This window comes from Thalassophryne amazonica, chromosome 4, assembly GCF_902500255.1.
Source record: "Thalassophryne amazonica chromosome 4, fThaAma1.1, whole genome shotgun sequence".
NCBI classification, from domain to species: Eukaryota; Metazoa; Chordata; class Actinopteri; order Batrachoidiformes; family Batrachoididae; genus Thalassophryne; species Thalassophryne amazonica.
The window spans coordinates 19236004-19308092 of record NC_047106.1 but is presented as its reverse complement, the minus strand read 5'-3'; the positions used below and the strand labels follow the sequence as shown (position 1 = coordinate 19308092).

General features: G+C 41.8%; 1 protein-coding gene and 1 pseudogene across 1 annotated transcript; both read left to right on the top strand.

Annotated features, from left to right (window-relative positions):
* Positions 1-13332: 13332 nt before the first annotated feature.
* Positions 13333-33394, top strand: LOC117509467 (annotated as a pseudogene).
* A 14876-nt stretch (positions 33395-48270) lies between these two features.
* LOC117509469 (multidrug and toxin extrusion protein 1-like) lies at positions 48271-69742 on the top strand. The gene is made up of 17 exons (XM_034169169.1): positions 48271-48478; positions 52375-52476; positions 52602-52670; positions 52760-52908; positions 61038-61080; positions 61262-61306; positions 63125-63222; positions 63390-63487; positions 63586-63699; positions 64073-64140; positions 64255-64363; positions 64887-64962; positions 65060-65129; positions 65201-65333; positions 69012-69106; positions 69188-69280; positions 69452-69742. Exons 1-17 carry the CDS (start codon positions 48350-48352, stop codon positions 69716-69718), a joined length of 1758 nt encoding a protein of 585 aa, XP_034025060.1. The 5' UTR covers positions 48271-48349; the 3' UTR covers positions 69719-69742.
* The last annotated feature ends 2347 nt before the right edge of the window (positions 69743-72089 follow it).

Below are 72089 nucleotides of genomic sequence, written 5' to 3'. Positions count from 1 at the left end.
CATCCAACAAGGGGAATTACAGGGAGTTTAATGAAACATTAGCTAAATATGACTCTGTCCTGGCCACACAATTCCAGTCATCACCTGTGTTTTCTGGTATGTCCCATCCAATCCAAAATGACTTGATCTCTGCTCTTTCAGCCACTGTTTCTGATGAGATCAAGGATGAAATCCAGGCTGCTCCCTTTTTTGCATTGCAGGTGGATGAAACAACTGATATAGCTTGCCATGCTCAACTCTCTGTCGTTGTTCGCTATGTGGATAGGGCAGGTAAAATTCAGGAGCGCTTTATTGGATTTTTTGATGTTTCTGGGGAAAGAGATGCTCAGTCTGTTTTTGAAGTCTTGAATGAGAACATGCAGGACTACAATTTCAAGGAGAAACTTGTGGCGCAAACCTATGATGGGGCTGCTGTCATGGCTTCAGCTCTGTGGTTTGCAGGCCAAAGTTAAAGCAATAGCCCCCAGTACAATGTTTGTGCATTGCTATGCACACAGACTGAATCTGGTTCTGTCTCAGGGGGCTAAATGCTTATCTGAGTGCAGAATATTTTTTGCATCACTCTCTGGGTTTGCCACATTTTTCTCAAAATTGAAAAAGAGGATGTCTTTTCTTGAGTCTGCAGGCTGCTCAAGGTTGCCCAGAAATGCTCTTACTCGATGGAATTTCACATCACGGATAGTGAGCACTGTGACAAACAATTATGATGCCCTCCTGCAAACCTTTGAGATGATCACTGCAGATAAGTCCATGGATGATGACACATTAGACTGTGCCAAAGGCCTTCTGATGAAACTGGAGGATTTTGAGTTTGTGTTCATGTTGTACACATATGAACAAATCTTCTCTGAGACTGATGTGGTGTTTGACATTGTCCAGCAGAGAGCTATGGATGTTCTGTACTGCAAGAAAAGAATTGAGTCTCTTCTTGCTTTTATCAAAGAGAAGAGGTCAGAGGGGGCTTTCCAAGCTGTTTATGCCAAAGCAGCAGATCTCACATCAGACCCACAAACTGAGCCCATGAGAAAACGCCGTCTGTCACAACTACAGGATCCCAAGGAGCGCTACAGAAATCTGTACATGGCCATCCTAGACAATCTCACAGAGCAGCTACCTTGGCGTTTTGCAAATTTGTAAAGTCTGCGCTTCTTGGAATTGGTCAATCCAGGGGAATTTGATGAGATGAGACAAGTGTTTCCAGAGGAGGCATTTCAGAGTGTCCTGAAACGTTTTGGCCAGTTCTTTGATTCAGGGAGACTGAGGTCTGAACTTCAAGTCCTATATTCAAACCAGGACTTGCAGGGCAACAGGGGAAAGCTATGTGTTTTCTTGCTGTTTCTGAAAGACATGGAGTTGGACAGTGCAATGCCTCAGGTGTACAAACCATTGTCATTAGTGGCAATGATTGGACCTACATCTGCAGGTGTAGAGAGCAGCTACTCCTGTTTAAAGTGGCTCAAGTCTTACACCCACAACACCATGGGCCAAGGCCGTTTAAGCAGGCTAGCTCTGCTGGCCATTGAGAGGACACTAGTCAAGTCCCTGGAAAAGACGCCTTGTTGGTACAGCAGGGTCACAGATAATTTTCTTGAAAAGGAACGGAGGGTAGAATTTACGTATAAATAAATCGACACATTTTATGATGTAGGCCGAAGCTTCCCCTCCTTGAAAGACCAGCATCCGCCACTGGGTTGTGTGTACTGTAATAAAACTGATTTTGGTGCGATTTGGAGGTTATAAGGATTTTGTGTATATTTTATGGATTTTCTTACTTTGTTATACAGGTGGACCCTCAAAGGGGTTGACATGTATGCATTTGCAACCATCTGTAAAATCACTCATTTAGTGTGTTAAACTATTCATTCTCTCATTGCATTTCATAGGGTTCTTGCCTCGGCTTTCTAGGCTTTTTGGGAATTAACTTCTCGGAACTATTATTATTTACAATTTATGTGCCGGCTGACAGACACGCCTGAGCACGAGTCAAGGATGACCTGATGGCTTCTGCACATGCCAAGGCAAGAGCAGTGTTTGGGAAAATAACAAGTGACAGATACAAATCAGTGACGCTGTTGCTGGTCAGGCTGCCCGTGATGGTCGTGCCAACAGCCTGATTGATTTTGCCAGCAGAAGCCCCAGAGAGCATTCGGTGTCACACAGGAAAGATCAGCTGCCTTTAAACAGAGGATGTGTACAATGAACACAAACATCACCTCTGGCAATGAAGCAGGAACTTTTAGATTTTGATTTATATTTGTTTTACTGCTCACCTCCATCAGTGTTCAATAAAACAGAACAGAAAACCATGTCTAATTTTTTCCATTTATTTGTTTGTTGTTTTTTTTAAGTATGAAAAGTGCACAGTGTGCTTTTTGTGTGCTTGTTGGGGAAGTGTCGTGACACGGACCCACAACAGGGGGCGTTAATGAAGGGACAATGGAATAGCCAAAAAGTAACAATTTAATGTTGTGAAGGTGCACAACGTAATGAATGAATGAATGAATGAATGAATGAATGAAAACTGTTTATTTCGAACATTTGATACAACAACAATTACAAGATAGCTCAGTAAAGACAACAACAAAAAAGTTCCTACTGTGTACCCAACATGTCCGAAAAGGGGTAGGGTGAAGCATCAGCTTATTTATCCCTACCCCTTCTTCCCCACAACCAGTAATACCCTTTGCCACATATACACATAAATTCCTACACACCTAAACCGATATCAATATATATATATATACATATATATACACACACATACATATACACATCAACATACACATATACACATATATACACATATACATATATACACATATATATACACAAACATAAATATACACCTACACATACCTACTTACATACAAAATACTATATATTTACAAGCCGAAGCAAACAACAAAAACACCCTAACCCTCATTACCCTTCCTCCTCCCTATACCCAGAAAAAACCATATTTTTGTACCGCTGTTTGAACTGGTTCATGCTTGGACATTGCTTGAGCCCCACTCCCAATCTGTTCCACATCCTCACCCCACAGACAGAAATACAGAAACCTTTTAATGTTGTTCGTGCCCACTGATGCTTTAAATTAAATTTCCCCCTCAGACTGTAATCCCCTGATCTGTTAAAAAACATATTAATATTTGCTGGAAGTAAATTGTTTATTGCTTTATACACAATTTGTACTGTTTGAAAATGAACCAAGTCTGTGAATTTTAAGAATTTGGATTGTAAAAATAGTGGATTTGTATGATCTCTATAGCCAGTATTATGAATAATTCTTATAGCTCTTTTCTGCATTACTGACAGTGATTGTGTTGTACCTTTATAAGTATTACCCCATACCTCTGCACAGTACTGTAAATATGGTAAAACCAGTGAGCAGTAAAGAATGCGGAGTGAGTTGTGGTCCAGAATATGTTTCGCTTTGTTTAGAACTGAAATGCTTCTTGACAGTTTACTTTGTATATGTTTTATATGAGTCTTCCAGTTTATCTTATCATCTATTATCACCCCCAGAAACTTATTTTCATGTACCCTTTCAATATCTACCCCCTCGACTTGTAACTGAACCTGTATATCTGTATTACAATAGCCAAATAACATGTATTTTGTTTTACTTAAGTTTAATGATAATTTATTTCTGTCAAACCATATTTTCAATTTTCCCATTTCCATACTGATCCTCCTCAGTAACTCCTGCAAATCCCCCCCTGAACAAAAAATGCTTGTGTCATCTGCAAATAATACTAATTTTAATATTTTGGAAACATTGACAATATCATTTATATAAATTAGAAACAGTTTTGGACCCAATACTGACCCCTGTGGGACGCCACAAGCATTGTCCAAGCATGATGATGTATATTCCCCCAACTTCACAAACTGTTTTCTGTTACTTAAGTAGCTTCTCACCCAGTGCAACACCAACCCCCTAATCCCATACTGTTCAAGTTTATTGATTAATATGTCATGATTAATTGTATCAAAAGCCTTTTTAAGATCTATAAATATTCCAACTGAATGTAATTTGTGGTCTATGGCGTTTGTAATCTCCTCAACTGATTCTATTAATGCAAGTGATGTTGAACTATGTGCTCTGAATCCATATTGACTATCAGTAAGTAATTTATGTTTATTTATGAATTTGTCTAATCTATTATTGAATAACTTTTCTAATAATTTGGAAAATTGTGGAAGCAAAGAAACAGGTCTATAATTTGTGAAGTGGTGTCTATCCCCAGTCTTATACAGCGGCACAACCTTAGCTATTTTCATTTGATTGGGAAATTTACCGGTTTGAAATGATAAGTTACAGATGTATGTTAATGGTTCTACAATCCATTCAATGACCTGTTTTACCACCACCATATCAATTTCATTTAAATCGGTAGATGTTTTATATTTACAATTATTCACAATGTCTATAATTTCATTTCCATCCACTGCTGTGAGGAACATTGAACAGGGATTTCTTTCTATGAGATTATTATCCCAATCCTCAGGTTGGGAATCGGGAATTTTTTCTGCCAAGCTTGGTCCAATATTTACAAAAAAATTATTAAAACCGTTGACTACCTCATCCTTATTTTCCTTCTTGACATTATTATCAATGAAATACTGAGGGTAACTCTGTTTTTTATTACCATTTTTGATAATGCTATTTAATATATCCCATATTCCTTTAATATTGTTTTTGTTATTATATAATATGTTACTATAATATTCCTTCCTACATACCCGTATAATATTAGTTAATCTATTTTTGTATTTCTTATATCTATTTTCTGCCTCTTTAGTCTTTAGTTTTATGAATTCTCTATACAGTGTATTTTTCTTATTACATGCATTTCGTAACCCTTTCGTCATCCATGGTCGAGCTTGGATTTTTTGTTTTCTGTAGTCTTGTTTAATTGGACAATTTTTATCATATAATGATGTAAATATTTGTAAAAAAGTTTCATATGCACTGTCAACATCACTTTCACTGTATACCTTTTCCCAGTTTTGCTCCTGTAAATCCTTCTTTAGTGTGTTCATGTTTTCCTCTGTCCGCACTCGCCTGTATTTTATTTTCTCCTCTGGCTGATTCCGCCGATGGTTTCTATTATAAACGATGAAAACTGGTAGATGATCACTAATGTCATTGATTAATAATCCACTCACAGTGTTATTCTCAATATCATTGCTGAATATATTATCAATTAAGGTGGCACTATGGGATGTAATTCTGCTTGGCCTGGTGATTTTTGGATATAAACTCATACTGTACATTATACTGATAAATTCATCTGTTATTTTATGCTTATTTGGATTGAGCAGATCAATATTTAAGTCACCACAAATGAACACAGTTTTTTGATTAGTTTTTGAGAACATTTTTCCCATACAGTCAGTGAATGTTTCAATACTAGATCCTGGTGCTCTATATATACAGCTGACTAATACATTTTTGCTTTTTTCTTCACATATTTCAATAGTTATACATTCTAATAAGTTATCAATCACAGTTGTCATATTGTCTACTATTTTATAATCCATGTTCTTATCCACATACACAGCCACTCCTCCTCCACTCTTATTCTTTCTGTTTACACAATTAAATTCATATCCATCCAGTTCAAAATCCATTCCTTTATCTTCAGACAGACAGATACAAATATGCGTTATATCAATCCGACAAAAAAGGTGACGTGTGGCAGGCTCGAAGATAGGAGACGTCCGGCGAGAGAAAAGCCGGAACCCACACAAGCCTCACCGCAAACGGACCTGAAGAACACCGGAGCCGCCAAGCCCTGCGCCCCAGGTGGCCACTGTCTTCAGCAGTCAGACCCGGTAACGCTGGCAGAAAACAGAAACAGTTCTGGATGAGTGTGAGTTTGCACACTCAGTAATCCCACAGTCTGTGTTCAGTAAGGAGGGAGAACCTCCACCTCCAATCACACACTCGTGCAGCTCCTGTCTAACCACTTATCTGGTTGGAGTGTGAAGCGAAGCCGTCGCTGATCACACCAAACGCCGATCCCACAGATAAGGCAAACACCACAGGATAACGGCTGCAAAAGAAGCTCAGACTATTACACAATGTTTTGTTCAGCAGAGAAAATTACCTGTAAGGTAGACGATTTCTTGGCGAGGAGGTGGAGTTGCAGTCCGGTCTTTATAGTGGTGGTGATGGGTGACAGCTGGTGTTGATAGATGACAGCTGTCACCTCCAGTGGCTCCAACGCCCTCTCCTGCTTGGAGCCCGCACTCCAAGCAGGGCGCCATCTGGTGGTGGTGGGCCAGCAGTACCTCCTCTTCAGCGGCCCACACAACAGTCCTTTTATTGTTACAACTTGCTTTGTTCTTTTCTGATAAAGTAATAGTGCTTTGGATAACAGGAAAGAAATCATGCAAATCTTGATAAAAGTGCCAAATTTGGCAAAATTGATGTTGATGGCATACGTGGCAAATTTTATCGATTTGCCACTCAAATTTCAAGATGCCTTTTTTTTTTTGTTGTAGTTGTTGTTTGTCAAGATGGCCACCACAAGGCAGGCATATTATGTGGTTCCCCTGTAACAGCCCCACCAATGTTGCGAGCAGCACCAAAATAGGCTTGTTTATTCTTGATGGAATATCTTGCAAATCTGATCCATTAGGATCAGATTTTGGAAAATTCCAAAAAGGTGAGCTTTTTCCAAGATGGCCACCATAGTAACCTGTCAAATTATGAGGTCTCTCATTTAAACATATCATTTCTTGTATAAGTCTTTAAAATAAGCAAATTTGTATTATTTGGCTCAGGTTTTGGCTTAAAAGTTGCCATTGTTGTACCCATGTGTAAATAGCACTGTGAGTGAAAGAGTGGATGAAGGAAGGATTGAATGAAGGTGTGAGTGTATTAACATATAGAAATTCCGTTTTTAGATTTTGTACATCATAGATGTGTGTTGGTAAGTGTGGAAATGCAAGAAAATTTTAGATGTGAGAAGGTGGACCAAATCAAATCAAATCAAATCAATTTCATTTATATAGCGCCAAATCACAACAAACAGTTGCCCCAAGGCGCTTCATATTGCAAGGCAAAGCCATACAATAATTACAGAAAAACCCCAACGGTCAAAACGACCCCCTGTGAGCAAGCACTTGGCGACAGTGGGAAGGAAAAACTCCCTTTTAACAGGAAGAAACCTCCAGCAGAACCAGGCTCAGGGAGGGGCAGTCTTCTGCTGGGACTGGTTGGGGCTGAGGGAGAGAACCAGGAAAAAGACATGCTGTGGAGGGGAGCAGAGATCAATCACTAATGATTAAATGCAGAGTGGTACATACAGAGCAAAAAGAGAAAGAAACACTCAGTGCATCATGGGAACCCCCCAGCAGTCTAAGTCTATAGCAGCATAACTAAGGGATGGTTCAGGGTCACCTGATCCAGCCCTAACTATAAGCTTTAGCAAAAAGGAAAGTTTTAAAAGTAGAGAGGGTGTCTGTCTCCCTGATCTGAATTGGGAGCTGGTTCCAGAGGAGAGGAGCCTGAAAGCTGCCTTTGAATTAACTGAAGGCTTTTCAGGGAACTTTTAGGACAACCTGATAATAATGAATTACAATAGTCCAGCCTAGAGGAACTAAATGCTTGAATTAGTTTTTCAGCATCACTCTGAGACAAGACCTTTCTAATTTTAGAGATATTGCGCAAATGCAAAAAAGCAGTCCTACATATTTGTTTAATATGCGCATTGAATGACATATCCTGATCAAAAATGACTCCAAGATTTCTCACAGTATTACTAGATGTCAGGGTAATGCCATCCAGAGTAAGGATCTGGTTAGACACCATGTTTCTAAGATTTGTGGGGCCAAGTACAATAACTTCAGTTTTATCTGAGTTTAAAAGCAGGAAATTAGAGGTCATCCATGTCTTTATGTCTGTAAGACAATCCTGCAGTTTAGCTAATTGGTGTGTGTCCTCTGGCTTCATGGATAGATAAAGCTGAGTATCATCTGCGTAACAATGAAAATGTAAGCAATGCCGTCTAATAATACAGGGAAGCATGTATAAAGTGAATAAAATTGGTCCTAGCACAGAACCTTGTGGAAGTCCATAATTAACCTTAGTCTGTGAAGAAGATTCCCCATTTACATGAACAAATTGTAATCTATTAGATAAATATGATTCAAACCACTGCAGCGCAGTGCCTTTAATACCTATGGCATGCTCTACTCTCTGTAATAAAATTTTATGGTCAACAGTATCAAAAGCAGCACTGAGGTCTAACAGAACAAGCACAGAGATGAGTCCACTGTCTGAGGCCATAAGAAGATCATTTGTAACCTTCACTAATGCTGTTTCTGTACTATGATGAATTCTAAACCCTGACTGAAACTCTTCAAATAGACCATTCCTCTGCAGATGATCAGTTAGCTGTTTTACAACTACCCTTTCAAGAATTTTTGAGAGAAAAGGAAGTTTGGAGATTGGCCTATAATTAGCTATGATAGCTGGGTCAAGTGATGGCTTTTTAAGTAATGGTTTAATTACTGCCACCTTAAAAGCCTGTGGTACATAGCCAACTAACAAAGATAGATTGATCATATTTAAGATCGAAGCTAAGTGGCTAAGTGAAGATCTTCTAAATTAGTGAGACGCCATTTCCTCTCCAACTTACGGGTTATCGGCTTTAAGCTGCAAGTTTGTGAGTTATACCACGGAGTCAGGCACTTCTGATTTAAGGCTCTCTTTTTCAGAGGAGCTACAGCATCCAAAGTTGTCCTCAATGACCAAACCAAACCAAAGATTGAATGAAATGGTGAATGAGATTGTTAATTATGTAAACTGTAGAAAGGCCCATCCAGGGACAAGAGTTGTGAATTAACTGTAGCTACAAACTCTGCATCACATCAGTTGCAAACACTTGCTCTATGTCTGATTGCATTGTCCCTGCCAAACAAACACATAAGGGTGATTCTTTAACTATGGGCACTATTGGCCTTGTAAATGTAATTTCCACCACACCATTGCCTTACAATATAAAGCGCCTTGGGGCAACTGTTTGTTGTGATTTGGTGCTATATACATGTGCTCTGATGTCACTGTTTATCTCCATAGAAACTACCCAAACAATCTTTCATACAAACTGTTTAGGGACATTACAGTGTTGTGGTGGAAATTACGGCAATAGTGCGGGACAACTACATTTTGTTTACAAAAATCACAACAGTTGTATGACATTGAATACCCCAATTATGTTTTGATTATTGTACTGATATTTTATTCAGAGATTTTTAAAACATTAGAAAAAACGTTTCTTTACCATTCATTTTTATCATTGAAGATCAAAAGCCTGGGTGTGGGACAAGCACAAAACGGCAATATTTGCATATAATGATGCTGAAAAAAGGTGAAAAAGTCATCATAGACTGCTAGAACAAATTTCTTAACACACTTTCATTGTAAAGATAACTATAAAAGTGTGAAATTTCCCCTTTTTTCTGTTTTTCATACAATATGATCAAAGGACATAATAAGTGCCCGTAGTCTAAGAATCACCCATAAATACATGAAATTAAGGTGAGTTCATCTCATAGCTGTAAGAATACAATTTCCTTTTGAAACTGCACCAGAAAAAAACACAAATTGAAGTAAAACATAAACATTCACAGTGGATAATAGGAAAGAAACACAGGACAGAATATTCAACTTTTACAAGCGTGTTAGTAATTCATATGTTTGCTATTTTATCTTGGAGGCCCACATCACACAAAACTAGTCCCCAACATGTGGCTTTTGTGGTGATATTGAAAAATGGCCAGTATGGTTCTATATTATAATAGCCAAGTGGCGTCTGTGTGCGTGTGTATGGCTTTGATCACGTGAAAACCAGGGAGAACTGACAATTGCCATTTGGTATGCTTATGTATTTTGGGTCAAGGATGAACGTTGTGGAAAAAGAAAGTTCATAGGACAAAAATTTTTGGAGAAATTAGCAATTTTAACTGACCAATAAACAATGAATGTTGTGTTGCAATGCACCAGGGGAGACTGGGGTTTTGGGATTTTAAATGGTGTTATGTTGGTTTATGTTATTTGAACATTGTCGGTAGTGTTATTGATTTATTGTGTTTTTGTTTTTCAGTTGGTTTAGTCAGTTTGCTTTTAATGTCTTTTGCCACTCTTTGTCAAACTAAAAGCACCTGCTTACAGCAAAATGCAGAACAGCTGTGCGTGCGTGTGTGCACAATTTTGATCACTCACAAACATTGGAGAGCTGACATTTGTGTTTGGTTTGCTTATGCATTTTGGGTCAAGGATGAATGGCGCCAAAACCAAATGTTGATGGGAGTAATATTTTTAGAGAAGCTCCCTATACTGGCTAACATCACTGAACAATGAAAATTGATATTTACATTCTGGACTCACATGCTAATCCAGCAGAGGGCAGTAAATCATCTATATATTAAAAGTATGCGTGTGTGATTTTATTTAGTAAGTTCAATGTAAATACATAATATAATTGTAAATGCATTAAAAATACATGGATAACACAAGAAAGTGAAAACACTTATTTCCATTGTGATCTATTCAAACATCAAATGACAAACTAGAAGTAAAAATAAAACAACAATTATAATGATAATGATACTATTAATCCTCTCGGTTCTTACTGTAATGCTGTCCCTTACAAAGAACAAAATCTATATATTCCTCAGTTTGAATTTATTGAAAGTCACGCTGAAAACTAGGTCTGGGTCCCCAGGGACACAGCCCACACAGGACTCCATCTTCTGAAGGACCCTGATATGCCAGACAAATGGCTTTTATACAAGACAGTGTCGGCGGTACAGTCGGTGGGTTTTAGTCTCACAAACCTAATCTTACTGGCTCCCCATAGACAGAGGGAAGCCCTCCTTATATCTGAAGCTTGCGCATATGTAATGGAAGTGAAACGTAACTCTTCTGTTGAAACTTTGAACCAGTTTGAACCAGGTTCCAGGCACTTCTAAACACATAACAACAGCAAATCCTTGATAACTAACATAAAATATAAAATAAGGAATGAACACAGATATTATCTAACAACTCCCCCTCTTGACGTGACTCTATCATGTCAACAATGAAGGTAATTTTGGCATAATTCAATTCTCATGTATGAGCCAATATTCCAATCAAATCAATATTCTGCCAAACATGTAGGCAGGCTTGGGGAGTAACGGAATACATGTAATGGCATTACGTAATTAGGATACAAAAAAAAGGTAACTGTATTCCGCTACAGTTACAGAAAAAAAGACGTATTCAGATTACAGGTATATTTAGTCAAAATGGGGATTACTTCGCAGGATTACAGTTTTAATGCATTTTATGATATTATCTGTATATAATATTTTTTTTCTCCCTTCATGGACAGTGAAACCGGGAAAAATATTGATGAAGTACCCGGATGTTAATGCATTTTCAATGGAGACCCGCAACTGAACACACTCAGAAAAATGCTCGCAAAATACGTGTTAAAAAAAATGTCATTTTGACCTGGATATTGAGCCAGTAAATTTAAATTACATTAAATTATGTCAGGAAAGTATTAAACTTACTCCGACACACACACATTCCCAAATATTAGTGTTGAAAGTTACACGGATCTGCGCTGTTCAAGCTGCTGAGCTGAGACGTCCTGCTGCAGCTGCTGTTCAGTGCAGCGCGGCTCTTAAAACCATTACATTTATATATATATTATATTTTGACACAATTATCCTTTACTGATCGAGTTTCATTCATGAAGTCAGTGGTGTGGGTGCACATCTCTATGTGTGGGTGTGACTGTGAGTGGCACAGTGTGGGTCATTATAATCTCATTATTTTAAGGTGCAAATTAAAAAAAAAATCCCAGTCTTGCGAACAATTTTAATCACTAACGACAAGTATTTTAACTAGACATTGGTCTAGCAGTGGAAAATATCAACTAGACATAAGTGAAGAGTGACACAGGTACGGCAGGAGACATACAGCTGTTTATCATCCAAATATCACGGACAAAGTGACAAGAAGAACCAAAACCACTTACTTATGGAAGGAAATATTGTCTCCCTTGTTCCTCCGTTTGTGACTTTGCCAACATGCGCAGCTTTCCGGCATATTCCACCTGTTTCTTGAACTTCTATTCACGCAAATCACTAACTTGCCCGGAATTAAAATGGCGATCACGCCTCCTTACTGACAGTATTTACTTAATGGTTTTCATTATGCTGTTGTTCTTATTTTGAAAGTTCAATAAGTGGACTGATATGTTAAACATGGTGCGAATTGAATGAACAAATAGTAGACTTTTTTTGGTTTTGTATATTGTTCTGCAAGCCACTTTTAATTACACATTCATCTGCACACACCTGAGTTTTCATTATCCTTCATTTGTTTGGCATTTTTTGTTGAAAATTTAGCAGGTGAACACTGGGTGTGTTTAAAACAATACTGTGGTGCTCTTAATTCACAATGTGAAGTAAAACAGATGCCGTGTAAAAGAAACAGTTTTATTTTTGCTTAATAAACTGTACTATGTAGTCAAGACTATTTCTATTTAGTTTCTTTTGTCTGTATTAGCATATTTGATATTGAAGTCATCCAGAAGTAATTGAAAGTAATCAAATTACATTACTTTAATATTATGGTACTTGGATTACGTTACTGATTACATTTTTCAACAGGTAACTAGTAATTGTATCTGAATACATTTTTAAAGTAACCCTCCCAACCCTGCATGTAGGCACATAGGCAACCATCAAACAATCCGTCCTGTGGTTTCAGGCGAGTATTATGGAAGGCTAGGCTTAGTTAGCTTAGCCTACATGGTTCCATGCTAAGTTTTAAAAGTGTTTTAAATGTAAAAATTGACAAACAGGCTCGACATTCCTATCCGCTAAATTGTAGTCACTTGATCAGTGTCAATGTTTATGGTCAAATTTATTCACATCTTTTATTTTAAAATCAGTTAGCATTTTAGCAGCGAATGCAAATTGAATGCGGCTAACCAATCACTCCTTAATACACACTGTGTTGCCTGGTTCCTATCAAACCAGGCAACACAGAAATAAGGACAGTTAATGATAATGTATCATGTTTTGAAGTTCTCTCAAAGACCAAGTACATTTTAACTGCAACTAGTTATTGAAAATAAAATGATAGACCTAATTTATCATGACAACTGTTACAACCATTTAAATCACACTGTCAGACCTCAAATGCCTGGCCAGATATAAAACTAACCTGAAGTGAATTTAATGAGTAACTGTTCAAGATGTTGAATTATTCACATATCTGGGGTGAACTTTGTGTCTGTGGTCATTCTATGTTCATGTCAAAGAACATTCGCTGGAAATACTACGTGCACTGGTGTGTGGTCGTGCAGACATGGAGAACCCCAGTGACCGGATCTTCTGCTGCCGCTGGCTGCGCAATAGGGTTCCCCGTGTGCATCGGGAAGAACTGTACCACATTCTCAGGATGACAGGACCTCTGGTAAGGCCTGATGTTGATGACCTACTCTGGTCTGTCACGAGCACGATAAATCCACTTTATCTGAAATTCCCCAAAAGAAAAACACTTAAAATATGTATTTTGGAAAATGTATTAAAATAAATTATAGAAAATCTCACAAATAGCCATAGCTAACTATTTTAGTAGGTATCTTTAGCTATAATATTTATGAAATCTAAGTTGATAAATAAAATACATTTTATTATAATCACAGCCAATAAATTTGTCTCTAATCCCTTGAATAATTATTGTGAAAATACTGAGAGAAATGTTTTGATAACCTTCTAAATTACACTCACCGGCCAGTTTATTTGGTACACCTTGCTAGTATCATGACAGGACCCCCTTTTGTCTTCCGAATGACCTTAATTCTTTGTGACAGAGATTCAACAAGGTGTTGGAAACATTCCTCAGAGATGTTCTACACATGTTCTAGATGGTCTACATTGACACGATAGCACTAGTCTGCCCATTCTTCTCCGACCTCTGACATCAACAAGGCATTTTCGTCCACACAGCTGCTGCTCACTGGATAGCTTCTCATTTTCAGACCATTCTCTGTAAACCCTAGAGATGGTTATGCGTGACAATCCCAGTTGATCAGTTTCTGAAATACTCAGACCAGCCCATCTGGCACCAACAACCGTTCCATGTTCAAAGTCACTTCAATCCCTTTTCTTCCCCATTCTGATGCTCGACTTGAACTTCATCAAGTCTCCTTCACTACATCTAGATGCATAAATGTGTTGAGTTCCTGCCATGTGATTGGCTGATTGTTTTTTTGTGTTAACAAGCAATTGAACATGTGTACCTAATAAAGTGGCCGGTTAGTGTATACATATTTAATCATAATCGATAAATCCTGCCATTGTGTTGCAGCACTGTTTCCTTATTATGGCTTAAAGTTATCTAATATGCAGTGGTGGGCACGGTTCCACTAATCCGCTAACTGCTAATTATCAAAGCTAATGTTTTCATTATTGGATTAGCTTTTCAGATAACTTTGAAAACCGTTATCGGACCAATTATATTCCAATACGTTGTGGTATGATAATTTTTAGACTGCTAATATATTTTTGCAGGTGTGGTGAACAAAGCTTAACAGTTACAAACATTTATTAAGTCTAAACCAGTTACAGTGAGGAAAATAACTATTTGAACACCCTGCGATTTTGCAAGTTCTCCCACTTAGAAATCATGGAGGGGTCTGAAATTTTCATCTTAGGTGCATGTCCACTGTAAGAGACATAATCTAAAAATAAACAAAAATCCGGAAATCACAATGTATGATTTTTAAATAATTTATTTGTATGTTACTGCTGCAAATAAGTATTTGAACACCTGTGAAAATCAATGTTAATATTTGGTACAGTAGCCTTTGTTTGCAATTACAGAGGTCAAACGTTTCCTATAGTTGTTCACCAGGTTTTCACACACTGCAGCAGGGATTTTGGTCCATTCCTCCATACAGATCTTCTCTAGATCTTTCAGGTTTGGAGTTTCAGCTCCTTCCCAAGATTTTCTATTGAGTTCAGGTCTGGAGACTCGCCAGGCCACTCCAGGACCTTGAAATGCTTCTTACGAGCCCCTCCTTAGTTGCCCTGGCTGTGTGTTTGGGGTTATTGTCATGCTGGAAGACTCAGCCATGACCCATCTTCAATGCTCTTACTGAGGGAAGGAGGTTGTTTGCCAGAATCTTGCAATACATGACCCCATCTATCCTCCCTTCAATACGGTGCCATCGTCCTGTCCCCTTTGCAGAAGAGCACCCCCAGAGTATGATGTTTCCACCCCCATGCTTCATGGTTGGGATGGTTTTCTTGGGGTTGTTCTCATCCTCTAAACATGGTAAGTGGAGTTGATTCCAAAAAGCTCTATTCTGGTCTCATCTGACCACATGACCTTCTCCCATGCCTCCTCTAGATCATCCAGATGGTCATTGGTGAACTTCAAACGGGCCTGGACATGAGCTGGCTTGAGCAGGGGGACCCTGCTGCCCTGCAGGATTTTAAACCATGACAGCATCATGTGTTACTAATGTAATCTTTGTGACTGTGGTCCCAGTTCTCTTCAGGTCATTGACCAGGTCCTCCTGTGTAGTTCTGAGCTTTCTCAGAATCATCCTTACCCCACAAAGTGCGATCTTGCATGGAATCCCAGACCGAGGGAGACTGACAGTCATCTTGTGTTTCTTCCACTTTCTAATAAATAATCATAACAGTTGTTGTCTTCTACCAAGCTGCTTGCCTGTTGTCCTGTAGTCCATCCCAGCCTTGTACAGGTCTACAGTTTTGTCCCTGGTGTCCTTAGACAGCTCTTTGGTCTTGGCTATGGTGGACAGGTTGGAGTGTGATTGATTAAGTGTGTGAACAGGTGTCTTTTATAGAGGGCTTCTTAAAGAAAAATTAACAGGTCTGTGTGAGACAGAATTCTTGCTGGTTGGTAGGTGTTCAAATACTTATTTGCAGCAGTAACATCCAAATAAATTATTAAAAAATCTTACATTGTGATTTCCAGATTGTTTTTTTTTAGATTATGTCTCTCACAGTGGACATGCACCTAAGATGAAATTTTCAGACCCCTCCATGATTTCTAAGTGGGAGAACTTGCAAAATCACAGGGTGTACAAATACATATTTTCCTCACTCTAAGTACACTACCTGTTAAAGGTTTTGTAGTAGATGTGCAGTTTTATTCTCTGCAAGCAGAGGAGAGCTGGTTCCAGAAGAAACCGATCTATCCTCTGCAGGCAAAGGAGAACTGATCACAGAAAAGAAAAACTCATTTCTTTTGACCCCATACTGATATGCCGGCAATATCACCCAAGTCATCCAGAGGCATACAGTTTTAACTTATGGTTAAAATTTTAACCAAACTAATTTCGGACAAGTTATTTAAATTAACATCACGTCTGAAGTTTTATAAAGTGAAAATATCAGATATATGTTTTAGTTTTAAAGTAATGCACTAATTCATCAGGTGCGATGTCAAAGTGCTATCATCGCACCAAACATTAGCATGAGCCAAGTACCTCCATTGTGAGTAATGAGATTTATAATGTGTTTAAAACACATACTTATAATTACAATTTTGCTTAGAAAAATCGTACTGTACATCCAGGCAATTTTACACTCACTCACTCCATCTTCAACCGCTTACTCCAATTAAGGGTCACGGGCGGCTGGAGCCTATCCCAGCAGTCATAGGGTGTGAGACACGGTACACCTTGGACAGAACACCAGTCTGTCGCAGGGCCATATATAGACAGACAAACATCCACACCCGCACGGACACCTACGGACAATTTAAAGTTTCCAGTCCACCTAACCTGCATGTTTTTGGATGTGGTAGGAGGGAACCCACGCAAACACAAGGACAACACGCAAACTCAACACAGAAAGGCCACAGGGGGGAATCGAACCCATGACCTTCTTGCTGTGAGGCATCAGTGCTAACCACTAATCCACTGTGGTGCTCTGTGATTTAACAATTTGCCTAAAGAAAATTATAATGTAAAAGTGGTTTCTGAGTTTTTCACCAGACTGACTAACGGCTATCTGAACACACGTGTCTGCACACGTCACTAAACTGTGTGTGTGTTTGTGTACAAGGAAGTGAAGAGGTTAAAGGTTTATTTTTTTGACTATCACTTAGCAGGTCTTTTGTTTTCCTTCTGTGTGGTGTGCTCCGTAATGAAACACAAAACCACCTGTTTTTTGGGGTTTTTTTTTTTGCCTATATGCGACATAGCAGAGAACAAGAAGTACAGAAGGTAAAACATTTCTCTGCACCTCATATATTTAAAACAGGAACAAGTGTTGTGGGTGATAATAGCAAAACTTTGTTGCACTGCTGATTTGCTGCAGAAATCATAGTGTAGGTCGATTTTTCCTGCATGCAATAGGGAGAAATGTATGCTGTCGTGATTGGCATCCCGGACCCAAGGCACTGTGTGGTGTGGTGGTTGGATGCAGCACCGGTGCACGCTCCAAAACCTGACCTGACCCTCGTCTAGTGCCAAATCTCAACGTAGGTCATCTCAAGGTGCTTCACAAGAGCAGGCTCCAAAGAGCGAACCCAACTCAGTTGAGCGACCATCCATTCTTACGAATACAACGATGTAAAACATCAACAATAAATACAGCATTCAAGAGATTCCTAACAACTAACAGCAATCAAAGTAAAATTGATAAATCAAACAGTAATGATGAACACGTGACTGTTAAACCCGGTGTCACCGACCGAACAGTCCCCTAAAAAATGGGCCCCCTGATGATGCGGTTCACGGGTTAACACCTCATTTCTGCTTCAAACTGCACTCCAGTTATCATCTATCTCAGCGACAGATATCTGAAGCTTTAGTACAACAATCATTTCCACATAAATTCAGCATTATTTCATCATAAAAGGTGGCGGAAATGATCAGAGCACTGCAGCTAAATGAGCTGCTGGCTGATGCGTTCACTGCGCATCGGACATTTCAATGCGCCATGACATTTCGCAGAGTTTCTGCTTAAAATGGCCTCAGTTCTGCTTAAAACTGACTTTAGAATGATATAAGAGGTTTTACATCTGATGGTTGGATGGATCATCTGATGGTTAATAATCCCATTAATCCATTTGATTGCTTTGGGTGAATAGAATGTCTCAGAGGTGCTGCTGTGGTCCGAAATGTCACATGCGCTGATGCAAAAGGGACTGATTTTTAGGGGCGGACCGTTCGGTCTGTGACAAAAGAAAGGTAAGGTGTAAAGGTATGGCTGAAGACTGAAAGCAGCTGAAATTACATTATGCCAACAAAAAACCTGAACAGAACATGGAAATGGGCTGAATGATCAGATTTGCACCAGGGGCTCAAGAAAGGTCTCCAGAATAAACAATTATGTCATGATTATTGTGTTTTTTAACAATTTCCACAATTTTAAATCCAAAGTAGTACCTGTATCAACTATATGTTCCATCGTTGTCTTTCCAGATGTTATTTCAGATCCTTCTTTCCATGCTTCCATTTGTTGTTACAATGTTCTGTGGCCGTCTGGGAAACAACGTGTTGGCTGGCTATGGATTAGCTTGTGCTGTAAGTTATCTATTGAATATATTTATAGTGAATGCACTGTGCAATGATGCAAGCATGCAGACTCATTGGAAGAGTTGTGATTTGGCACCATTCTCTTTCCTCCGAGTTATTTGTGTTCTTTCCTTGAGTATTTGAGAAAAAAAATGCACTAAACCAAAAGTGACAGTTGCGATGTGGATTGCTGACAGTCACTGATGTTTCGGTGATCTTAGAAAGGCCATTAGATAGTTACATACAAACACAAACAGGAAACCTTCTATTAGATAATATCTGTGCTAATTCTTTGTTTTATGTTAGCTATCAAGTATTTGTGTTATTGTTTGGAAGTTCTGAGAAATATAAGTTAAGTTTTACTTTATCATGTGTCCAAGTTTCAGACACAGAGAGATCTTCCCCTGTTGGTGAGAGCCAGTAACATAAGAAATGTGAGACTAAACCACACCTATTGTTAACACTCACAAGGTATAAAAAGTGTTGTATGACTCATTTTGGGGGCTTTTCACAAGATGGACACTGTCTGTGAGGGTCCCAGGCCTGGTTTTTAACGTGACCTTTAATAAACTCAATACAATGGTTTGGTTTTTGGTAAGGGGCAGAATCTTGCATTAAAGAACCAGGTAAAAATAACACTTCCAACGATTTTGCGCAACGATTTTACTGTGGTGCAAATAGCGTTTGATTATAACAGTCATTATTGTTATTTTATCACCTGGTCGAGTGAATAAATAACACAAATATTTCACACTAGTGGTTAAACTTTAATAAAATCTCAGATGGTGTAGCATTCTTTTTTCACTGGATGAAAATATCTTAGCAGTATACATTAATTTCTCACAAAGAAACAGGCTAATTTAGGAGACATCCACATGCTAATGTTGCTGTGTAGCTAGCTAGATAATAAAAGAACAACTATATGAGGGTAGCTTGTTCATACTCCAGGTTTTTGTTTTGTTTTTTTGTTTTTTTACAGGTGACTGTGATGTATATCTGATTGTTTTAAATAACAGTTCATACAAAGGTAGAGCAGACTTTTTTATAAAATCAGATGATGTATCTTAGCTGATATGTTAGCCACTGCCATTTTGGATGCATTCTCCCTGTTTAACTTATTTCTGCAGTATGGGTGACCAAATCTGTCATTAGTTCATTAGTTATGAAAGTTGAATTATTGCTTACATTGAAATGCACACTCGTTCATTCTTCTCTATTTTATATTCATTTCAGGCCATTAATATTTCCACAGCAGCCACTGGAGGTGGCCTCGGCATGGCGTGTGATACTTTAGTGTCTCAGGTCTGGAAAACCATTCTAACACGGCTCTTTTTCACTGACTCCTGAAGTCAAGCGTTCCTGTTCCATCCTCAGACGATCCATGTTAACATGTTCTCTTGGCCGTCATCTAGACGTTTGGTGGTAAGAACCTTCTACGTGTCGGTGTGATCCTCCAGCGGGCCGTCATCATCCTGTTGCTGTTCTGTCTACCCTGCTGGGGTCTGCTCATTAATGCTGAGCCCATCCTGTTAAGCCTGGGCCAGGACCCTGAGGTGGCCAGGTAATTATAACGACATCAGTCCAAAGCTATATACAGCTGATGAGGTAGCCCGAAGTCTTCAAATGAGAGGCGACTGAGAGATTTTGAGCCTGATCCAGAAAAAGTAGGCCTTGGTTTTCTATCTTCTGCATTCTGAGAAACCAACATTTCTCAACATTGTACCCAGTGAGTCAAAACATCACACATTATTGAGGAATGTTCTCAGAACACAAAAGATGGAAAACCACGCCCTACTTTTTCTGTATCAGGCTCAAAACCTCTCAGTCTCCCCTCATAGCATGTCTTAAAACAGTTCAGTGCTTTAAAGAAAGAAGGAAAGAAATCAAATTCATACCAAATAAACCAAGTTAGTTTTACAAGGCTTCAAAAAGAATTTAAGAATTTGTAGGTGGCTTTTCTTCCCAAATCTAATACAATCAACAGCAACAATACTGTCACAGTTATCATTCAGCTTTGACACTCTGAAGGTTTGACTTTTACAGCACTAGAACTTACAGTATAACATCAATAATGTCAATCTATACAGAATGCTAACACACTGTTAATATGTACTTTAGGAATACTTGTGTTTTATATCATTGATTCCAATACATTTAATACACAGGAACAGTGCTGACACCACTCTTATCTCCTTATAAGTGCCAGCAGGTCTGCACAGGGTCGCTGCATTCTTGCTAAAAACCCTACTATCTCCATGAGAAGGGAGACTGCATTCTTGCTGAGGTCTAAGACCACTTTATCTACATTTATCTTCTTAAAATTGCCAGCATGTCTGCACATTTATCTGCTCAGTGGACCACGGTGCTCTCGCGTGTCCCAGTATGAACTAGTTAGTGACATGGACAGTTTGAACCAGTTAGTGACATGGCCAAACTCAATAGAAATCATTGCAAGAACAGGTCCGCCCATTGTAACGGGGGAGACGTCTCACTTTCCATAAAACATCACTGTACCATTGTTCAAGGTTCCTCCTGGACAAGTTCCTGCAGTAGCTACATTCAGTAGGGACCCAGATCTGTCTAATGTCACCTGAAATCTAATAAATTGTATCTTTTGTACTCAGAGATTTTTTTTTTTTTTTTTTTACTATTTAGAACTATGAAAGATCCAGGGCTTACAATACGTTTATGTTGAAGATGAAGTTACTTCATTGGTACCCAGAGGTAGATTTTGTTTGCAGTCCTCATGTATACATATGGGAAAAACCCAGAAGCATCAGTCACACTTGACAAGGACAAAGGGAATTAAAAACAGTCAGCCTTATATGTATGCACAGACACAGTAATTAAGCAATCGACATCAAACTTGGTATGGTGAGTGGGGGCACCAAGGGGGAGGTCACCGGGGGCCCTTAGTTTGAAAGCGCACATGCATGAACACACATATACACACACACACACACACACACACACACACACACACACACACACACACACACACACACACACACACACACACACACACACACACACACACACACACACACACACACACACACACACACAGTAAGCCTTATACACTCAACAAAAATATAAACGCAACACTTTTGGTTTTGCTCCCATTTTGTATGAGATGAACTCAAAGATCTAAAACTTTTTCCACATACACAATATCACCATTTCTCTCAAATATTGTTCACAAACCAGTCTAAATCTGTGATAGTGAGCACTTCTCCTTTGCTGAGATAATCCATCCCACCTCACAGGTGTGCCATATCAAGATGCTGATTAGACACCATGATTAGTGCAGAGGTGTGCCTTAGACTGCCCACAATAAAAGGCCACTCTGAAAGGTGCAGTTTTATCACACAGCACAATGCCACAGATGTCGCAAGATTTGAGGGAGCGTGCAATTGGCATGCTGACAGCAGGAATGTCAACCAGAGCTGTTGCTCGTGTATTGAATGTTCATGTTTCTACCATAAGCCGTCTCCAAAGTCGTTTCAACCAGCCTCACAACCGCAGACCACATGTAACCACACCAGCCCAGGACCTCCACATCCAGCATGTTCACCTCCAAGATCGTCTGAGACCAGCCACTCGGACAGCTGCTGAAACAATCGGTTTTCATAACCAAAGAATTTCAGCACAAACTGTCAGAAACCGTCTCAGGGAAGCTCATCTGCATGCTCGTCATCCTCATCAGGGTCTTGACCTGACTCCAGTTCATTGTCGTAACCGACTTGAGTGGGCAAATGCTCACATTCGCTGGTGTTTGGCACGTTGGAGAGGTGTTCTCTTCACGGATAATGCGAAGGAGATGTGTTGCACTGCATGAGGCAAATGGTGGTCACACCAGATACTGACTGGTATCCCCTCCCCCAATAAAACAAAACTGCACCTTTCAGAGTGGCCTTTTATTGTGGGCAGTCTAAGGCACACCTGTGCACTAATCATGGTGTCTAATCAGCATCTTGATATGGCACACCTGTGAGGTGGGATGGATTATCTCAGCAAAGGAGAAGTGCTCACTATCACAGATTTAGACTGGTTTGTGAACAATATTTGAGGGAAATGGTGATATTGTGTATGTGGAAAAAGTTTTAGATCTTTGAGTTCATCTCATACAAAATGGGAGCAAAACCAAAAGTGTTGCGTTTATATTTTTGTTCACATGGTACTCAGGTCAGGTAGCAAGCATCACACTTTACTTACTATGTAGTAGCGGCTGGTGAGGGTGGACTTTAATTATAATCCGAACGGGCCAGTGTACAGCATGCAGACTGTCGATATGCCTCCCAAGAAGCAAGGGGCGTTAGGTTGTAAAACCTGTGCTAAACAGATGAAATGTAATAGAGCTGGGAAACATCTGCAGAGACACTAAGAACATTATATATCCGACAGCACTGCAGTAATATCACACGCTATCACCTTTTTATCATCATTCACTTGAGTCTCGTGAATGTCACAAACATACACACAATACATCTTACTACACCTTAACGAAAGTGACATGAAATATACAATGACATAGCTTAAATTCTTCTCTATTACCCATGTGTAGAACGGGTAACTCAGCTAGTAAGCAATAAAAAGAGCAAATAAAATAGCAGTAAATACTATCTGTGCAAAAAAGAAAAAAATAGAATAAAAGAATAAAAATTTCTTTTCCTTTTCATCCATCCATCCATTTTCTTCCGCTTTATCCGGAATCGGGTCGTGGGGGCAGCAGCTCTAACAAAGCCGCCCACACTTCCTGATCCACACACACACCTCCCACAGCTCCTCCGGGGGGAACCCCGAGGTGTTCCCAAGCCAGCTGAGAGACGCAGTCCCTCCAGCGTGTCCTGGGTCTTCCCCGGGGCCTCCTGATGGGACGTGCCCAGAACACCTCTCCAGCGAGGCGTCCAGGGTGCATCCGGAAAAGATGCCGAGCCACCTCAGCTGGCTCCTTTCGACGTGGAGGAGCAGCGGCTCGACTCCGAATTCCTCCCGAGTGACCGAGCTCCTCCCCCTATCTCTAAAGGAGTGCCCAGCCATCCTACGGCTGAAACTCATCTCGGCCGCTTGTACTCGCGATCTCATTCTTTTGGTCATGAGCCAAATCTCATGACCATAGGTGAGGGTCGGAATGTAGATCGATCGTTAAATCGAGAGCTTTGCCCCCCTACTCAGCTCTCTCTTCACCACAATGGACCGATACAGCGACGGCATCACTGCAGACGCTGCACCGATCCGTCTGTTGATCTCATGCTCCATCCATCCCTCACTCATGAACAAGACCCCAAGATACTTAAACTCCTCCACTTGAGGCAAGGACACTCCACCGACCTGAAGAGGGCAAGGCACCTTTTTCCGGTCGAGAACAATGGCCTCAGATTTGGAGGTGCTAATTTTCATCCCGAATGCTTCACACTCAGCTGCAAACTGCCCCAGTGCACGCTGAAGGTCCTGATTTGACGAAGCCAACAGAACCACATCATCCGCAAAAAGCAGAGATGAGATTCTGTGGTTCCCAAACCAGACCCCCTCTACACCCTGGCTGCGCCTAGAAATTCTGTCCATACTGATAATGAACAGAACCGGTGACAAAGGGCAGCCCTGGCGGAGGCCAATGTGCACTGAAAACAGGTTTGACTTACTACCGGCAATGTGAACCAAGCTCCTGCTCTGGTCGTGCAGGGACCGGATAGCCCTTAGCAAAGGACCCCGGACCCTGTACTCCCGGAGCACGAGGGACATGGTCAAATGCATTCTCCTGATCCACAAAGCACATGTGGACTGGTTGGGCGAACTCCCATGAACCCTCGAGCACCCGATGGAGTGTGTAGAGCTGGTCCACTGCCGTGACCAGGACGAAAACCACACTGCTCCTTCGGAATCTGAGGTTCGACTATCGGTCGAATTCTCCTCTCCAGTACTCTGTAATACACCTTACTGGGGAGACTGAGGAGTGTGATCCCCCTGTAGTTGGAACACACCCTCCGCTCCCCCTTCTTAAACAGAGGGACCACCATCCCGGTCTGCCAATCCAGAGGCACTGTCCACGACCGCCACGCGATGTTGCAGAGGCGTGTCAACCAAGACAGTCCCACAACATCCAGAGACTTAAGGTACTCAGGACGGATTTCATCCACCCCAGGAGCCCTGCCACCAAGGCTCGGTGACTTCGGCCTGGGCGATGGATGAGTCCGCCTCTGAGTCCCCAGTATCTGCTTCCTCTTCGGAAGATGTGACGATGGGATTGAGGAGATCCTCGAAGTATTCCTTCCACTGCCCAACAACATGCCCAGTCAGGGTCAACAGGTCTTTTCCTTTTCAAAGATTCCATTATCTCAGTGGTTATTCACAAGGATGTTGTAATAAATGAAGCCCTAAATAATCATCTTTCTATGCACCACCAGCCAGATGGATGGATGATCGTAGCCAGGTTGAAGTGCTCACTAATTCGCATTTCTAACAAATATGTGAACAACACTCAAGAGAAATAAGGCTTTTGTGCACACAAATGTTATTTATTTATTTACTTCAATGTATGAAAAATGGGAACAAAAACAAAACTGTTGCATTTATATTTTTGGTGAGAGTAATAGAGGTAGAACTGTGATTATTTCTGTTGGCGTGTACCTGAGTATAGTGTCTTTGTTTCAGAATAGCCCAGCTGTATATTATAGTCTATATTCCTGCTGTCCCGGTGAGTTATGAATCTTGTTCTCATTTAAATATTGATTTTTATTTATTTATTTTTTGTCAAATGTCATTACACCATCTATAATTTATTTATTTATTTGGTCTGTTTTTGTATTTTAGGCCTATTTTTTGCATCAACTTATGGTGTCTTACCTGCAAAACCAGGTACTTACATTATTGTGTTATAGTCACAGTCTTTGTTTGTTTTTTTTGTACATATTTTACATTTGTACATCAGTGTTAATCCCATTAAATTGTGCAGATACAGGAAGAAAATGTTTTGTTGGTATCATCCTTTGGTGTTTGTGTATTTGTGTGTTCCAGGGAATCACACTGCCCCAGATGTACGCTGCTGCCCTGGCAAACATTGCAAATGTGATAACAAATTATATCTTTCTCTACCCGATGAACCTTGGTGTTGGGTCAGTTTATTTTTTTTAATTATTATTGTTTAAAAAGCAGACTAAAATGTAGCACCTATAGATATCAGCACGCGTGTGTGTCTTTCAGTGGATCTGCAGCGGCCAACACGCTGTCTCAGATTTACATGTGTGCTTTTCTTTTTGCATACATTTGGTGGAAGAAGCTTCATGTAGCTACGTGGGGAGGTAACCCGATATTTCATTGTTTATTTCTGAAATTGGCAGTGTCTCTGTACATAAGGTTCCGTTTCCATCTGCAGGCTGGTCTGTGGATTCACTGCAGGAGTGGGGATCCTACATGAAACTTGCAATTCCCAGCACACTCATGATATGTTTCGAGTGGTGGATTTATGAGATCGGAGGGTTCTTGGCAGGTAATTGTTTTTGAAATATTTTCTAATTTTATATCGATTTAGCAAAGGCTGAGTGACAGCTGTGTTTTGTGGTTTGTCTTGTGATTAGGTATGCTGAGTGAATAGGAGCTGGCTGCCCAACATGGTGTGATAATGATTGCGGTTATAACATACATGGTACTGTCATGTCCTTACATTAAACCTTTTCTTCGGACTCAGATCAATACTACATACAGCTGCGCTCAAATTAACTCACATTAATGTCATGATTTTGCTATGTTAAGTTGTTACTGGGGCTGATCAACTAGGATGTATTTTCATTTGATTTACTATCAACCAGGGATCTAACCCAAAGTGCATACAAATCAACTTATGTCTGCCAAGGACATAATAAAATCATCTGTGTTTATTTATTTGTCTGTCTGTCTGTCTGTCTGTTAGCAGGATTACGTCAAAACTACTTCACCGATTCTCACCAAATTTGAACCACAGAGAGATATTAGGGCATGGAAGACTTCATTAAGTTTTGATGGTGATTCAGATCTGGATTCTGGATCAAGATTTCACTTTATATAGGCTTTGAAGAATTACATAAAAAAAAAAAACAACCAAATTTGCACCACAGATACAACCTGGTCTCACGGCAAGTCATGTTCCAGCAGCATGAAATATAGATTAATCTATTGGTTGGTGATATTGTGATGAAAAGCGCCTCATTTTCATCACAGCAGCACAAATTCATTCTAATTCATTCCGTGATGGCTGCATGAAATTAAAAGTGAAGCAGAGGGATCAGGGGTAGTTATGGTTAGGGTGGGGGGAAAGAGTAAGATTAGGTTATGGTTAAGGTTAGGATTGGGGGTTGGAGTAGGGTTAGGAATAGTGAGTTACAAAACACCCCGTCACAAAAATTTGACTCATTTCATCACGGGAGCACGAAAAAAAAAAAAGTGAGACTGGGATGAAATATTAAGCCATGGAAGACTCCACTGAATTTTGGAGGTGATCCGGATCCAGATTCTGGATCAGGATTTTCATTTGTACGATTCACTTTGTCGGGTTTTGAGGATCACGTCAAAACTACTTATCAGATTTTCACCACATTTTCACCACACGTTGGTGTTGGTCCTTGGGACGCTCCATTAAATTTTGGAGGTGATCTGGATATGGATCTGTATCCAGATTCTGGATCAAGATTTCACTTTATATAGGTTTTGAAGGGTTAATACTTCATGGATTCTCACCAGATTTGTACCACAGAAAAATACTAGGCCATGGAAGACTCTGCTGAATTTTGGAGGTGATCTGGATCCAGATTCTGGATCAGGATTTCAATTTGTATGATTCACTTTGTCAGATTTTGAGGATTATATCAAAACTACTTAACGGATTTTAACAACACACTGGTGTTGGGCCTTGGAATGCTCCATTAAATTTTGGAGGTGATCTGGATCTGGATCCGGATTCTGGATCAGGATTTCACTTTGTAGACTTGTACGTCACAGATACGACATCACAATGAGGTGGGCTTCATAGATAATTGGCAAAGCTTCTGGGGAAAACCTGGTCTTGTTAGGAGAGACGGCATCCATCCCACTTTGGATGGAGCAGCTCGCATTTCTAGAAATCTGTCCAATTTTCTTAAATCCTCCAAACCGTGACTATCCAGGGTTGGGATCAGGAAGCAGAGTTGTAGTCTTACACACCTCTCTGCAGCTTCTCTCCCCCTGCCATCCCCTCATTACCCCATCCCCGTAGAGACGGTGCCTGCTCCCAGACTACCAATAACCTGCAAAAATCTATTTAAGCATAAAAATTCAAAAAGAAAAAATAATATAGCACCTTCAACTGCACCACAGACTAAAACAGTTAAATGTGGTCTATTAGACATTAGGTCTCTCTCTTCTAAGTCCCTGTTAGTAAATGATATAATAATTGATCAACATATTGATTTATTCTGCCTAACAGAAACCTGGTTACAGCAGGATGATTATGTTAGTTTAAATGAGTCAACACCCCCGAGTCACACTAACTGTCAGAATGCTCGTAGCACGGGCCGAGGCAGAGGATTAGCAGCAATCTTCCATTCCAGCTTATTAATTAATCCAAAACCCAGACAGAGCTTGAATTCATTTGAAAGCTTGACTCTTAGTCTTGTCCATCCAAATTGGAAGTCCCAAAAACCAGTTTTATTTGTTGTTATCTATCGTCCTCCTGGTCGTTACTGTGAGTTTCTCTGTGAATTTTCAGAACTTTTGTCTGACTTAGTGCTTAGCTCAGATAAGATAATTATAGTGGGCGATTTTAACATCCACACAGATGCTGAGAATGACAGCCTCAACACTGCATTTAATCTATTATTAGACTCAACTGGCTTTGCTCAAAATGTAAATGAGTCCACCCACCACTTTAATCATATCTTAGATCTTGTTCTGACTTATGGTATGGAAATTGAAGACTTAACACTATTCCCTGAAAACTCCCTTCTGTCTGATCATTTCTTAATAACATTTACATTTACTCTGATGGACTACCCAGCAGTGGGGAATAAGTTTCATTACACTAGAAGTCTTTCAGAAAGCGCTGTAACTAGGTTTAAGGATATGTTTCCTTCTTTATGTTACCTAATGGCATATACCAACACAGTGCAGAGTAGCTACTTAAACTCTGTAAGTGAGATAGAGTATCTCGTCAATAGTTTTACATCCTCACTGAAGACAACTTTGGATGCTGTAGCTCCTCTGAAAAAGAGAGCTTTAAATCAGAAGTGCCTGACTCCGTGGTATAACTCACAAACTCGCAGCTTAAAGCAGATAACCCGTAAGTTGGAGAGGAAAGGGCGTCTCACTAATTTAGAAGATCTTCACGTAGCCTGGAAAAAGAGTCTGTTGCTCTATAAAAAAGCCCTCCGTAAAGCTAGGACATCTTAATACTCATCACTAATTGAAGAAAATAAGAACAACCCCAGGTTTCTTTTCAGCACTGTAGCCAGGCTGACAAAGAGTCAGAGCTCTATTGAGCTGAGTATTCCTTTAACTTTAACTAGTAATGACTTCATGACTTTCTTTGCTAATAAAATTTTAACTATTAGAGAAAAAATTACTCATAACCATCCCAAAGACGTATCGTTATCTTTGGCTGCTTTCAGTGATGCCGGTATTTGGTTAGACTCTTTCTCTCAGATTGTTCTGTCTGAGTTATTTTCATTAGTTACTTCATCCAAACCATCAACATGTCTATTAGACCCCATTCCTACCAGGCTGCTCAAGGAAGCCCTACCATTATTTAATGCTTCGATCTTAAATATGATCAATCTATCTTTATTAGTTGGCTATGTACCACAGGCTTTTAAGGTGGCAGTAATTAAACCATTACTTAAAAAGCCATCACTTGACCCAGCTTTCATAGCTAATTATAGGCCAATCTCCAACCTTCCTTTTCTCTCAAAAATTCTTGAAAGGGTAGTTGTTAAACAGCTAACTGATCATCTGCAGAGGAATGGTCTATTCGAAGAGTTTCAGTCAGGTTTTAGAATTCATCATAGTACAGAAACAGCATTAGTGAAGGTTACAAATGATCTTCTTATGGCCTCAGACAGTGGACTCATCTCTGTGCTTGTTCTGTTAGACCTCAGTGCTGCTTTTGATACTGTTGACCATAAAATTTTCTTACAGAGATTAGAGCATGCCATAGGTATTAAAGGCACTGCGCTGCGGAGGTTTGAATCATATTTATCTATTAGATTACAATTTGTTCATGTAAATGGGGAATCTTCTTCGCAGACTAAGGTTAATTATGGAGTTCCACAAGGTTCTGTGCTAGGACCAATTTTATTCACTTTATACATGCTTCCCTTAGGCAGTATTATTAGACGGCATTGCTTAAATTTTCATTGTTACGCAGATGATACCCAGCTTTATCTATCCATGAAGCCAGAGGACACACACCAATTAGCTAAACTGCAGGATTGTCTTACAGACATAAGGACATGGATGACCTCTAATTTCCTGCTTTTAAACTCAGATAAAACTGAAGTTATTGTACTTGGCCCCACAAATCTTAGAAACATGGTGTCTAACCAGATCCTTACTCTGGATGGCATTACCCTGACCTCTAGTAATACTGTGAGAAATCTTGGAGTCATTTTTTGATCAGGATATGTCATTCAAAGCGCATATTAAACAAATATGTAAGACTGCTTTTTTGCATTTACGCAATATCTCTAAAATTAGAAAGGTCTTGTCTCAGAGTGATGCTGAAAAACTAATTCATGCATTTATTTCCTCTAGGCTGGACTATTGTAATTCATTATTATCAGGTTGTCCTAAAAGTTCCCTGAAAAGCCTTCAGTTAATTCAAAATGCTGCAGCTAGAGTACTGACGGGGACTAGAAGGAGAGAGCATATCTCACCCATATTGGCCTCTCTTCATTGGCTTCCTGTTAATTCTAGAATAGAATTTAAAATTCTTCTTCTTACTTATAAGGTTTTGAATAATCAGGTCCCATCTTATCTTAGGGACCTCGTAGTACCATATCACCCCAATAGAGCGCTTCGCTCTCAGACTGCAGGCTTACTTGTAGTTCCTAGGGTTTGTAAGAGTAGAATGGGAGGCAGAGCCTTCAGCTTTCAGGCTCCTCTCCTGTGGAACCAGCTCCCAATTCAGATCAGGGAGACAGACACCCTCTCTACTTTTAAGATTAGGCTTAAAACTTTCCTTTTTGCTAAAGCTTATAGTTAGGGCTGGATCAGGTGACCCTGAACCATCCCTTAGTTATGCTGCTATAGACTTAGACTGCTGGGGGGTTCCCATAATGCATTGAGTGTTTCTTTCTCTTTTTGCTCTGTATGCACCACTCTGCATTTAATCATTAGTGATTGATCTCTGCTCCCCTCCACAGCATGTCTTTTTCCCGGTTCTCTCCCTCAGCCCCAACCAGTCCCAGCAGAAGACTGCCCCTCCCTGAGCCTGGTTCTGCTGGAGGTTTCTTCCTGTTAAAAGGGAGTTTTTCCTTCCCACTGTTGCCAAGTGCTTGCTCACAGGGGGTCGTTTTGACCGTTGGGGTTTTTCCGTAATTATTGTATGGCTTTGCCTTACAATATAAAGCGCCTTGGGGCAACTGTTTGTTGTGATTTGGCGCTATATAAATAAAATTGATTTTGATTTGACAATGTAAAACCAAGATCAGGAAGACACTATTTTGTTTCAGCTTGTGAATTAAATATCAGATTGCAACATCTTGATCAGTTGGCCAAGTTGCACGAAGCCCAAGTTGGAATCCTCCTCCAAAATTAAATTATTGTGCAAAAGACTTAAAAACTAGCGGTTCTTTTCAATTTTCTTTTCAATTTTCTTTTTTTTTTTTTTTTTTTGCTTATCTGCTGGTGTGGTAGCATAAGCTCCTTTCACATTTCAGTATAACATCGTCATAACAACTGGTCTTACATCACCCACTTGATGATCCGCTCGCCTTTCACCCCCCCTCCACACACACACACACACATTGTGTGTGCAAATCGATATTGGCCTTAAGACTAACCCTGACAACTGCACAGAACTGATGTAATCTCTTGTAACTCATTCTAACATATTTTGACAAAATATAGTTGTGGTTGACAGACACAAATTAACCCCACAAAGCCCAACCGTGACAGAAATTCATGTTTGCTAATCTGCAATGTGGCAACATTTCAATTTAAAACAATAATAATAAATGCATGTATCCATAGTTCCATGTTGGTGTACAAGCGGCAGCGTGTGCACGCGTGGGCAACGCCCTCGGGGCAGGAGACACCGCCAGAGCAATAGTCACTGCCAAGGTGTCCCTCGGTGTTGCAGGTCAGTTATAACACGCGTGTTGTTATTGTTGTGTTTCTTTAATATCTTTAACATTTGCTGCTACTTGAAAGTGCTCACAGAACCTTGTTTTGCAGTCAGCATGGCGCTTTTTGAAGGGCTGCTGCTTGGCTCCACAAAGTCAGTGATCGGCTCCATCTTCACCTCTGATCAGTGAGTTTCTGCAGCGGCACGCACGTTTTACTGTTCTGATTGTTACACAAACGTGACCAAATGCACACATTGTGCACTGTGGATAGAATCTTAACTGTAAAACGTTATTTCAGGAAGATCATCGGTTTGATCTCTAACATGATGAGCGTTTACTGCATCCTTCAGTTATTTGATGGTCTTGTGGTGAGTTACTTTTTCTCATTTTATTCTGTAAATATGCAGCACTTAGCACATAATTAGATTTGTTTCTCAGTGCGTGTGCACAGGCATCTTCTTGGGCACGGGCAAACAGAAGATAGCAGCTGTGGGCAACCTCATCGGTTACTACGGCATCGGACTTCCAACCATCATAGTCTTAATGTTAGCTGCAAAACTCAGATGTTTAGGTAATTTGAACATAAAAATGGGGTCCACATAGAACGGACAGGATCATCTATGTGAACACAGACAGACGCTGTGTTTCTCCATAGGTTATTGGCTCGGCCTGCTCATCTCTTGCTGCTTACAATCAACCTTCTACATCAACATCATCTTCAAGCTGAACTGGAAGAGGATGACAGAGGAGGTATGGCACCGGCTAATTCTGTCTTGGATCTGCAGCATCTTGTGTCTATATATGTCAGACGTATTTGGATTAAATGTGTTTGGTTTGGAAGGAGGTCAATTTTACAGCTATGTATTTCGACGGCGGTTTGCAGGCTGTGAAACGAGCACAGAAGAACAAATACGAAGCCTTACTAAATGCAGCCGATGGCAACCCGGCTAACAGCGCTGCCATCCAGACGGAAAATAATGAGGATACGAGTGGATTATTTTTAACACTGACAGAACTAAATGTGAGTGGATTATATTGAAAGTGTTTATCACAGTCAACAGTGAACATTTCTTGGATGGCTTCACAGTTGATTCATTAGTGAGTGCCCTAAAACGCTGCCCACGTTTGGCAGTACAGGTTCTAAAACATGAATTTTTAAAGGAGGGATGTCTGATTCTCTCTCTGCCTACAGTCAGTTAACGGCTACATCTCCATGAGTGCCAACGTCCCAGAGGAGAGACAGGCGGTCTATCAGGGGAAGCGTGGCCGTCTCTCCGTGAACCAGCTGATCCTCAGGCGAGGTCTGACTGCGGGTGCTGCCGTGGCGATCCTGGCTGTGGGTGTTTGTATGCGTGTTCTTGTGCCCTTACCAGAGATCCTGCAGTCCAACGCTACCATGGGTTGAATTAACGCCACGTGTTCTCCTGAACAGATTGTGTTCTCACTTCTGGTCCAGAAATAAGAAACGGGGTAACCTCGAGAAACTTGTTAATATATTTCTTAAACTCAGAACCTCTGGTGTCTACATGTTTGGGCATTGATACAATTCACCACTCAGTGTTAATGCAAATGCATACATTAAAAATGAAATGCTTCAATTTATGATCATATCAATTATTTTACAACAAAAAACACGTCAGGAAACTAAATAAGACAGTGTTTTGTCAAAACACTAATAATAATAATTATGGAGCAAATTTAACCTATGTGTAGTTATTATGTACAACCTCCAAAGAAGTTATTTGATCGACGTTTGTTCGTTAGCATGCTTATGCAAAAATTAATAAACAGATTTTAATTAAACTTGGTAAAGCGTTTATGTATGAGCCAAGGATGAACCCATTAAACTTTTGAGGTGCTCTAAATCAGTGGGTGGATCCTGACTTTGATCCTTAATGCTGGACTTTGATCCTGACTACATTCATTCGATTTCAGAATCAAATTTCAAGAATTATGATCAGATGAGAGGCATAAGGAGTGATGGTTAATACTCAGAGTCAAAGATCAGGATATTAAAATTCAAACAGATCAGGATCAGAGTTCAGCTATTGGGATCAAATATGAGCAATCAGGTCAGTTATCAGGGTTAAATGGCACCATTCACAATATCAGTTTATGTCTTAAGGTCAGCACTCAGGATGAAAGGTCTGGATAAAAGCACAGTTATCAGCAGAACAATTACTGTGCTTTTACTTGTCCATGTATGATGAAATGTTGGGATCAAAGATCAGGGTTGAAAATTAAATGTCAAAATTGTGATCTCACAGGTCAGGATCGAAGAGCAGTAATCGGGATGAATGGTAAAAGGGCTGCATTATATAGCACTTTTCCATCTACATCAGCCGCTCAAAGCACTTTACAATAATGCCTCACATTCACACCGATGTCAGGGTGCTACCATACAGGGCACTCAGTACATACTGGGAGCAACTAGGGGATTAAGGACCTTCCCCAAGGGCACGTAGTGATTTTCCAGTCAAGCTGGGATTTGAACCAAGGAGATCTTCTGGTGGGCACAGTTCCGAGAATCCGATAATTATCGAAGATAATGTTTTCATTATCAGATTATCTTTTTAGATAACTTTAAAAAACATTATCGGACTAATTATCTTGCGATAAATTTTTGTCAGATAATTTTTAGACCGACAAAGTGGTAAATAAAGCTTAACAGCTACAAACATTTATAAAATTTTAAATCACTGGAGCACCTACCTGTTAAATCTTTCATAGCTGATGTGTAGTTCTATCCTCTGCAAAAGACAAGAGCTGCTTCAAGAAAAAAACCACTCTACCCTCTGCAGGCAAAGAAGAACTGGTCCCAAAAATAAAAAAAAATTCATTTTTTTTTAACCCCATACTGTTACGCGTGTTATGTGCCGACGCGGGTTGAGGAGCGGACCTGCGTCTGACTGAACCCAGCACTAAATAACCAGAAAGCGGTTCCAAAAACAAAACATTTATTTCGCTTTCATGCAATAATTGTGTACAACATAAAAGTGCATTTGTCTGGCGGAGTGAAGGAAGGCGCGCTCTCCAGCGTCCAAAGGGATCGAAGCCCGGCGCTTCTGGACTCAATTTCACCGCCAAACACCCCCCCAGGTGGACACGACAAACTGACTCTGTGAAGGATAGAGAGGTGAGGTAAGTCAACAGCTACAACTAAAAGGCACACACTATCAGCAACACATTCAGGTCTGAATTTAAGCTTTATGTAAATGAGCAGCTTCTCACAACAGGTGGAGGATCATCAGTCCGCACGCCACGGCCGTGAGAAGCGAGCTGCACAATTCTCATCAATATTCAAATATACTGCGTAACAAAATACCAAATTACTATTGACACTTATTCAGACAATCAATCACCTCTGGTGTGTGCTGACAGCATGTGTCCCTCACCCGTCCTCCTTCACAGGCACGATGTGTCAAACCCAGGCGCGGTCCTCGGCGTCTCACAAACAAACGTCACAAGGTCGAGTTCCCGGCAATTCTGCTTGAACCACTCATGGCTTAAATGCAGAACGCCATCTCGTTATCCGCTTCAGCTGAAAGTCTTTATGTCTGCACGTGAGCGTCATCCACAGGTGCTGCGAGTCATTAGGCCTGCACATGAACATCCTCCACAAGTGCAGCCAATAATGTTGATGAGGGTGAAGGATTCTTCTGCCAGCACCTTCTCCACAGACAAAAACCAGTTTGCATACCACCTGGAGAGCAAAAAAAAGAAAACAACACAAAAACATCCAGCCAAACCCCCCAACACACAACAATGTGGGCAATATCACCCAAGTCATCCAGAGGCATACATTTATAACTTATGGTTCAACTTTTAAGCAAACTAATTTTGGACAAGTTATTTAAATTAATGTCATGTCTGAAGTTTTATAAAGTGAAAATATCAGATATATGTTTTAGTTTTAAAGTAATGCGCTAATTTTTAAGGTTTTAGTGTGGATATATGTTGTGCCCAGCAGTGCATTATGGGGAGGATAGGGTAATCTCAGTACTTTCACTACATGAATTTGAAACACTCAACGATCAGGCTCTACGGACAAGAGCATTAAACTCTAGTGCCTAAAACTCTTGTAAATATATTCTCTGGGTTTATAGACGTTGTTATTGTGTCTGCGTTTATTAAATTCCACGCATCTTAAATGTAGCAGACACGGATTATCTGGAATTTTGTTTTGGCAAGTTTTCAAGGTCTCTACTGCCATCTACTGGCCAGGGTCTGTTTGGGTCTGTTGTCACTTTTGATGCTACCAGAAGCGATCATGGTGTTAAAACTCAAATTCAGCTTGTTAGTAGTTGCAACCGTATCTGTGCCCACCTCTGCTCAAGCCCAACACTTAACCACTAGGCCATCACCTCCCCATCAATAGCAAGTGTCACAATAAAAGATTGGGATGAAAGAGCAGTGATCAGAACTAAAGGTCAGCAACTGAGGTCAGGATCAAATTGCAGAAATTACAATGAAGGGCAACATGACCAACAAGTGCAAAGATCAGGACGGAGAATTACAATTATGATCAAAGATCAGGGTAAAAAAAATCAGCAAGTGGGATTAAATGTCAACAGTCAACGCTTAAGATCAAAGATCAGGACTGAGGTTTAAATGTTATCATGATCAAATCTCAGGATCAAAGGTCAGGAATCAGGATTAAATGTCATACTGATCAAAAATCAGGAGCAATGATCAGGTCTGAGGATTAAATGCCATCATGATCACAGGTCAGGATCAAAGAGCAGTTTTCAGGATTAAAGATCAAAATGATCAAATGTTAGTTTTAGAGATTAAAAATTAGGATTAAATGTAATCATGATCAAAGGTCAGGATCAAATATCAGTAATCAGGATCAAAGGTCAACGTGATCTAAGGACTGTACCAAAGTTCATCACTGAGGATTAAAATTTAATCATTATCAAAGATCAGGATGAAATATCAGGAATCAATCAATCAATTTTATTTATATAGCGCCAAATCACAACAAACAGTTGCCCCAAGGCGCTTTATATTGTAAGGCAAAAGCCATACAGGAACCAGGATTAAATGTCATCATGATCAGAGATCTGTATGAAAAGCAGCAATCGGATCAAAGTGACACAAGATCAAAGGTCCAGATCAATGATCAATAATCAGGATCAAAGTTCAATGTGATCTAAGGCTTGTACCATAGTCCAGCACTGATGACTAAAATTTAATCATGATCAAGGGTCAGGATGAAATATCAGGAATCAGGATTAAATGTCATCATGATCAGAGATCCGTATGAAAAGCAGCAATTAGGATCAAAGACCAACAAGATCAAAGGTCAGGATCAAAGATCAGTAATAAGGACCAAAGGTCAACGTAATCAAAGGACTTTACCAAAGTTCAGCACAGGATCAAAATTTCATCATGATCAAAGGTCAGGATGAAATATCAGGAATCAGGATTAAATATCATGATGATCAGAGATCTGTATGAAAAGCAGCAATTGGGATCAAAGAGCAACAAGATCAAAGGTCAGGATCAAAGATCAGGAATCAGGATTAAATATCATCATGATCAAAGGTCAGGATCAAGATCATCGGTGACTGAGGAAGGGCAGTTTTCCCGAAATGTCACGTCTCCACTAATAAAGCTTTTTTGCATGGGAGCGCTGTGGTGGTGCGGATCTTTCTATTCTTGGTATTTCAGGACTGGGGATTAAATGCCATTATGTTCACAGGTCAGGAACAAAAAGCAGTATGTTGTGTGGGCCGCCAGAAGAGGAGGTACTGCTGGCCCACCACCAGAGGGCGCCCTGCCTGTAGTGCGGGCTTCAGGCACAAGAGGGCGCTGCCGCCTCAGGAACAAGCCGTGGTGACAGCTGTCACCCATCATCCGTGACAGCTGTCACTAATCATCCAATCCACATCTGGAATAAAAGCAGGAAGACACCTCCACCACACTGCCGAGATATCATCTTCTACCAGAGGTAATATCCTCAGCTTTTTGTGGTATTTTGTAAATCAGTTTATTGTGAGTGTTTGCAGGAGTACCGGTCCTTTTTGTGGAGGCTGTGCAAGACGGCACTCTTTTTCCTCTGAGGGATCGCTGCAACGTATTGAGTGAGAGGTGGAGGTGGAATTCCCACCAGGATTGTTACTGGGTGTTCACACACCCACCCTTGACTGTCTTTGCTTTCTGCCAGCAGTACCAGATCCGACACACCGTGAAGGTGGCCACCTGGGGACTTCGGGACTTGGCGGCTCCAGTATTCCTCGGGTTCGGTGGCAGTGGAAATCGTGTGTTTCCGGTTCGTTTCCAGACGGGCGTCTCCTATCGTCGAGCCTGCCCACACAACACCTTTATTGATTGACTTTTGCACATTCTGTAATCTGCTGTGTTTGGTTGTGTCATTCACAACAGTAAAGTGTTATAATTTGACTCCTTCCATTGTCCGTTCATTTACGCCCCCTGTTGTGGGTCCGTGTCACTACACTTTCCCAACACAGTATTCAGGATTAAAGATCAACATGATCAAAGGTCAGGGTCAAAGGTCAAGAATTAGGATTAAATATCAACACACAATTAAAGTTCGGGATCAAACATCCAGAATCAAAGTTCAGCAAACAGCCTTAAAGAGCTGTAATCAGGATAACAGGTGTAGATGATCTATGAAGTGAACTTTGTTTTTTTAAGCAGAGACGTTTTCATCCATGATGCCTGTTCTGAGAATTCTTAAGTGTACTTTCCATAACTTTTTTCTTTTGTTCTTATATGTTTCTTGTATTAATCACAGGTTGGTCATACTGTTAAGAATAAATGCAAAATGTGCGAGTAATGCGCCCCCCCCCCCCTTTTTAATTGGGAACAAAGACAACAGACTCTGACAATAATATTGATAACAATAACAACTATGGTACAGTGGCGGCATTCTCAGATTTAGCGATTCTTTAAAAACACAAACATGTAGGCGAGCAGAGGATTTATTGTCAAAGTTAAACATCCTTCAAATAGTTATTTCAGGAATATAACAAGCCACACACACTTTGGATGAACTTTTTTGTGTTGCTATGTATGTACAAATGATTGGGAATTATTAACAATCTGATTTTTTTTATTACATTTGGCACAGAATGGACATGGTGGTTTTTTGTGTGTGTGTGTGTGTGTGTGTGTTTCATAAATTCCCATACTTCACCTTTTTCCCACTTTGTACATTTGTCCCAGCTTCCTCACCACCGAGGGACTGTCATGACAACATTTGTCCCTCGGAGGGATCTGCCATTTCACACGCTTGCTGCCATGGATGAAGTAAAGTTAATCAGTCCACCAACTACTCAGCTCCCCTCATGTCAAATTACAGTGAAGGACTTTAAAATTAAAAGCTCTCAGAGAAATAACATCATAAGTTTTAACCTGCTTTCTTGGGCGTTTGATTTTTCTTGGGATTGTGGCATCATGAAATATAGTGTGTTGGCTCATTTTGGTCCAGAGAAGATTCATTCATTCATTTTCTGCTACTTATCCGGTGGCAGCTCATCCCACACTTCCCTATCCTGTGCCAGTTCTTCTCGCTGTTCCTGAGTGACCCCGATGTATTCTCAAGCCAGTGAAGGTACGCTTTCTAATTATATCCATTTATCTCCAAGTTGTTTAGAGACAGTGATCACAGAACATCATGAATGTGACTGACAGGTAACTGTGCCTGATCATGAACCACTCACATTATAAAGCCTGTTAGTATCATGTTCGTATATCAAAGAAAATTAATAATAATAATAAATAGACCTTGAATTATGTGTGTGTTGTGAATGTGTTCAGCTGTTTCCAGTGCAGTGCATGAACAGTGTGTTATGGAAACTGAGGGCGCAATAGAACCGGATCAGTCTTGTATTTTGGTGGTAATAAGATGAGGTTAAAAATAGGATCTTGAATGACAGTTGTCAGCTTTCTGTTGAGGTGGAGCTTGATGGAGTTAAGCTTCCTTCTCTCTCCAGCAGGGGATTTTTTTTCTTCCATCATCTTTCTTTCTGTCATTCCGTATATACACTCAACAAAAATATAAATGCAGCACTTTTGGTTTTGCTCCCATTGTGTATGAGATGAACTCAAAGATCTAAAAGTTTTTCCACATACACAATATCACCATTTCCCTCAAATATTGTTCACAAACCAGTCGAAATCTGTGATAGTGAGCACTTCTCCTTTGTTGAGATAATCCATCCCACCTCACAGGTGTGCCATATCAAGATGCTGATTAGACACCATGATTAGTGCACAGGTGTGCCTTAGACTGCCCACAATAAAAGGCCACTCTGAAAGGTGCAGTTTTATCACACAGCACAATGCCACAGATGTCGCAAGATTTGAGGGAGCGTGCAATTGGCATGCTGACAGCAGGAATGTCAACCAGAGCTGTTGCTCGTGTATTGAATGTTCATTTCTCTACCATAAGCCGTCTGCAAAGGCGTTTCAGAGAATTTGGCAGTACATCCAACCAGCCTCACAACCGCAGACCACGTGTAACCACACCAGCCCAGGACCTCCACATCCAGCATGTTCACCTCCAAGATCGTCTGAGACCAGCCACTCGGACAGCTGCTGAAACAATCGGTTTGCATAACCAAAGAATTTCTGCACAAACTGTCAGAAACCGTCTCAGGGAAGCTCATCTGCATGCTCGTCGTCCTCATCGGGGTCTCGACCTGACTACAGTTCGTTGTCGTAACCGACTTGAGTGGGCAAATGCTCACATTCGCTGGCATTTGGCACGTTGGAGAAGTGTTCTCTTCACAGATGATGCGAAGGAGATGTGTTGCACTGCATGAGGCAAATGGTGGTCACACCAGATACTGACTGGTATCCCCCCCCCCAATAAAACAAAACTGCACCTTTCAGAGTGGCCTTTTATTGTGGGCAGTCTAAGGCACACCTGTGCACTAATCATGCTGTCTAATCAGCATCTTGATATGGCACACCTGTGAGGTGGGATGGATTATCTCAGCAAAGGAGAAGTGCTCACTATCACAGATTTAGACTGGTTTGTGAACAATATTTGAGGGAAATGGTGATATTGTGTATGTGGAAAAAGTTTTAGATCTTTGAGTTCATCTCATACAAAATGGGAGCAAAACCAAAAGTGTTGCGTTTATATTTTTGTTGAGTATATATATATATATATATATATATATATATATATATATATATATATATATATATATATATATATATATATATATATGTTGTGGCTGGGGTGCCTGGCGTGCCTGGCTGCCTTTTGTTTCTGTCTTCTGTTTCTGTCTTTTGTTTTTCCTTCCAGGTGGTACGCGTTTAGGACTGAGTGGCTCTGTGGCTGAGTTATCAGGACCTCACCCTGATCACCTGAGGCTGATCATGTGCAGCTCATCAGGACTCACAGCTGTGGTGCATCTACACGGATTGGAGCATGGTGGCATTTAAGTCTGGAGTACACAGTGTGTATTTGCCAGAGACTCGACCTTGTGACCAGACGGGTGAGATCGTTGTCTTGAGAGCCATCTCATCATCATGGATGCAGAGACCGTCCAGGTTTGATGCTATGGTCTGTGAAAGAGGAGGGGGTGAGGTCTCACGCTCGTCAGCACACTTCCTGAGGTACGTTAGGTTTTGTGACTAACATTAGTACAGTCAGTAAATGTGGTGTCCCTCACACCTTATTATATTGAGCTGTTATGTTAGTCGTTTAATCAGCTTCCACTGCAGTTGAGAATGTGAACTGGGTGTTCCATGCCTGCAGGGTGGGAAGCTGATTAGTGATTAAGCCAGGAAGTGTTTGCTGTTTATGTACACCTTTGAGTGGTCTCTCTGTGTGTGGAGTGTGGACTCACATGATGGTTTCTTCTTTCACAGACTCGGTTTGTCGCGGCCACCTGGGGGGTGTCGGCGGGGTCCTTGGGTCCGAACTATTTCTGGCTCCGGACCGTTTGTGCTGCCTGGAGCGAACCGTATTACCACCTCACCAGACCGCGCACTCATTTGTTGTGTTTATCACATCACTGTTATGTTATTAAATTCAGTTATCCTTTGTACCGTGCTCTGCTTATTTCATACTGGGTCCTTCAAACGCTGGTCGGTTCTCCGTCCTGCGTCCGACACATAACATATATATATATATATATATATATATATATATATATATATATATATATATATATATATATATATATATATATATATATATATATACACACACACACACACACACACACATATTTTTTATCCTTATATCACTTGACAAGTTGTACTAGTCATTGAGACAACTTGCCTCAAACTGACATTTGCCCAAGTTAGTGTAAAACAAAACAACTTCATCTTAAAGATGCAGATAACATATCAAATTTCCATACCAGATCCGTCCAGGCCCAGGTTAACAACAATTGCCACCAGTGTCGTTGCCCAACAGGGTGCCGGCAGAAATTGGCCTACTGCTGAGTGAAGAAGAAGAGAAGGATAACATGTCTACAGACAGCGGGTGAAGAGCAAATCTAGAAGGGTGGAAGTGAGAGTCAAGACTTTGAATGTTGGTCGTATGACTGGAAAAGGGAGAGCACTGGCTGATATGATGGAGAGGAGAAAGGTAGATCTATTGTGTGTGCAAGAGACCAAGTGGAAGGGAAGTAAGAGCAGGAGCATAAGCGGTGGGTTCAAGTTGTATCATGGTGTGGATAGGAATAGAAATGGTGTTGGGGTCATTTTAAAGGAAGAGTATGTTAAGAGTGTGTTGGAGGTGAAGCGAGTGTCTGACAGGGTGTTGAGTGTGAAGTTGGAAACTGAAGTGGTGATGGTAAATATCATCAGTGCATATGCCCCAAGGCAGGGTGCAAGATGAAGGAGAAAGAAGATTTCTGGAGTGAGTTAGATGAGGTGGTGGAAAGTGTGCCCAAGCATGAAAGAGTGGTGACAGAAAGTCACCCCATCAGCAGTCACTGTAGACAACACAACCATGGAGGAGGTGGACAGACAATGTCTACCTGGGTCAGACAATTACAAGAGATGGTGACCTTCTTCCTGAGATCAAAAGAAGGATCGCATTAGGATGGACAGCATTTGAGAAGGTAGACAACATCATGAGGAGTATCAAGGTCAGTATAAATATCAAGAGGAAAGTAATGAACGAGTACATCCTACCTGTGATGACATATCAATCAATCAATCAATCATTTTTTTTATATAGCGCCAAATCACAACAAACAGTTGCCCCAAGGCGCTTTATATTGTAAGGCAAGGCCATACAATAATTATGTAAAACCCCAACGGTCAAAACGACCCCCTGTGAGCAAGCACTTGGCTACAGTGGGAAGGAAAAACTCCCTTTTAACAGGAAGAAACCTCCAGCAGAACCAGGCTCAGGGAGGGGCAGTCTTCTGCTGGGACTGGTTGGGGCTGAGGGAGAGAACCAGGAAAAAGACATGCTGTGGAGGGGAGCAGAGATCGATCACTAATGATTAAATGCAGAGTGGTGCATACAGAGCAAAAAGAGAAAGAAACAGTGCATCATGGGAACCCCCCAGCAGTCTACGTCTATAGCAGCATAACTAAGGGATGGTTCAGGGTCACCTGATCCAGCCCTAACTATAAGCTTTAGCAAAAAGGAAAGTTTTAAGCCTAATCTTAAAAGTAGAGAGGGTGTCTGTCTCCCTGATCTGAATTGGGAGCTGGTTCCACAGGAGAGGAGCCTGAAAGCTGAAGGCTCTGCCTCCCATTCTACTCTTACAAACCCTAGGAACTACAAGTAAGCCTGCAGTCTGAGAGCGAAGCGCTCTATTGGGGTGATATGGTACTACAAGGTCCCTAAGATAAGATGGGACCTGATTATTCAAAACCTTATAAGTAAGAAGAAGAATTTTAAATTCTATTCTAGAATTAACAGGAAGCCAATGAAGAGAGGCCAATATGGGTGAGATATGCTCTCTCCTTCCAGTCCCCGTCAGTACTCTAGCTGCAGCATTTTGAATTAACTGAAGGCTTTTTAGGGAACTTTTAGGACAACCTGATAATAATGAATTACAATAGTCCAGCCTAGAGGAAATAAATGCATGAATTAGTTTTTCAGCATCACTCTGTGACAAGACCTTTCTAATTTTAGAGATATTGCGTAAATGCAAAAAAGCAGTCCTACATATTTGTTTAATATGCGCTTTGAATGACATATCCTGATCAAAAATGACTCCAAGATTTCTCACAGTATTACTAGAGGTCAGGGTAATGCCATCCAGAGTAAGGATCTGGTTAGACACCATGTTTCTAAGATTTGTGGGGCCAAGTACAATAACTTCAGTTTTATCTGAGTTTAAAAGCAGGAAATTAGAGGTCATCCATGTCTTTATGTCTGTAAGACAATCCTGCAGTTTAGCTAATTGGTGTGTGTCCTCTGGCTTCATGGATAGATAAAGCTGGGTATCATCTGCGTAACAATGAAAATTTAAGCAATACCGTCTAATAATACTGCCTAAGGGAAGCATATATAAAGTGAATAAAATTGGTCCTAGCACAGAACCTTGTGGAACTCCATAATTAACTTTAGTCTGTGAAGAAGATTCCCCATTTACATGAACAAATTGTAATCTATTAGACAAATATGATTCAAACCACCGCAGCGCAGTGCCTTTAATACCTATGGCATGCTCTAATCTCTGTAATAAAATTTTATGGTCAACAGTATCAAAAGCAGCACTGAGGTCTAACAGAACAAGCACAGAGATGAGTCCACTGTCCGAGGCCATAAGAAGATCATTTGTAACCTTCACTAATGCTGTTTCTGTACTATGATGAATTCTAAAACCTGACTGAAACTCTTCAAATAGACCATTCCTCTGCAGATGATCAGTTAGCTGTTTTACAACTACCCTTTCAAGAATTTTTGAGAGAAAAGGAAGGTTGGAGATTGGCCTATAATTAGCTAAGATAGCTGGGTCAAGTGATGGCTTTTTAAGTAATGGTTTAATTACTGCCACCTTAAAAGCCTGTGGTACATAGCCAACTAACAAAGATAGATTGATCATATTTAAGATCGAAGCATTAAATAATGGTAGGGCTTCCTTGAGCAGCCTGGTAGGAATGGGGTCTAATAAACATGTTGATGGTTTGGATGAAGTAACTAATGAAAATAACTCAGACAGAACAATCGGAGAGAAAGAGTCTAACCAAATACCGGTATCACTGAAAGCAGCCAAAGATAACGATACGTCTTTGGGATGGTTATGAGTAATTTTTTCTCTAATAGTTAAAATTTTGTTAGCAAAGAAAGTCATGAAGTCATTACTAGTTAAAGTTAATGGAATACTCAGCTCAATAGAGCTTTGACTCTTTGTCAGCCTGGCTACAGTGCTGAAAAGAAACCTGGGGTTGTTCTTATTTTCTTCAATTAGTGATGAGTAGAAAGATGTCCTAGCTTTACGGAGGGCTTTTTTATAGAGCAACAGACTCTTTTTCCAGGCTAAGTGAAGATCTTCTAAATTAGTGAGACGCCATTTCCTCTCCAACTTACGGGTTATCTGCTTTAAGCTACGAGTTTGTGAGTTATACCACGGAGTCAGACACTTCTGATTTAAAGCTCTCTTTTTCAGAGGAGCTACAGCATCCAAAGTTGTCTTCAATGAGGATGTAAAACTATTGACGAGATACTCTATCTCCCTTACAGAGTTTAGGTAGCTACTCTGCACTGTGTTGTTATATGGCATTAGAGAACATAAAGAAGGAATCATATCCTTAAACCTAGTTACAGCGCTTTCTGAAAGACTTCTAGTGTAATGAAACTTATTCCCTACTGCTGGGTAGTCCATCAGAGTAAATGTAAATGTTATTAAGAAATGATCAGACAGAAGGGAGTTTTCAGGGAATACTGTTAAGTCTTCTATTTCCATACCATAAGTCAGAACAAGATCTAAGATATGATTAAAGTGGTGGGTGGACTCATTTACTTTTTGAGCAAAGCCAATAGAGTCTAATAATAGATTAAATGCAGTGTTGAGGCTGTCATTCTCAGCATCTGTGTGGATGTTAAAATCGCCCACTATAATTATCTTATCTGAGCTAAGCACTAAGTCAGACAAAAGGTCTGAAAATTCACAGAGAAACTCACAGTAACGACCAGGTGGACGATAGATAATAACAAATAAAACTGGTTTTTGGGACTTCCAATTTGGATGGACAAGACTAAGAGACAAGCTTTCAAATGAATTAAAGCTCTGTCTGGGTTTTTGATTAATTAATAAGCTGGAATGGAAGATTGCTGCTAATCCTCCGCCCCGGCCCGTGCTACGAGCATTCTGACAGTTAGTGTGACTCGGGGGTGTTGACTCATTTAAACTAACAAATTCATCCTGCTGTAACCAGGTTTCTGTTAGGCAGAATAAATCAATATGTTGATCAATTATTATATCATTTACCAACAGGGACTTAGAAGAGAGAGACCTAATGTTTAATAGACCACATTTAACTGTTTTAGTCTGTGGTGCAATTGAAGGTGCTATATTATTTTTTCTTTTTGAATTTTTATGCTTAAATAGATTTTTGCTGGTTATTGGTAGTCTGGGAGCAGGCACCGTCTCTACGGGGATGGGGTAATGAGGGGATGGCAGGGGGAGAGAAGCTGCAGAGAGGTGTGTAAGACTACAACTCTGCTTCCTGGTCCCAACCCTGGATAGTCACGGTTTGGAGGATTTAAGAAAATTGGCCAGATTTCTAGAAATGAGAGCTGCTCCATCCAAAGTGGGATGGATGCCGTCTCTCCTAACAAGACCAGGTTTTCCCCAGAAGCTTTGCCAATTATCTATGAAGCCCACCTCATTTTTTGGACACCACTCAGACAGCCAGCAATTCAAGGAGAACATGCGGCTAAACATGTCACTCCCGGTCCGATTGGGGAGGCCACTGCACAACCCCATCACCAACAAACTCGAGCTGGCACAATGAAAGATGGAGCACATCATACTCAGCATCACCCTGTGAGATCATAAAAGAAACACCTGGATACAGCAACAAAATAGACAAACAAACACAGGTGGGCTGATAACAGATGGACTGTCAGAGTGACTGAATGGACAGAAAACACAACTGGGATGACCACAGACAAGATGGCGAGATGACATCACCCACCACCTGGGACATGCACAGCCGAATCAGATTAGAGACAGAGAGCGGTGGGAGGAGTTCCTCCTAAGAGAGTGACACCAGCCCAGGATGAAGACAAAGATACTAAGTCCCTTCGGCTGCTCTATTGTTTGCACTCGGGGTCGCCGCAGGAAATCTGAGGTGGATCTACATGTTGAATTGGCACCATTTTACGCCGGATGTCCTTCTTGATGTAACTCCACATTACCTGGAGAAATGTGGCAGGAGTGGGGTTTGAACTGAGAACCTTTGAACCACTTGATCACCACCCCCAAGGATTAAGATGAAGATATCTTACTGTGCACCCACTCTGTGGAACAATCTCCCTGCGACCGTGAGACAGTCAGAGTCCGTGGACATTTTTAAGTCAAGACTTAAAATGTATTTTATTCTCTTTCTCATAGCTTTTATTTTTTTTTATCTGCTTTATTATTTTACTTGTGTTTTTAATTATGTATTTGAATTTTATTTTTATTTAATCACTTATTTTAAATTTTTATTTTGAACTGTTCTGTGTGAGATGCCTTCAGACAACTTTGTTGTGATTTGGCGTGTTATAAGCTGATTAAATTATAAATTAAATTAAATTAATTAAATTAACTCCATTATTTGAGGCAGAATGCTGGTAATAATTATTCACACCTGCACCTAAGATACCTGTTAATAAAACTACAACCCAGCCCACCAAAAAAAAAAAGCTTTTAGAACCATAAAGTAAGCCTGTCAGCTTTAGCTGCTGCTCTTCTTACCCACGTGGGCAGAGTCACACACTCATAAGACGATGACATTTGGAAATGCCCCATTTGATCTTCAAACCAGCTTTTGAGAAAAGCTACGGGTGACATCATAGAGGGTTTGTCCAGTTTATATGCACCAAAGTTGCTCCTACGCCGAATGGACCTCCTAATGGAACGGGAGCTCTTACGCCACACACATATAAAGAGGATGATAAGTCTCACTATTTGTTTTTTCAAAGTTTTAAAACAAATTATTATCCTTTCTTTCTCAAGTAACGTTCATATTGAGACAAATATTTTTTATCACAGATCCTCTTTGATTCATATTCTGCAAATTATTGAATGATCGACTATATGTAGTTAAAAAAAATCTGAATTAAATGTTCAGATAAATTAGAATAAAGATTTTTTTAGAGTAAAGTGCACAAAAATGACTGTTCCTATGGCAACTTTTGCTTTTCTCTGTTGGTGGCTGTTTTTCTTGTCTCTTCTCACAGTGTTAGATGTTTCAGCTGGCCTTGGCTGAGTTCCACGGCAGCTGTGACCACAGCAATATTTCCACCCTTTACAACATCCTGGAGACAACGTCAGTAGCAGAACGGACACTTCAGCAGAACAACAGGCAATGGCATCTCATCCTGTCGCCATGGAGACCTCCAGTGCCAAGCTCTCCTGCTGTAGGTGGGTATGGCACCGGGTCCCTCAAACCCACAGAGAAGAACTTCAGCACATCCTGAGCATGACTGGACCTCTGGTAAGAACTGATGAGGTCTACATATCCTGTGTTGTGTATGTGAAAGATTGGGTCTTAAAATGAGATAATGAGGTAACTGATTCTACTTCTAACTTTTATAACTAAAATCAACTGATGTATGGAGTTGCTCAGTATTGCACAGTTTAGGTTTTATGACACCACATTTAGAAATAGAGACACTAGTTGAATTTCCTTTAATTATTACTTCCACCAACTGACAGAGGAGGTTATATGTTCAACTGTGCACATTAAAGAATAAGTTCACTTTTTTTACAACCATAATCATAATAAACATTATTAGCAACCAAGCATGTGAGTGGCCTACTCATCTTTGACTATTTCATCATATATATATATATATATATATATATATATATATACACGAGGTCTGTTAGAAAAGTATCCGACCTTTTTATTTTTAGCAAAAACCTGATGGATTTGAATCGTGTGTGCTTGCATGAGCCAACCATGAACCTTCATGCGCATACATGAATTTTTTCACGCCTGTCAATTGCGTCATTTGCTGGCAAGCAGCATTTGTGTGAGGATGTGTGTAGTGCTGTCGGCGGATTTTCATTGCAAGGAAAATGGCGGAACGACTGGAGCAGCGCTACTGAAGCAAATTTTGCCAGAAACTGGGTGACAGCCAGGTGGAAACCATTCGGAAGATTCAGACGGCTTTCGGTGGCTTTTCAGTCGTGTGACTATCTGAGAAATTGTGGAAGAGGTGGGCATCATTTTTCAGAGTCCAGCATGTCCTGTGAGACTTCAACACGAAGGTGCTTTTGCTCCGCCGTCAGCAGCTTCGGCACGGATTTCACCGCCACTCTTTTCATGGCCAAATCTTCTGTCACAGTGGAATGTGCCGAAAAAGTGCTGATGTCCACCTCTTCCGCAATTTCTTGGATAGTCACACGATGGTCCCACATCACCACAGCATTCACTTTGGAAATGATCTGGTCATTTCAGCATGTTGATGGCCGACCGGAGCGTGGCTCGCTCGCCACTGTTGTGCTGACGTCTTTAAACTGGTTGTACCGCTCCTTAATCTGTGTGATGCCCATAGGATCGTCACCGAAAGCCGTCTGAATAATCCGAATGGTTTCCATCTGGCTGTCGCTCAGTTTCTGGCAAGATTTGATGCAGTAGCGCTGCTCCAGTCGTTCCGCCATTTTCATTGCAATGAAAATCCGCCGAGAGCACTACACACGTCCTCACACAAAGGCTGCTTGCCAGCAAATGACGCAATCGACAGGCGTGAAAAAATTCATGCATGCACACGAAGGTTCAAGGTTGGCTCGTGCAAGCACACCTGATTGAAATCCATCAGGTGTTTGCAAAAAATAAAAAGGTCAGATACTTTTCTAACAGATCTCGTATATATATATATATATATATATATACACATATATATATATATATACGAGGGTAGGCTGAAAAGTTCTAAGGCTGACTATGATGCAGTTGTCGAATTGAACAAATTCAGGGTTATTTTTGTACATAGTCTCCCTGTAACTCCACACACTTCTTCCAGCGGTGCTTGAGTGCTTCGATTCCCTTGGCATAGAAGCTTCATCTTGAGAGTCAAAATAGTCCTCAGCGGCAGCCATCACCTCATCATTGCTCCGATAGTGCTTCCCAGCCGTTTTTTTTTTCAGGTTTGGAACAGATGAAAGTCCGAGGGTGCCAAGTCAGGGAAGTATGGTGGGTGATCTACCAGTTCGAATCCACACTCGTGGATAATGGCCATGGCCACTGTTGACTTGTGAGCTGGGGCATTGTCTTGATGGAACACCACCCCTTTCGTCAGCTTTCCTGGTCGCTTCTTTTTGATAGCCTCGCGTAACTGTCTCAGTAGGTTAGAATAGTACTGTCCATTTATGGTTTGTCCCTTTTCAAGATAGTCCATGAACACAATGCCCTTGGCATTCCAGAAAACTGAAACCATGACCTTCCCCGCAGACGAAACGACCTTGGCCTTCTTTGGAGGTGGTGACCTTGGGTGTTTCCACTGCATTGATTGTTTTTTGTCTCTGGTTCAAAGTGGTGAACCCAACACTCATCCTGGGTAAGAAAACGTTCCATGTAATTGGCTGGATCCTGTTCAAATTGCGTCAAGTTTGCCTTCGACATGACTAGCCTGGTGCGTTTCTGATCAGGCGTCAGAAGACGTGGCACCCACCGAGCTGACACCTTTGACATTCCAAGTTCTTCATGCAGAATGTGTTCAATTCTCTCACGGGATATTCCCACAGTATCTGCTAGCTGATTAATCGTCCATCACCATTTCATGAACAAGGTCAATGTTTTTCTGGGTTGTGGCTGTTGCAGGCCGCCCAGACCTTGGGTCGTCTTCAAGGCTCTCTCTGCCCCTCTTAAATTCAGCTGCCCACTTCTGCACTGTAGATATGGAGGGAGCTTCATCCCCTAATGTAGCAACCATATCCGCATGAATGTCCTTGGGCTTTAACCCCTTCTTATGCAGGTACTTAATCACACCGCAATGCCAGATTTTGTCCATTTTTGCCGTTTCCCTCTACCACAAACTTTCAAACTTGGCTATGAACCACAAACTACCTCACAACCTGGAAGAAAATAACACAGTTAGTCATCAGAAGAGTTGAACTTAATGCATGCCAAGGTTTATTGAAATGGCATTTCTCCTTCTTGGTGAGCCTTAGAACTTTTCAGCCTACCCTCGTATATATGATGCCATCTCCATGTTTAATGGACAGCAAGAAAAGAGAATGTAGAAAAAAAAAAACTGTAAAATGAATATATATTGAATATAATTATAAAATACAAGAACACTTTAATAACTGCACTTTGAAGTTTTAATGTTTGTAAAAATGTAGTTTAAGTTCATTTAGAGCTCTAGTCCAGCTGGCCCTTAACTCTTTCATGGTTCCATCATCACCTGAGCACTTGGATTGATTCTAGTTCGACTCGCCGTTGGTAAATAACAAAAATGATGTCACTGCTTGACACACAAGGAAAAGCATTCACAGACCAGCATGAAATGCAGTCATCAAAGGCATTCAAATATTAGTTAATGTATATATAGATTTATTGATTTGTTTATTTATTTTAAATCTCAGGACAAATCACACCCAGGTTAAGTGCCATTGATATTCCCATTCCAGAAAGTCATGAATCTGTGCAACGCCATGTTAACGCGCGACTGGAACCATTCCATACCCGCAAAGGATCATGGGACCCTGAAGTTGTCTATTGACACTAAAGTTTTTACATTTCAACAATTTATGAAAAATGTGAACAACTCAAAATGCAGAGTACAGACTTTGACAACATTTTGTGGATAGATTGTCTTGAGGAAGAGTTTGATGAATTGTGAGTTCGGTCCCGACATGATTCAAACTTGTTCATCTTTCTTTTCATTTTCTGTCTTTTTTTTTATTTATGACATCACAGAAATCTAAAGTATCTATCTGCTGCAGACAGAAACTGCAAATTTAAAACCCTCCGTTGCCAGATGTCTGCAGCGTTGCCAGATTAAATATAGTCATTATTGTAATTGTACAATAATTTAACTATTTGTTCATTGCAACATCAGCGGATTTTAAAATTCCTAATGTCATTACATACGAAACTGACTTGGAACCAACCTGATTTTCATTAGTAATATAAATATGCCATCAAAGTTTAATTTAAAACAAGATCTGACCTGAGTCTCACATGTGCAACAAATTTCAAGTGCTGTTCTTAATAGAAAAAGGTCTGAATTTTTGTAAAAAAAAAAAAAAAAAAAGTCATTGTAGAGTGTTTGTATACTCGTGTTGTTTGATGGAGGCAATAATATTTATTTATAATTCCTATGGCGGAAGCACTGGAGATGTTTGAATTGCCTGCTTCACTGCTGACATTTGTGTTTCCAGATGTTCTCTCGAATCCTGAATTATCTGCTTCCATTTGTGGTTACGATGTTCTGCGGTCGTCTGGGAAATGAGGTGATGGCTGGTTATGGATTAGCCTCTGCTGTAAGTGCCCGTCTACATGATAAGGAAAATAAAATTGTAGTTGTTGTGAGTCCTGTTTTAGAAATATTGTTCCCCACAGAGCCCTCTGATCAAACTCAGACTCATTAAAATAAATGTCCCCTTAGACCATAAATGTCACCACGGCGGCACCTGGATACGGTCTGGCACTTGCATGTGACACTCTGGTGTCTCAGGTCAGGAAAGACATCTTTATTTGGTAATATGTGCATTTGTATGTTTTTGTTTTGATCGGTGTCAACATGTTGTGTTGGCTGTCGTGTAGACGTTTGGTGGTAAGAACCTGCAGCGTGTCGGTGTGATCCTCCAGCGGGGCGTCGTCATCCTGCTGCTCTTCTGTCTGCCCTGCTGGGCTCTGCTCATTAATGCTCAGCCCATCTTCTTATGTCTGGGTCAGGACCCTGATGTGGCCAGGTAATGAACAGGACCATGCTCACCATGTATACAAGAAACCTTCTCATGACTCAGAATCAACACAGTAAATCAGATATGATACACTTTGGCACAAAACATGATGCACATCAATGAATTAGGTGGGGTCTGGGAGCACGCACAAGTACTGCACGTCACGCCATCCACCCAGGACAGAGATGTTTGGTGAAGCTCATATCTTTGGAGGAGAATGAAGGCCCAAGTCTTTACGGTCCTGGTGCTACCTCTGTTACTGTATGATTTTGTTTGTTTGGGGTTTGTTTGTTTTATACTAATTTGGGAAGTCCTAGAGTCTAAACACAAATGGTGCTAGAAAGTACAAAATGTGATTAAATAGTTTGCATTTACACTCAACAAAAATATAAACGCAACACTTTTGGTTTTGCTCCCATTTTGTATGAGATGAACTCAAAGATCTAAAACTTTTTCCACATACACAATATCACCATTTCCCTCAAATATTGGTCACAAACCAGTCTAAATCTGTGATAGTGAGCACTTCTCCTTTGCTGAGATAATTCATCCCACCTCACAGGTGTGCCATACCAAGATGCTGATTAGACACCATGATTAGTGCACAGGTGTGCCTTAGACTGTCCACAATAAAAGGCCACTCTGAAAGGTGCAGTTTTGTTTTATTGGGGGGGATACCAGTCAGTATCTGGTGTGACCACCATTTGCCTCATGCAGTGCAACACATCTCCTTCACATAGAGTTGATCAGGTTGTCAATTGTGGCCTGTGGAATGTTGGTCCACTCCTCTTCAATGGCTGTGCGAAGTTGCTGGATATTGGCAGGAACTGGTACACACTGTCGTATACGCCGGTCCAGAGCATCCCAAACATGCTCAATGGGTGACATGTCCGGTGAGTATGCCGGCCATGCAAGAACTGGGACATTTTCAGCTTCCAAGAATTGTGTACAGATCCTTGCAACATGGGGCCGTGCATTATCCTGCTGCAACATGAGGTGATGTTCTTGGATGTATGGCACAACAATGGGCCTCAGGATCTCGTCACGGTATCTCTGTGCATTCAAAATACCATCAATAAAATGCACCTGTGTTCTTCGTCCATAACAAACGCCTGCCCATACCATAACCCCACCGCCACCATGGGCTACTCGATCCACAACATTGACATCAGAAAACCGCTCACCCACACAACGCCACACACACTGTCTGCCATCTGCCCTGGACAGTGTGAACCGGGATTCATCCGTGAAGAGAACACCTCTCCAACGTGCCAAACGCCAGCAAATGTGAGCATTTGCCCACTCAAGTCGGTTACGACGACGAACTGGAGTCAGGTCGAGACCCCGATGAGGACGACGAGCATGCAGATGAGCTTCCCTGAGATGGTTTCTGACAGTTTGTGCAGAAATTCTTTGGTTATGCAAACCGATTGTTTCAGCAGCTGTCCGAGTGCCTGGTCTCAGACGATCTTGGAGGTGAACATGCTGGATGTGGAGGTCCTGGGCTGGTGTGGTTACACGTGGTCTGCGGTTGTGAGGCTGGTTGGATGTACTGCCAAATTCTCTGAAACGCCTTTGGAGACGGCTTATGGTAGAGAAATGAACATTCAATACACGAGCAACAGCTCTGGTTGACATTCCTGCTGTCAGCATGCCAATTGCACGCTCCCTCAAATCTTGCAATATCTGTGGCATTGTGCTGTGTGATAAAACTGCACCTTTCAGAGTGGCCTTTTATTGTGGGCAGTCTAAGGCACACCTGTGCACTAATCATGGTGTCTAATCAGCATCCTGGCACACCTGTGAGGTGGGATGGATCATCTCAGCAAAGGGGAAGTGCTCACTATCACAGATTTAGACTGGTTTGTGAACAATATTTGAGGGAAATGGTGATATTGTGTATGTGGAAGAAGTTTTAGATCTTTGAGTTCATCTCATACAAAATGGGAGCAAAACCAAAAGTGTTGCGTTTATATTTTTGTTGAGTGCAAAAGAAAGAATGCCAGTCATAAAAAGTTCATTACAGCAATGCACAAAAATCCCAAATTAAAGATTTGATAATACACAAAAAAAATGTGACTTATACTTGTATGCTGAAGCAACTTTATTCTTTTTTATACGCTTTTTTTCATTTGCATTCATAAAAATCAAAGCTATAATGGATATACTATATATAACTTCAACCAAGCGTGTTTAAAGACTGTGCTCCCTAAGTTCATCCAGTACGTGAAGTGTGCCACCAGAGGGGAAAATACTTCAGACCATGTTTACTCAAACATTAAACACGCGTACAAAGTCACCCCCCTCCCCCATCTTGTGAGATCTGACCATCTCTGCCTGTCCCTCACCCCCACCTACACCCCCCTGCTGAGGCGAACAAAGCCACAACGGAAGACCATCCAAACCTGGTCTGAAGGAGCGCTCTCCCAGCTACAGGACTGCTTCTCATGGACTGTATGGGATTTATTTTCCAGCCACAACCTGCAGGAGTACACTGACACCGTACTCTCCTACATTAAGAACTGTGTTGACACTGTCACCATCAACAAAAGGGTCAGGGTTTTTCCAAACCAGAAACCCTGGATGAACAGCGCAGTCCAGTCCCTATTAAAAAGCTGCAACACTGCCTTTAAATCAGGGGACAGGGCCCTGTACAGCGCGGCCAGGTCCGATTGGAAAAGAGGCATCAGAGAGGCCAAGGCTGCCTACAAAAAAAGATAGAGGACCACTTCACTGTGAATGACCCCAGAAAGATGTGGCAGGGAATAAAACATATAACGAACTACAGATGCAGCAACCTAGGAAATGCTAGGTCTGACGCCTCGCTGGCAGAGGAGCTGAACCGCTTCTTTGACCGCTTCGAACCAGACAGAACAGCAGCAACTCCACACCCACCACCCTCCAGCACACTAACACTTCAGGAACACAAAGTGAGACATGTGCTGAAGGCGGTGAACCCCAGAAAGGCGGCCGGCCCCGATGGTGTACCTGGAAATGTATTCAAAGTGTGTGCTGACCAACTAGCTGGAGTTTTCACCTGCATCTTTAACCTGTCCCTGTCGCAGGCCATCATTCCACTCTGCCTCAAATCTTCCACCATCATCCCACTCCCAAAGAAGTCAGCAGTGGAGAGCATAAATGACTACAGGCCTGTTGCACTTACGCCTGTGGTCCTGAAGTGCTTTGAAAGACTGGTCTCTCAGCACATCAGAGCCTCTCTGCCCCCCACTCTGGACCCCCATCAGTTTGCCTAGAGAGTAAACCGCTCCACAGAGGACGCTATCACCACAGTGCTCCACACCGCGCTGAGCCACCTGGAGCACCCGGGAGCTATGTGAGGATGCTCTTCTTGGACTTCAGCTCAGCCTTCAACCACATCATCCCGGAGATCCCGGTCCAGAAACTGACACATCTGGGCATCTCCAGCCCATCTGCCAGTGGATCAAGGACTTCCTCACAAACTGCCCACAGTCTGTGAAACTTGGCTCCCACCTTTCCTCCACATCACACTCAGCACCAGTTCCCCTCAAGGTTGTGTACTGAGCCCCCTCCTGTTCACCCTTTACACTCACGAATGCTCTCTGACCCATCTCTCAAACATCATCATACCGTTTGCAGAGGATACCACCGTGGTTGGGCTCATCTCGGGGGGGATGAGTCTGATTACAGAGACGAGGTCAACCGACTGACAGCGTGGTGTTCAGCTAACAACCTGCCGCTGAACACCACAAAAACAAAATAAATAATCCTGGACATCAGGAAGGGCAGGGCTGACCCAGCCCCGCTCAACATCCATGGGGACTGTGTGGAAAGGGTCAGCTCCATCAGATTCCTGGGAGTGCAGCTCTCTGACAGCATCTCCTGGACTGCCAACACCACAGTGGTGGTGAAGAAAGCCCAGCAGCGACTTCGCTTCCTGAAAGTGCTCAGGAGAAACAATCTGGAGGAGAAGCTGCTAGTGTTGTCCTACAGAGCCACCATTGAGAGCATCCTGACATACTGTATCACAGCGTGGTACAGGGGGGAGGGTGCTCAGCAGCAGACAGAAGAGCACTGCAGAGGGTGATCAACATGGCCCATTGGCTCACTGGCTGCTCTCTGCCCAGCCAGGAAGACATTGCCAGCTCTCGCTACCTCAGCAGGGTTGGTGGAAGATGGCGGCGCGCACGGGTGCAGCGGCTTTTAGAATTTGGTGCTTGTCTTTCTTACTTTTTGCGTGTATATTCTTCGAGTTTTGTAAAGCGACCCACAGCTTCAGCCGCCAGAACCTTATCGACCTCGGTCTGAGGTACAAACTGTCGGTTACGAGCGAATTCCACCAGTCCCATAACATCCCGGAGGACATAGTGAGAACACCGGGCTCTCCGTGGATTACCAGCCTTCCCAGCAGGCGGGGAAGGTGGTGTAGAGACAGGAAGCAGAAGCAAGGATGTTGGTCCGGCTCCGATGCTAGGCTACGTAAACAACCATACAGGCCAGCATTACTGAGCCTATTCTTCTCAAACACCAGATCCATCACACACAAAATGGACGAACTGGAGCTACAGATGGCCACAAACAGCTTTGTGCAGAACTGCAGCGTTATTTTCATCACGGAGACGTGGCTTCGCCTGCTGATCCCCGACGTTGCAGTCGAGCTAGCAGGCCGCACGCTACACCGGCAGGACAGAACCAGTGATTCAGGTAAGTGCAGAGTCGGAGCGCTCTGTGTTTTTGTGAACCGCGAGTGGTGCTGTAGCAGCAGAGTCATTGACTCTCACTGTTCTCCTGATTTAGAGGTGCTGGCATTCTCGTGCAGATGTTTTTATCTCCCAAGGGAGTCCACAGTAGTCGTGTTTGCTGTTTACATCCCACCCGATGCTAACATTAGCACAGCCCTTAGCCTCTTGCTTGCCTGTGTAAATAAACAGCAGCTGGCTCACCCGGATGGCGTTTGTATTGTTGCTGGTGATTTCAACCAAGCGTGTTTAAAGACTGTGTTCCCTAAGTTCGTCCAGGACGTGAAATGTGCCACCAGAGGGGAAAATACTTTGGACCATGTTTACTCAAACATTAAACATGCGTACAAAGTCACTCCCCTCCCCCATCTCGCTGGATCTGACCATCTCTGTCTGTCCCTCACCCCCACCTACACCCCCCTGCTGAGGCGAACAAAGCCACAACGGAAGACAATCCAAACCTGGTCTGAAGGAGCACTCTCTCAGCTACATGACTGCTTCTCACGGACTGTATGGGATTTATTTTCCAGCCACAACCTGCAGGAGTACACTGACACCGTACTCTCCTACATTAAGAACTGTGTTGACACTGTCACCATCAACAAAAGGGTCAGGGTTTTTCCAAACCAGAAGCCCTGGATGAACAGTGAAGTCCAGTCCCTATTAAAAAGCCGCAACACCGCCTTTAAATCAGGGGACAGGGCCCTGTACAGCGCGGCCAGGTCCGATCTGAAAAGAGGTATCAGAGAGGCCAAGGCTGCCTACAAAAAAAGATAGAGGACCACTTCGCTGTAAATGACCCCAGAAGGATGTGGCAGGGAATAATTCACATAACCAACTACAGAAGCAGCAACCCAGGAAATGCTAGGTCTGACGCTTTGCTGGCAGAGGAGCTGAACCACTTCTTTGCCCGCTTCGAAGCAGACAGACCAGCAGCAACACCACACCCACCACCCTCCAGCACAAGCACGCTAACACTTCAGGAACACGAAGTGAGACGTGTACTGAAGGCGGCCGGCCCCGACGGTGTACCTGGAAAGGTACTGAAAGCGTGTGCTGACCAACTGGCTGGAGTTTTCACCTGCATCTTCAACCTGTCCCTGTCGCAGGCCACAATTCCACCCTGCCTCAAATCCTCCACCATCATTCCAGTCCCAAAGAGGTCAGCAGTGGAGAGCATAAATGACTACAGACCTGTTGCACTTACGCCTGTGGTCATGAAGTGCTTTGAAAGACTGGTCTCTCAGCACATCAGAGCCTGTCTGCCTCCCACTCTGGACCCCCACCAGTTTGCCTACAGGGCAAACCGCTCCACAGAGGACGCTATCACCACAGCTCTCCACACCGTGCTGAGCCACCTGGAGCACCAAGGGAGCTATGTGAGGATGCTGGACTTCAGCTCAGCCTTCAACCACATCATCCCAGAGAACCTGGTCCAGAAACTGACACAGCTGGGCATCTCCACCTCCATCTGCCAGTGGATCAAGGACTTCCTCACAAACCGCCCACAGTCCCTGAAACATGGCCCCCACCTTTCCTCCACCATCACACTCAGCACCTGTTCCCCTCAAGGCTGTGTACTGAGCCCCCACCTGCTCTCTGATCCATCCCACAAACACCATCATAAAGTTTGCGGATGATACCACCGTGATTGGGCTCATCTTAGGGGGGATGAGACCGACTACAGAGACAAGGTAAATTGACTGACAGCGTGGTGTTCAGCTAACAACCTGCTGCTGAACACCACAAAAACAAAAGAAATAATCCTGGACTTCAGGAAGAACAGGGCTGACCCAGCCCCACTCTACATCCAAGGGGACTGTGTGGAAAGGGTCAGCTCCATCAGGTTCCTGGGAGTGCAGCTCTCTGACAGCCTCTCCTGGACTGCCAACACCACAGTGGTGGTAAAGAAAGCCCAGCAGCGACTCCTCTTCCTGAGGGTGCTCAGGAGAAACAATCTGGAGGAGAAGCTGCTGGTGTTGTTCTACAGAGCCACCATCGAGAGCATCCTGACGTACTACATCACAGTGTGGTACAGGGGGGTCACAGCAGCAGACAGGAGAGCGCTGCAGAGGGTGATCAAAATGCCCCAGGGGATCACTGGCTGCTCTCTGCCCAGCCTGGAAGACATTGCCAGCTCTCGCTACCTCAGCAGAGCTGCCAGCATCAGCAAAGACACATCCCACCCCAGCAACCAGCTGTTTGACCTACTACCCTCCGGCCGATGAAATAGGTCAATCGAAACTAGGACGAACACACTCAGCGACAGCTTTTTTCCCCAGAGCGATCACTTCTCTGAACAAAAACAAATCACTCTTATCCGCACCTTCACATTTCTTGTGCAATATCTGTAAACCATGTGCAATATTCCCGTGCAATATGATTCCACAATTGTATATAATTCTCGTTTTACGTTACTTAGTCCACATTTCATTTTATTTTATTTTATGTTACCTTATGTTTATATTAGTTGTACATATACTCTGAATAATTTACCATTAAATTTCACTGTCTTTTATTTGGATAAAAATTACTCGCACCACAGAAAGCACCTTTTTGGAGTTGCACTCAAACCTCGTTGTAATGCAAATTACAATGACAATAAAGGCGATTCTGATTCTTCTGATCCCACCCCAGCAACCACCTGTTTGACCTACTACCCTCCGGCCGACGGTATAGGTCAATCACAACTAGGACAAACAGACTCAGGGACAGCTTTCTTCCCAGAGCATCACTGCACTGAGCAATAACAAACCACTTTAATCTGCACTTTTCAAGTTTCTTGTGCAATATCTTTACCGATGTGCAATATTTTCCTGTGCAGTATCATTCCACAGTTGTACATAATTCTCATTTTACATTTTACTTTGGTACACATTTTATTTAGTTGGACATATATTTAAATAATTTATTTGTTAAATTTCATTATCTTTTATTTGGCTAACAATTCGCACCTTGGAAAAGCACCTTTTGGAGTTGCAGTCAAATCTCGTTGCACTGTAAATTACAATGACAATAAAGGCGATTCTGATTCTGATACAAAACTGTATAGAACTGTATGCAGATGATGCTGTATTATTTACACCTGAATTAGAACACATCAAGCTTTACTTTTTAATTGATTATTTATACAAAAAACATGCGTGGGTAAAAGTAAAGTGTCTAACTTTGCCAAATCCTTGTAAAGGATTACAAATTCTGTAATACACGTTTTCAAAATCTAACAGTTTTACATCCCCCTGCATAACAACCACTCCTTGCACTGATAACCTGGTTTCACCAAACAATAACACTAATTGCCTCACTTTGAGATTCCAATAATACATTTCTGTGATAGGTTGTATTAACATTATTTCATTCACTGAAGTCAACATTGCCTGCTTGTATTTTACTGGGACTGAATGCAGATTGTTGTTCCAGAATAGCCCAGCTGTATATCACAGCCTATCTTCCTGCAGTGCCTGTAAGTTCTTATTTTTATATGCAGATTCACAACATTTCATTGTATAAGCAGGATCACGCTTGCCATTTAAACTGTTTTTTTAATTTATTTATTTATTTTTGGTGTATTTGGCAGCTGACCCTTATACACCCTTATTCTCCTCTTTTTTTTTCTTTTTTGTGCATGTTTGACTGTCTTGCAGGTGATGTTCCTGCATCACCTTCAGGCATCTTACCTGCAGAACCAGGTGCATTGTAATTCTGCAACCCTTTGGATTTGTTGGTTAAGGATTGTTTAAGGATTTAAATTGTTTAAGGATCTGTGGCCCACTCTTGGACCGACTGTGCTGGAAATTGTTAACCTTTCACTAAATTCTGGATCTGTTCCAAACTGTTTTAAGTATGCAATGGTTAAACCATTACTCAAGAAATCTAATCTCTATCCTGGTGTATTGAAAAATTATAGGCCAATATCAAATCTATCACACTGCTGTAAAATTCTGGAAATGGTGGTTTCACGGCAGCTCATGGACCACCTTACTGAAAATGATCTTTTTGAGCCATTGCAGTCTGCTTTTAGAAAATATCACTCCACAGAGACAGCACTTATTAAAGTAGTGAATGATCTTCTGCGAGCAATAGACTCGGATACCACAACAGTCTTGGTGTTGTTGGATCTCAGTGCTGCGTTTGAAACTGTTGAGCATCATGTTCTACTTGATAGGTTGGAAAATCGTTTTGGGATTACTGGAACTGCCCTTGCATGGTTGACGTCTTATCTGTCTGGTCATTCCCACTGCATTTTGTGCAGTGACACTACCTCTGATTTTAAGGGCATGAAGTTTGTGGCTCCGCAGGGATCTGTTCTGGGCCATGTGCTTTTTTCTCTGTATATAGCACCCCTTGGGAACATATTGAAGCGTTTTGGGGATGCTTTTCATTTCATCTAATGACACTCAATTATACATGCCGATAACTTCTGGAAATCTGGTCCACATAAAATCTTTAGAAGACTGCCTTGCAGCAGTGAGAAGCTGGATGTCTTTAACTTTCTACTTTTGAACTCTGATAAGACTGAAATGATGGTTCTTGGTCCAGCAAGACATCGGCATCAATTTGATCAGCTAGCGCTTAGCCTAGGTTTGTGTGTTATACATCATACTGACAAAGTGAGGAACCTTGGGGTAATTTTTGAGCCTACGTTGTCCATTGACCTCCACATTAGGGACATTATGAGGACTTTTTTCTTCCATCTAAGAAATATTGCGAAAAGTCATCCCATCCTGTCTATGGCCGATGCTGAGACTCTGAGTCATGGTTTTATTTCTTCCAGATTGGACTATTGTATTGCTCTGTTTTCTGGTTTACCACAGTCCAGCGTCAGGGGTCTTCAACTGGTTAAAAAAAGCTGCTGCTGCCAGACCTCTGACACGAAGCAGAAGGTTTGACCACATTACGCCGGTTCTGGCATCTGTTCACTGGCTTCCGGTCTCTTTGAGATCGGATTTTAAAGCGTTATTATTGGCCTATAAAATTGTTCACGGACTGGCACCCCCCTACCTGGCCGGCCTGGTTGAGCCCTATGTACCGGCTCGGGCCCTGCTTTCACAGGGTGCAGGCCTATTGTGCGTCCCTAGGGTGAATAAAAAGTCAGCGGGTTACAGAGCCTTTTCTCACAGCACCCCAGCTCTGTGGAATGATCTGCCTGTGCAGGTCCGACAGTCAGACTGTGGAGACTTTTAAGGCAAAACTGAAGACACACTTTTATCCCCCTGTTTTATCATTAGTATTTTATATGATTGTGTGTCTTCTTTTATTCCTTTTATTTATTCATGTTTTAATTTTTTTTATTGTGTTTTTAATCTTTATTTCATTTTATTCTGCCTTTTAAATGATGCTTGTGAAGCACCTTAAGGCGACTTGTCGTGATTTGGCGCTATATAAATTAATAAATTTGAATTTGTTAAAGTCTATCAGAAATCGATACTGATCATGCACTGATATTTTAGGGGGTGTCGATATAAATGATAATGATCAGATTTATTCCTGTTGTGTTTGTGTGTTAGAGTATAACTCTGCCCCAGATGTACGCTGCTGCCATAGCAAATGTATTGAACGTGGCAACGAATTACGTCTTTCTCCAAGTGCTGGGTTTGGGGGTGAGGTCAGTGTGCTCATGTCTAACAATAAAAACTTAAACATATATATATATATATATATATATATATATATATATATATATATATATATATATATATATATATATATATATATATATATATATATATATATATATATATATATATAATAAAATATAAATCTGCCTTACAGCGGATCTGCAGCAGCCAACACTCTGTCGCAGGTTTACATCTGTGCTTTGCTTTTCGGATATATTCGGTGGAAGAAGCTTCACACAACAACATGGGGAGGTCAGACTTGTTTCATGATTTTAAATATTCCTGGTGTCTGTGAAGGCATCAGCCACCTCTTTATGACCATATGTGTGGGCCAATGTCTCCCCCTGCAGGCTGGACTGTAGAATCGCTGCAGGAGTGGGGCTCCTACATGAACCTTGCAGTTCCCAGCTCATTAATGAAATGCTTTGAGTGGTGGGTTTATGAGTTTGGAAGCTTCTTTGCAGGTAATCGATCTATTAATTTATCTCTCATAAGATTATACGACAGACATTGTGATACTATTGAGCTCAAAGATTTTTTTCCTCCTTTACAGAGGTTACATTTGATTTTCTTTGAGTTCTTAGAATTGTTAGTAGTGAACTGATTTTTGTGAAACTATTGGTGTTTAGGGTGGTTTTTGGGGGTACCTCATCATGCTACCTCATGCATGCATGGTGGAAATTAGGAGCAGGAGTGGTTGAAGTGATATGTAGCTTGAAAAGAGCTTCTCAGTTTCTTTCATTTCCAAACCAAATCTGTGTGGGCTTTTTTGGGGGGTGGGAGGGCATCACTGCTTGTTTGGACACAGTATTTGACTTGTGGTTCTGTAATGATTAGGGATGCTGAGTGAAGATGAGCTGGCAGCCCAACACGCTGTGATCATGGTCTCATTCATCACCTACATGGTACTGTCTATTTCCTGCAGAACTGTCACTCATCAGTATCAGTCAGATTGAGATGTGTCTTTTACATTAAACATTAAATATTATCGTATTTTGTTCCAATTCATGTATCCAAAGTTCCCTCTCGGAGTGCAAGCGGCAGCATGTGCACGTGTCGGGAACGCCCTTGGGGCAGGAGACACCGCCAGGGCAATAATCACCAGCAAGCTGTCCCTCAGTGTGGTAGGTCAGTGACAAACATGTTCCCCACGTGTCATCTGTATTTGGACTGTGACTGTTTTCAGCTTTAATTCAAAGGATTTGACAAAAAATGTCACATTAACAAGAGTAGACACTTTTCAAAAACGATGCACAAAGGAGACTAGTGAGGGAAGCCACCAAGACACCCAGACATCTCTGAAGGAGTTACTGTATCGGTTTCTGGAGAAACTGCTTCACAGTGCATCTTTTGTCTGTTTGATCGGCAGTTACACAGCTGCATGAAGGAGTGGAACAGAGAATAATTTTTTTAAAAAGAAAATGTCAGATATCAGCTGAACTTTGCCAGAAGGCACATGGGTGATTTGAACCTAGAATTTATTGTTTTATTGCATGAAAATCCTTTGCTGTTGCAACGTTTCTCCAATCACAGCCACAGCAGACTAAACTCCTTCAGTGTTCACATGGGTATTTTGGTGGCTTCCCTCACTCGTTTCCTTTTTGAGAGCTGCCTGCCTGCCTACCTCAGACTCCAGGCCTTTGTTTTGCAGTCACCATTGCACTTCTTGAAGGTCTGCTGCTCAGCTCCACTAAAACAGTGATCGGCTTCATCTTCTCCTCTGATCAGTGAGTCTGCAGCTGCGCGCACGTTTCACCAACTCTTAATGTTACAGCAACACGAGCACACTGCTGATAGAATCTTAATTCTAAGACATGATTTCAGGAAGATCATCGGTTTGATCTCTAACTTGATGAATGTTTACTGCATCCTTCAGTTATTTGATGGTCTTGTGGTGAGTTACATTTTTTTCTTGCAATTGTATATTAATGCTATTATAATAATACTTTTACATTTGTTTCTCAGTGTGTGTGCACAGGCATCTTCTTGGGTTCGGGCAAACAGAAGATTCCAGCTGTGGCCAATCTGATTGGTTACTATGGCATCGGCCTTCCAATGAGCATGGTTTTAATGTTTGTTGTGAAGCTCCGAGGTTTAGGTAATTATTCAGGGAAAAAGTTATATTCAACTTTTCCGTTGACATTCATGGATTTCTGTGTTCTGACATTGTTCCATCCATGCAGCATGGGACCATAGCAATTTTGGGCACATTTTAGGTCTTGTCAGTGATTCCCAAAGTGTGGGTTGCAGTCTCCTGGTGGGCTCGTGACAGTACTGCAGTTGGGCTGGGAGAGGTCATTAAAAACATCTTCAGTTTTCAAATGGATTTGAATCACGTGTGATTGCATCAGCCAAGCTTGAACCTTCGTGCGCATGCGTGAGTTTTTTCACGCCTGTCGGTTGTGTCATTCGCCTGTGAGCAGGCTTTGAGTGAGGTGTGGTCCACCCCTCTCCTCTATTTTTTATTGCGAATAAATGTCTGAACGATTTGGAGCTTTGCTGTATCAATTTTTTTCCAGAAACTGTGAGAGACCTCCAGGTGGACATCCTTCGGAAAATTAATATGGCTTTCAGGGACAATGTTATGGGGATTATACAGATTAAGGAGTGATCCAGACGGTTTAAAGACCGCCCACAACTGCTGAGAGCGCGGCGCGCTCCCAGCCCCCATCGACAGGCTGACACCCCGCTGGAACAACCAGATCATTTCCAACGTGAAGGCTTTGTTGATCCGGGACCTCGTCTGACTTTCACAAAAAGGCTGAAGATGTGGACATCAGCACTTTTTCGGTACATTCCACCGTTACAGAGGTTTTTTCATGGAAAGAAAAGCGGAGGGACGCGCCACAGAGCCATTCATTACGCGGGACAACACCACCTCGGTGTTGGTCTCACAGGACGGCTTAAAGGTGGATTTCAGATGGATTCCGGTTGCTTTTCAGTCGTGTGATTATCCGATTGTGATTGTGCATGAGCTGGACATGCCCCAACATGTCCTGGAAGGCTTCATCACGGCGTTGCTTTGCGCCATGCAGCTCCACCGCGACGCGCAGAATTCCTCCGCACATCTGTCTCAATGTGCCGAAAAAATGCCGATGTCCACTCTTTTCACAATTCCTGTGCTAGTCAGACGACATACCGGATCAAGACAGCGTCCAGTTTAGAAATGAACGGCACATTCCACTGTTACAGGAGTTTTTGTCATGGAAAGAGGAGCGGCTCCACGGCGCGTTGCGTCGACGGAAGGAGAAACTCCCCCCTTTAGACTCCCAAGCAGGAAGCTCAATCAGCACCTCCCAGGTGGCCAAGACCTCAAGACAAACAACAGACATTAGACAACATACAAATACATTAAGACGGCAGGGGGCTGTCACAGTATTTTTAATGTTATCGTTGATGTTTGTCTTTCCGTTGCTTCCAATTGTTCAGGGTCACAATAGTTAATCCAGCTCATATCCGCATGGGAATTTGGCACAAGTTTTACAACGGATGCCCTTCCTGACGCAACTCCAGTTTCACCTGGAGATCCTGGTCTTCCTAAACTGTGTCCTATCAAAGTACTAACCAGGACCCATTCTGCTGAGCTGGTATAAAACAGCGATGTGCTTCAATCACAAAATTCTTGGAGTTTTTGGAAAACTTCTCCATCTTTCACACACAGACAATAGCTGGGTTTAAATTAGATTTCCACAAAAGTTAATTGACATTTTCAGAATGTTGATAAAACGTTATAGCAAGATGAAAGCATTTCCGTCAAGCGTTGGAATGCGATAGTCAAGCCAACAGAAGGGTAAAGTCATGTTAAATATCGACATTTTGTTGACTTTTTAAACAAGCTCTCCGTCTCTTACTCTGTCCATATGTACCATGTCATCTCTTTTGAACATCATGTGACCTACAATAGCAAAAAAAAGTCTGTGTATTGCAGTTTTGCTAAATACGAGGTCTATTAGAAAAGTATCCGACCTTATTATTTTTTTCAAAAACCATATGGATTTGAATCACGTGTGATTACATCAGACATGCTTGAACCCTCGTGGGCATGTCGGTTACGTCATTCGCCTGTGGGCAGTCTTTGAGTGAGGAGTCGCCCACCCTCTCGTTGTTTTTTCATTGTTTAGGAATGGCTCAGAGACTGCTGCTTTGTTTGATCAAAATTTTTTCAAAACTGTAAGGTACAACTGAGTGGACACCATTCGATAAATTCAGCTGGTTTTCGGTAAAAATTTTAACGGCTGATGAGAGATTTTGGTCTGGTAGTGTCGCTTTAAGGACGGCCCACGGCGTCTCATCATTTCAAGTTGAAAACTTCCACATTTCAGGCTCTGTTGACCCAGGAAGTCGTCAGAGAACAGAGAACTTTCAGAAGAAGTCGGCATGAGGAGTTTATTCGGACATTCCATTGTTAACAGACATTTTGTAATGAAAGAACGTGCGGGCAGAGTCGCATGTCGGGCCGGACCCGACCGCGGGGGGTCGCGACAGGAAAAACACCTCCGTTGGAAACCTTAACGGGCAAGTTGGAACATGCCCAAGCTGTTAAACAATTTCTCAGTTACTCACTTGTTGAAAGCCATCAAAAGCCGCCTGAATTTTACAAATGGTTTTCAACACGGAGGTGTTTTTCCTGTCGCGGCGCACACAGATTTGCAGAGTCGTCATGGAAACGACTCGGCGAATTTGCGCGCACGTCTTTCATTAAAAAATGTCCTTAAACAGTGGAATGTCCGCATAAAGTCCTTATGCCGGCCTCTTCTGAATCTTCTCTGTTCTCTCACGATGTCCTGGGTGAATTAAGCCTTAAATTAGGATGTTTTAGGACGAAACAGGCCGACGACGGCGCCTTGAAGCGCTGCACGACGTCCTGCTCTGTGGGAAGTCCTTACAGCGACAGAAACACCCCATAATCTCTCATCAGCCGTTAAACTTTTCACCGAAAACCAGCTTAATTTCTCGAATAGTGTCCACTCGGATAATCCTCACAGGTCCAGAAAAAATGTTGATAAGGCAACGCGCGCCGTCTCGAGCAGCGTGTGAAACAAAGGAATTCAGCCGAGAGGGCGGGACCACATCTCACTCAAGGCCTGCCCACAGGGAAATGACGTCACCGACGCGTGAAAAAACTCATGCATGCGCACAAGGGTTCAAGCATGATTGGTGTAATCGCACATCATTCAAATCCATATAGTTAAAAAAAATAATAAAAGGGTCGGTTTATTATCTAATAGACCTTGTATGGCTTTTTCAAATTTAATGATATGTGAAATATTTATTGAAATACTTGTGTTTGTGTTTAATTGTGCCATTTGGAGGGTTATGGAAACCAGCCTGGTGTGGGCGTGTCTTCCACAGCAAGCAGTTATAGGATACGTTACAGAAACCTAAAATGAACCATTTCATGCCCAAATGTTGGCAACTGCACAATCATGGGAGGTGATGGTCCAGTGGTTAAGCGTTGGGCTTGAGACCAGAGGATCCTTGGTTTAAATCCCATTCAGACAGGAAAATCACTAAGGGCTCTTGGGCAATCTCTTTAATCCCAGAGTTGCTCCCAGTGTGTAGTGAGCGCCTCGTATGGCAGCACTCTGGCATTGGGGTGAATGTGAGGCATTATTGTAAAGCACTTTGAGCATCTGATGCAGATGGAAAAGTGCTATATAAACGGCATCCATTTATCAAAGAGTGCAAAAGGTAAAACCAGATTTAGTGCAACGTGACCCCTTTAACACGAGTACAGGCTCCATTGGTGAAGACCACCCTGCTCGCGTCTCCACAGGTTATTGGCTGGGTCTCCTCATCTGCGTCTGCTTGCAGTCGACCTTCTACATCATTGTCATCTTCAAGCTAAACTGGAAGAGAATGACGGAAGAGGTCAGCTGCTGGCAAAAACCCTCCCATGATCTGGATCAGCAGAGCTGCACGTTTAGTCTTTGTTTGTATATTTGTTTGCAGGCTGTGAAACGAGCTCAGAAAAACACAAACACCACGTCATTAAGCACGGTTTCCTCTAACAGCATTGCTGACCAGATGGCACACAGCGAGCACGTAAGTGGTCCGTTATACTGAGCTCGAGTGGAGTCTTCACTGGACATTATGGACAGTTGTATGGTGTCTTCTTTGGGGCACCCGGTCGAGGTTTTCGACATCACTGCCTGAGAGCACTTGTTCTTACATGTCAGTTAAAGAACGGGACAAAATAAAACTCTCTTTCTGCAGGATATGGACGCCGATGTCTCTGTGAGCCATGATGCTCGTGACTTGAGCTCGGACACACCGTGCGGGCATGTGGCCCCCCGCATGGAGCGTGGGCATCTATCCACCAATCAGCTGCTCTTCAGACGAGGCCTCACCGTGTGTGCTGCAGCAGCTGTACTGGCTGTCGGGGCAAGTTTGCACGTACTCTTGCCCGTACTGGAGACACCGTCATCATCACGGGTTAATTTCACTACGAACTGGATTAATGCAACACATCCTCCTGATTGAATTCTTACCGCTGTGTTCCTGGTGGAAAAAAGAGTCGATTCTTCTGAATGTCACACTTTTTTTAATTACCATTTCCCTTTGCAAGATTATGTCTTTGTTAAAAAGTATCCTCACAAATATATTATATCATTGACAAACTAAATCTGTGTGTGATTGTGAACTACTCTTACACAAAATCGTATATCGGGTGTGTGGGGGGTAATCGTAAGCTACAGGGTGTAGGATTTACTGTCCTCTACTGGTGAGGTTGCAGATTGCATAATGCCATCACCAGTCACTGTTTCATTTCCCTTCATGCTCTTCTTCTTTGGTGACTGGGATTTGGTTTTCTCTTAAGATAAGCGATGTGTATGTGTAACCGGGGCTCAGTTGCACTGTACTACAACTGGCTGGTTCAAGCAACCCTTCTACTCTGCGTTGTGTATTTTTTTTAAAGAGGTGAGCAGGATGCAGGAAGGTCTTTGTGCCAGGAAGTTTATTCTGTATGGAACAGAACATAGACAATGGTGTCCTACGTATCTTAAATATCACGGTGTGCCATCAGCGCAGAAGGCCATGCTGGCCTAGATATTGTCAGAATTAAAATGTTTCTTCTTATACGCCCGTCACACATAGCCATAATCACACAGAGTGGCGTCGGACTTATGAATTGGCGCACATCCGAAAGGTGTCAGATTTCAGTTTCAAAACGTTCTGACAGCCATCTGCAGAAGTCGACACAGTTGGTCAAAATCAGCCGGGGGCCCAAGTGTGATGTACATGTTCAAAACCCTCTGGGTGCCATCGAGATGGGACACCTATCCGACAGCGGTCCATCTGCAATCTGGTGACCATCTAACCGCAATTTACATATTCCGATGGTGGCAAAACAGGATCCGAAATTATTTGAGCGCATACGAGGGAACCTCAATATGATCTGGTGCCACGTATAATAATGTCCACCCCGGAGGGCAAAAGAACTGTTGAAATGTATGTGGCACACTTCATCATGATAATAATTATGAATTATCATCATGTAGAGTGAATGTGAACAGCGGCTATCAAACTGAAAGCTCCATGCATTAATCCGCGCATGCCGCTGCAAATCTGAACAGGCTGTTATATCCACAGTAGACCTTACAGAACAAATATTTGTCCATTCCTTCCCATGGGCGATGTAAATAATGTGAACTATTGTCTCCATCATAACACAAGTAGTTGCACCGCTCCGTGGTGCGCAGTAACACGTCATTGCACGTCAGGCTTGGCGCTGAACGGCTCTCGCGCAGTAATAAATGATCACCTTCTAACTCTGTAAACATGGAACTTGTGCCACGCAGTTACACCATGAATAAACATGAATCATGAATCTCACCTCCAACAGTGGTCCAGGAGTGTTTCATAGCGCGAACATGGACATGAAGGTGGAACGCAGCCTGTAGTTAAAATCCTTTCACCCAAAAGAAAAACATTAATTCCATGTGATATTCCAACCATTGTGGTGTCCAGAGTTGCATTGTGCTCCTGAAGTGTGCAAACAAGCAAAAAGAAAGTTCCCTGGAAAGGCACTCCGTCTGAGGGACTGCATGGCCTAACTGCCAGCAAACTTTGGAGCGAAGCTGTCCAGTGGCAGGTGCGCACATGCGCCCCACACGCGCACTTAGTGGCCCATGCAGCGTTGTGCATATACAGTAGTGTTCAGAATAATAGTAGTGCTATGTGACTAAAAAGATTAATCCAGGTTTTGAGTATATTTCGTATTGTTACATGGGAAGCAAGGTACCAGTAGATTCAATAGATTCTCACAAATCCAACAAGACCAAGAATTCATGATATGCACACTCTTAAGGCTATGAAATTGGGCTATTAGTAAAAAAAAGTAGAAAAGGGGGTGTTCACAATAATAGTAGCATCTGCTGTTGACGCTACAAACTCAAAACTATTATGTTCAAACTGCTTTTTTAGCAATCCTGTGAATCACTAAACTAGTATTTAGTTGTATAACCACAGTTTTTCATGATTTCTTCACATCTGCGAGGCATTAATTTTGTGGGTTTGGAACCAAGATTTTGCTTGTTTACTAGTGTGCTTTGGGTCATTGTCTTGTTGAAACACCCATTTCAAGGGCATGTCCTCTTCAGCATAAGGCAACATGACCTCTTCAAGTATTTTGACATATCCAAACTGATCCATGATACCTGATATGCGATATATAGGCCCAACACCATAGTAGGAGAAACATGCCCATATCATGATGCTTGCACCACCATGCTTCACTGTGAACTGTGGCTTGAATTCAGAGTTTGGGGGTCATCTCACAAACTGTCTCTGGCCCTTGGACCCAAAAAGAACAATTTTACTCTCATCAGTTCACAAAATATTCCTTCATTTC

What these genes read in the sequence shown, in the direction of transcription:
- LOC117509469 (XM_034169169.1), top strand. Translation starts at nt 48,350, where the DNA reads ATGGCATCTCATCCTGTCGCCATGGAGACCTCCAGTGCCAAGCTCTCC. An exon ending in TCTCATTCATCACCTACATG is followed by an intron (nt 64,141 to 64,254) that starts GTACTGTCTATT and finishes ATGTATCCAAAG; the next exon opens with TTCCCTCTCGGAGTGCAAGC. An exon ending in AGATGGCACACAGCGAGCAC is followed by an intron (nt 69,281 to 69,451) that starts GTAAGTGGTCCG and finishes CTCTTTCTGCAG; the next exon opens with GATATGGACGCCGATGTCTC.